Raw genomic sequence first — 71,762 nt, forward strand, 5'->3', positions numbered from 1 at the left:
GTTAATTTTTTCTCTTTGTAGTAGTCTTAGGACAGTCTGACTTGTTGTGGGACTCAGCAGGAACAGAAAGGTCTTCTGTGTGTCTTCAGTCTCCACAGCCAAGGAGACGCACGATCCAGATGGGCGAGGCTGTTAAAGAAAACAAGATGTTCATCCCTCCCTCTCCTGGACCTCGGCGCCCCTGGGCCCTCCATCCTCAATCATCTGAGCTCAGAGAAACCCCTGGTGACTGTGCCATGCCGCCCCCATCAACCCCTGGAGGAGCCCCCTCCTTTGAGGAACTTCAGAGTTCCTGAGACTCAGAGACAGGTGAGAAGTGAACAGAACCTCTGTCCTTGTGTGGCGTCACCTGTACAGGCTTTTATTGGACACACTGTATAAACTCATCTGGACAGACTCTTACTAGATACACTGTATAGTCTCATCTGGACAGACTCTTATTGGACACACTGTATAGAAGAAGATGGAACAGATGAAGCAGGAGGTGGAGAAGAGGAGATGGGAAGTGGAGAAAAAGAAGAGACAAATGAAAGCTCAGAAGAAGAGAGTGAAGGAGGAGAAGAGCAGCCTCTAGGTATGTCCAGACTGTAGGTTTAGCAGGAGCAGCAGTAGAAACAGTTGTGATATTATTCAGAGCACTAGTAGTGTCATCAGTACTATAAACATAAGGGGGGAATTTACTGTTGTAAGCAGCAGCAGGAGTGATATCATTAGTAGAAGAAGCAGAATTAATTATTATTATTATTATTTTAAATTGCAGAAACTGCTCAAGGTATTGTTTGGAGCCTGACTTCTCACCAGACTAGAATGAAGAGAAGAAGGGATCTGAAAAAAATACTGAAATAAAGTTGAGAATCAAGAGGAAGGGAGTCACTACACTAGGAAGAGAGAATCGATAAACCAGAGTGTAGATAAGAAATAAAGGAAGAAGGGAGATCAATGACTTGTGTTGTGGATTATTCTATATTAAATCTCTGTCAGGGTGACAAGGCAGTGCAGTGGTTAGCATTGCTGGTTCAGTTCCTGGCGTTCTATCTGCTCCCTGGGTATGTGCATGTACCCTTGTTCGCTTGAGTTTAGTTAATTAGCTTCTGGGAAAACCAGCCCTGGTGTGAATGTGTGTCTGTAGTGTCCCATTCAGGGCGTATCCTGTCTTGTGCCCATTTAATGCTGGGATAGGCTCTGCCTACCCCGCTACTCTGAATTGAAGCAGTTAAAAAAATGGAGATAGTATTTAAGTCCCTGTTAATACTACAGTTGTACAGTTGTTCTCTCAAGAATATAAATACTCTACAACAAATACATGAGCTCTATCAATAATACAGATAAGATAATATATCAATAATATCAATCTTCTGTAAGATCAAAATAGACTAGATGAGAAATTGAAATTGAGATTTTTTCCTGAGTGTACATGGTTTACTTGTTTATAGTGTGTAAACATTTCTATGAAGAAAGAAGCTGGTCCCACCCTGAGCATGACAATAATTATTCAAAATCCAAACCCAAAAGTCTATTAAGTACCCAACTCGTAAAAACACAGAATACCCTCATATCAAGCTTCACTAACATTTTTTATTATTTTTTTATAACTACAAAGCAGATGGAGCCACCCCTTAATTGATTCAAACACCAGATTTGTTAAAATTCCACATACCTATTTATATTTATTTCTAACAGCACCGGAGAAGCTGATGTCAAAAACAGTTATTTTACAAACCAGAAACATTTTAAAAAGGACAAAGGAACACAAGGAGCCCACAGTTTCTGGTACTTCAAGTTTGAAAAACCGGATTGATTAACCAGCACACAAATGGATAAACTCCCCACTTGATTGACAGCAGGCTGTGATTCGGTGAAAACTACCAAGAATGAGAGCGGAGACTGTGATTGGACAATTCTTTGTAAATAATTAGGAGCCATACAGGCTTTGATTGGCTAAGGCTACCAAAAATGAACTGAGACCCAGGGCTGCAAGTGTATAATGTGGGAAGATTTTCATCAGGTGTATCTGTGTTCAAGTCCTGGTGTGAATATGTTGAATGCAGGTGTGGCCTTCTGTTTAGACTCTGCAGCGCTCTGGTTGTCAGCTAGCTCTCTAGGAAGAACGGCATAGAGACAGGAACTACAATTTGCCTGCATTATGCACAGAATGACTACGTTGGTCTAGCAGTTAGGATTCCTGGTTTTCACCCAGGTGGCCCGGGTTCGGCTCCCAGTATAAGAATGCCTCTCTGTTGCCTTTTGGTTTCCAAATGAGCAGCTCAGTTTAGAAAAGAGCAGTGTAGAGCACCGTGAGGTCTGCAAAAACGTGTAATAATAGCGATCACATGTTTCAGCCAGATTTTGTACTGAAGCCCTTAAATTTTGCCAGGTGGGAAGGGGTAACTTGTATAAAGTATTGAACTTCAAGAAATGTACTCGTCAAGGTAATATTTTTCCACATTGTAGCCATTTCTCCACTTCTGTACCCTGACTTTCTCTATTGCTAGAGACCTGTAGAATCTGGAGTCACTTATCCAGCTCTGGGAACAGTGTCTAGATGACAGGTTTCTGACAGAGGCCAGCAGGTTTTGTGCCAAAATATCTTGATATTTGGAGCTAGTCATTATCCTATGTATTTTGACTAGAGCCCCTGTCCCAGCTGAAGAAAAGCATCCCCAAAGCATGATGCTTCCACCACCAAGTGGTGTGTGATGATGGGCTGTGTTGCACCAAACATATCTTTTAAACTTAAGGCCAAAAGGCTCACCCTTTGTCTTATAAGACCATAAGACATTTTTTAGGGTGACTGAATGCATTTTATTGCAAAATTTAGATTTATTTTTTTGTGAAAAATGGCTTCTGTCTTGCCTCCTACCCCATAGCCCAGACGTGCAGAATACGGGGGATTGTTGTCACATGCAAGGAGTGACCAATACCCACCAAAAATTCCTGCAGCTCTGTAGGCCTCTGTAGCTTTCTGTAGGCCTCTTGGTAGCTTCCCTAATATGTTTTCTCCTTGTCCCGTCATTAACTTTGGAGGGTTGTCCTGATCTTGTCAATGTCCCTGTGGTGCCACATTTGATGATAATCTTCACAGGGCTCCATGGTACATCCAATGCCTTTGATATTCTTTTATACCCCTCTCCTGATCAGTACCTTTCAACAATAAGATACTTTATATTTTTAATCACCTCCTTGAGGACCATGGCTATCCCAGTAGACTTCAACCACGAAAGTTACAAGGAAGTCCTACAAGAACAGCTGATTTTTATTTGGGGTTAATCATAATCACTTTCATTAATGGCAGGTGTATGCTACTTAACTTTGGACATGATTTTGAATGTGATTGGTTAACTCTGAACACAGCTACAGCCCCCATTATAAAAGGGTGTGCACACTTATGCAACCAGAGTGTTGTAGGTGTCATGCCCTCTGCAGCCAGAGGGTTTTCCTTCTCTGTCCTGTCTCTCATTTCCGGTTATTTGCTTTTCTTCCTGTATTTCTCTATCTCTGGGGCTATATATTTCCGGGTCTTGCACTCTGCCCTGGCTCAACATTGACATTCAGATGTCCTGAGACCCGCCTAGCACCAGGTCGCCCCACGTCCGCTACCTGAGGGCATTGGTTTCTATACGGCACTCCTGAACTCTTTGCACGAATGAGCCCGGGCTAACTCCCCGTTCCGCTGCTATGCATATGGGTCTTTTTTCCGCTCTCCTGCTCTCCACGGTTAGTCCCTTTGGACGTCCGTGACAGTAGGTTTTTTAATTTCAAGTATTTTTCCTAATAATTATCTGTTTTCTCTTGAATTTTGTTGGGTGCAAGGTCACATTAAAGATGGAAAAATGTCTGACATGATTTATCTTGATTTCTGGTAACAGTACAGAACAAGCAGTGAGCAGCTCACATAGCTTTCAACTCAGTGCGGAGTCCAGAGGGAGGCTTCGCTCGCTGAATGATGTCTCAAGAAACCCCTGTTGAGATTTAACAGGTGTCTAATAATCACGTTCAAAAAGGTGCCGAAAAGTTTCTTTTTTAACATAACCTTACATTTACCCATACAGTACAATGTATTTTCTGTACCCTCAAATCCCCAATGCTACTACTTTCTCCTGAGAAACACAAGTATAGAGTGAAATCACAATAAATTATACAACAAATCTATTCAAACGCCCAGATATGACAGAACACATTTAAGACTTTCACCCCTTTAAATATGTATTTCCTTAATTTCAGTTCTCTTCCCTCCCCAGAATACGGGAAAATTCACTATCGCATATTAAAGGCTGTACAGTACGTACTCAATTGTTTAACAAAAACAATCACATTTCCTGCAAATATCAAGTGGGTTAAGGTTTTGCTAAGAAATCCAATTAAGTAGAGATGAGATTGAGATTAAGTGGAGATTCTTTATACCACCTCCTTAATACTTTTCACTGAGATGCCTTATGTAGCAGAGAGGTCATTAAAGAGATTAAGGATGTGTAATATTTCTGCTTTTACATGAAATATATTCAGCTACAGTAGACTTATTTAAAATCCAAGACTTACAAGAATCTATTACAGACAGAGATTAAGTGTTTCTAACTTGATTTTCCAAAGTTATTGACTAAGAGGATTTATAATTACTGTTTGAGCATTTGTTATTTACTTAGAGGTTGAGTGTTACAATGTGTAAATTAAGGTAAAATAAATTCTGATATAACATGCCTACAAATTGTGATATTTGAAAAAAATTGGGAAGGACTTCTACAGTTAATATATAGAAAAGAGTAACATAAAGTATAAATACAATATCAAGAAAAAAATATCTGATGCTTTTTAAATGTTCCAATATCTAATAATTGAACTGGTTCCTCAATGTCAATTTAGGGTACCACAGGGATCAGTGCTGGGGCCAATATTGTTCTCTCTGTACATGCTGCTGCTAGGTAGGATAGTACAAAAACATAATATTAACTTTTATTCATATGCTGATGACACTCAAATAAACATTTTGTTTACACCTAACGACACTATCACTTTATTTAATTGCATTAATGAAGTAAAGACTTGGATGTGTGAAAACATTTTGTTACTCAACTCTGATAAAACAGGTTCTGTTGTTTGGTGGCTACAATACTGATAGGACTACTATAACTTCAGCACTTAACTCAGTGGATTCAAAAATTTGCCTCAAAGACTCAGCACGTAACCATATTAGACACAAGGCTCTCGTTTAACTCTCATGTTAAAAGAGTATCAAAACATGCTTCCTACTGTTAAGAAAAATTGTAAAACTAAGGCAGTTTCCACTCAAGACACAGAGAAATTAATGCATGCTCTTGCATACAGCAGGTTAGACTACTGCAATGCCCCACTATCAGGTAGTAAAGACCTTTAGAGACCGCTGTGTATAAGCCCCACATAAGTTATGTGAACAAACAGCGTTTTACAAAGGAGCTGCTTTGGAGTCGACAAAGCTCATCTTGGTCTCTCTGCACAGCCAAATTTCAAGTAATCAGCTCCGTGTACAGAAGGAAAGTGCATTTGGTCCGAAATGCCATGAAACACCAGAAATACATTGAGAAAAGATGGCCTGTCGCTAGGGACCTTTATGCAGTTGAGAAGCATGCGAAAAAAGGTGGCTTGTTTCCGCTTGGGAAACCTTTCGTTAGGCAAACATGATAACCACTACAGTATGGAAAGCTGCAGGCACTACTGCTGCTGCTGGTGACTCTTGTTGTGAATGCAAGGAGCTGCATCTCCAACATCCCTAACTTCCACTCGATAATCTACTGGACACACCTGCCCCTCACAGAGTCAGTGGGAAGACCCCCGAGTGGGAGTAACGGAAGGCAAAAGAGATATGGGTCTTTCTCTTCTTCTCACAAGCCATGGGACACAACAGACATACAGAAGGTGCTGCAGCACCATTTTCATAAAATGCAATTATGTTGGATGAGATTGTCGAGCTGCTTTAACCTCTGGGGCAGGAAAGGCAGCTTCAGACATGCCCACAGCCACGCCGGATCAAAGTGGGGAAAGATTTTTCCCCAAACCACCTCCAAGACCGGTGCCCTGAACTGCTTTGCCACAATCAGCCTGTGGAACACGCTGGTGGTGCACCCCAGGAGGCTCACCCCATGGTCCCCCCACTTCACTGTCATCTCCCTGAGCCATGCACCGGTCACAGCTTCTCCAGCCAGCTGTCCAGGAGGCTGAGCTTGAGCTGCTCAAAGTCCTGGCGCATCTAACTGCCAGACAGCTCATCGTCAACCTCCTGCACAGTGTCGACAATAGCTTGAGCAGGTAGAAAGCCATCCTTTATTTCGTAAAGAAGATCCCTGAACTTAGACAATTCAGCCTCATAGAAACATCTACGCCATCGAGACCTGAGCCGGGTGGTTGAGGAACAGAGGCTGCTCAAGCAGCGGGGCTCTCATCTTCGGCATGTAGGAGACATGAACTCCCCCCATGCCAGCAAGACTTCCCTGTAAAAGTGGGGCAGATGTTCCACCAGCCCCAGAGTCAGCCTCATCAGGAGAGCCTCCCACCCCACACCCCTGCAGGTCTTGAGGTGACGTCCCATAGAGATGCTATGATTATCCGTGTTAAGGACGCTCTTCATCTTCAGGCCGATATCAGACAGCCCCAGCCCACCCATGGAGACTTCTCCAATAAGGGTGTCGTAGGCAACCCGTGGAGGGTCCCCCCTCCAAACAAAGCCCACCACCAGCTGTTGAATCTCTCTCTCAATCCTCTAGGGAAGAGGCATCACAGATAGAAGGTACCACAAGAGGGACAGGCACAGTATTTTGACCAATAAGACCCTTCCCTTCGAGGTCAGGGACTTGCATCTCCACCTGCAAAGTCTGACCCTCATCTTAACAAGCTTCTCCTTCCACAGCAGGAGCCCAGTGGCCTACTCTTCAATACCAATATAGAGTGCGAGGACCTTAAGGTGACCCGTCAACACCTTGAAGGGGTATCCAAGGAGCGGGGCAGTGTCTGCCCTTCCCACCGGCATGATCTCAGACTTCTCCAGGTTTACCCTGGTGCCCGAGGCAGTGCAGTAGGCCTGCACCACCTATGGTGTCGTTGGCATATTAATAGATCAGTGAGGTGGCAGCGCCCCCAGGCAAGGCAACCCTGTGCACCCCCTCCTTCCTGAGAATCGCCAGGCCCAAGGGCTCAGCCACTGAGGAGTAGAGCAGGGCAGACAGAGGGCAACCCTGGCACATTTACCTGGTCACGGGAAAGAAGATCGTGAGGGAACCATTCACCCTGACACACCTCATGATCCCCCTGTACATGAGCCTCATGCCCTCTCCCTTTCCCGTCATGTCCTCCACAGGAATCCTTTGCAGTGAGCACATTTCTTTTAGTGTCTTCTCCTGTCTTTTCCTTGCTGTATTACTGTCCCTTTCCCTCATGTGAAGATGGATCCACAGCCGAGACCCTGCTTGTTTCACCCTGATTGTGCAGCGTCATTCTGTATGAGGAGAGCAACTCACACTGCTCTCCACTGCGGCACAATAGGTCAGCGTACTTATACAGCAGAGTCATGTTGAGATTGTGAGTTCCAGCATCATCTGGAGCACCATCGATTCTGATATACATAAATAAATTGGTACAAGATGATAATTTATAGCGAGTTCCTGAGTATTTGTCCCACAATAGACACTTTTTGGGGAAAAAAATTGAATTGATGTATCATGTGAACGCTTGCTCTTAAGATGGAAAGAGATTGCATTTGGTATTGCATTTAATTAGATGCTAATTATTTTATTTACTTTGCCCTCTTGTTAAGATCTGTTACATCAGGAAAATAAAGTATATGCTCAGCAGAGGGATTGTCATATTTTGTCTGTTAATCAAACATAATCAACAATTATGGACAACCATTTTCACAAGGTTGTGAATTATAATGCCTTCAAAGTCACATTTAAACTTTCTGTAAAATTAAAAAAACACAGAAATACAAGCAGGCACTGATTTGTGTCCAGAATACTCCAACGTAACAAATGCTTCAAGCACATTGAGCTCCTTGGACATGTAAACTGCTAGATGGTTAAAACTTCTTTCAATATACAGGAGATCCTGTGTCCGAAATCCTGAGGTGCCTTTCTTCCTGTCTTGTCATACAGAATGTATAATTAAGGACAATCACATATGGCTTGATTTTGTTAATGGAAGTATTTATTTCCTTTCTTGGAACAACGTATTTTTCGAGAAATTCATACAATTTGCGAAATATGAAATACTTGCTTATGGTGCAGGATTAATACTGCCAGCTGGGAAGAATATGTCAGCATTTTTTTTTTCTTTAACCTAAAACCTGCAAAGGGAGACGTTTTCGTTGTGGAAGGGCAAAACAATAAATCTGTTCCGTTTCACAAAATTCACACTTACGAACGGTGCAAGTCGCAGGTGATTCACTCCTCTTGACTAGGTGGCGCTAGGAGGTGCAGTTAAGTTTATATCCGGCTGCAGAAACTCCTCTTTCTCAGCTCCACTTCTCGATTGTTTTGAAGCCGCGGCCGCGCTAACGAATGACGTCATCACACGGCGCTACCCAGCATACCCGTGGGTGCTTGAATGATTTTCTTTCTATAAAGAAGAAAGTTTTTTTTTATAACTTCAGTTTCTGAAAACGTAGCATCTTGTCAACTGTGTTTATGCTTGAACAGAGCACAGCCCTGACAACAGAATCTGTGAAGAATAAAAATAAAGAAGCTGTTCTGTTTAAACATCGCAAGTCAGCCTTTGTTTCTGATCGACTCTGAAGAAGAATGGCGGAGTGCTTGTTAAATCTGCAAATCCAGCTTGACTCGTTCATGCACGTTTTGCTCAAATCGATCGTGTATGAAGTGTCAGAAGTTTTTGGAAACAGGATGTCTGACTCTGAGAACGAGTTTGAAGACAAACTCCGCAATATCTCCCAGGTCCTGGTGGGACGGGCCGTGTTTAAAATCACACAGTGTGTGGAGGACAGTGTCGGGAGTGAAATGGCGCAGCTGAAGAAGGAAAACGAGAGCTTGAAGTGGAGATTGCAGCTGTTGGAGAAGGATTTGGGAGTAAGAGGAGATCAGGGTACCCAGACGCTTCCCTGTGAAGTCACTGCAGAAATAAAAGAAGAAATGGACATGAAACTGTTGTCAGGTCAGTGTGGTGACGTGTATGAAGTCGGAGTATGTGTGTGTGTTTAAAACCAGTGTCTATAACTTCCTCACTGGTGAGGTCTGTGTCTGTATTAACTCCTCTGGAATATTAATCCACTGTGCCTGTATTAACCCCTCTCTCTGTGCATTGTTAATGTACTGGAGTGTCCAGTCAGTATAGCTGTATTTACCCCTCTCTGTCAGTGCAGTGTTAATATGCTGTTATTTCCAGTTTGTCCTTGTCTGTATAAAGTGTTAATGTACTGTAGTGTCTAGTCAGTGTGCCTGTATTCACCCCTCTAAGTGCAGTGTTGATGTACTGTAGTGTCCAGTCAGTCAGCATGTCTGTTAACTCCTCTCTCAGTGCAGTGTTAATATGCTGTAATTTCCAGTTTGTCCGTGTCTGTATAAAGCCCTCTGTCTCAGTACAGTGTTAATGCACTGTAGTGTCCAGTCAGTCAGTGTGTCTGTATTAACCTCTCTCTTTCTCAGTGCAGTGTTAATGTACTGTAGTGTCCAGTCAGTGTGTCTGTATTCACCCCTCTCTCTCTCTGTGTTTGAATCATGTGGCCGTGTTTCTTCATTGGTTTTGTGTTTTTTTCTGTCTTTTTTGGGGGGAAAACTGGGTTTATTTTCATACCATGGCCAGTTCTGGAGGCTCTGATCCTCCAGACTTCTCATTTTAGAAGTTAACACAGCGCCATGGAGTGAAAATTTCCCCTGTGGAGTTCTGTCCTCTGGAGAGGTGTGTTCTTGCGGTCGGGGAGGTTGTGAGCTGTAGGAACATCAAGTCCGCTTCCCGCATGAGTGGAGGGATAGTTATTTTCCTGCAATCTATTGATCTGGCAAATGCCCTAGTGGTAAAGGGGGCCATCCTGGACGGCACCTTCACCCCGGTGCTGCCTCTCGTGGCCCCAGCTCGGAAGATCACCCTCTCCAATGTGCCTCTGTTCATGAGGAACGAGCTGCTGTAGAGGGAGCTGTCCCGTTACGGACTGGTGGTCTCTCCGATCAGGAAGGTCCCTCTGGGCTGCAGGGCACTTCAGCTGAAGCATGTCATCTCTTTCCGAAGACAAGTCTACGTGATCTTAAAAAAAACCCATGGAAGAGATCAATGTGGATCTTAAATTTCGGATTGACACCTGTGATTATGTTGTATTCGTGACTTCGGAATTGACGAAGTGCTTTAGGTGCGGGAGCGAGGGGCATGTGGTGAAGAATTGCCTGGAGGTGGAGGACGAGATGGGCAGGGAGCCTCAGCCCCAGGGTGCACAGGAGGCCAGGAGACAGCGTCAGGCAGCGGGGAGTGGAGCAGTGCAGGGAGGCAGCAGGGAGGCAGAGCCCACAGCCGGGGTGCAGGAGAGGAGGTTGCTGGAGGGGGCAGGTGAGCCGAGCTGGTGGTGTCCCATGCAGGAGAACAGATAGCAAAGAGTGGACCACCTCAGCCCTCAGATGGGAGCTCCCCACACCGGGGAGCAAGATACGAGCACTGGCGGAGCAGGGGAGCTGCAGAGCCCCGCTGCTCAGGAGAGTCAGGGAGAGAGAAAGCAGGCAGTGACACCGATGGAGGAAAACTCGTCACAAGTGCCAGCAAAAACTGTAGACACGGTGTGGGGAGGAAATGAAGTAACATCCGGAAAAATAGACGATGGTTTTAAGACGCCGTGGAGAAAGCGCACGAAAAAATCTGTGCAGAGTGTGGTGCAGAAAAAGCACAGCACAGAGAGCTCGGTGGAGGGCGGCTCTGTCGCCAGCCCGGGGGCCGCGAGTGTCTCCGACACTGCGAGAGTGAGGACGCGCTGGAGTGTCCTCGCCATCGCCGCCTGGAGCTTCTCGGAGTCCGTGAGCGACGATGACGAGGGTGGCTTCACAGACACCTCCTCTCTCGCCTCGGGCTCCTCGGCCCGGCAGAGCTGCAGAGTAGGCTACAGTTTCCAGAGCATCAGGGAGTTCTTAGAGAAGACTAAAGGTAAGAGGGGAACTGTGGTCGAGGACTTTTTTCCCCAATACTGAGCTCTTTGTCCTCTCCGCGACGCACCATCTGAAAAGGCACAGGTGCGAATGACTTCAGCGATCAAGAGAGATGGCGCCTGAAGAGCTTATTGGGTAAGATCAGGGCAGGACCGCGGAATGCACCTCAGCACGAATGAGTCCCGTCTCTTACATCACATCACTATCCTTCTGCGTGCTATGTGTCTGTTCGTGTTTTATGTTGTTTCTTTTTTTCTTTTCCGCAAGCATGGGCGGCATTAGAATAGGGAGTTTGAACACCAATGGGTGCTGGAGGGCTTTGAAGCGAGCTGAGGTGTTGGAGGTCATCAAAGAAAACAGCCTGCATGTGACGTTCCTGCAGGAGACCCGCACCGACACCGACATCATTGCCTGGCAGCGGGAGTGGCAGGGGGACATTGTGTACAATCATGGGTCCCCTGTGAGCGCGGGGGTCACGATGCTGTTCTCTGTGGGGTTCAAGCCCCTCTCTATCGCTGTCCATGAGGTTGTGAAAGGTCGCCTGTTACTCATGCGAGTAGTTTACAGGAAGAAAACCTTTGTTTTTATTAACATTTATGCATTCACAGATGGTGGGGAGAGGGTCACCTTCTTCAGGGAGCTTGAAAATGCGCTGGTGACCTGCCAGCCTGAAGAGCTGGTCTTCCTGGGGGGTGATTTTAACTGCACAGAGAGCAGCACACTGGACAGGAATTACACAGGAATCATGGAGAGCCACATGGCCTGTCGGCCAGGAAGCCGCGCAGGATCCTTGTCAAATCTGACCTCACTGACATCTGGAGGAGATGTCATGGGGACACGAGGCAGTACACCTGGGCCCAGGTCAAGGGGAATACCCTCTCTCTGGCCAGGCTGGACCGCATCTACTGCCGTAAACATCATTACAGGATCGTCAAGCAGTACTCCCATCTGTCCAGTGGGCCTGTCGGACCACTGTCTCACCATCTGCACAGTCGTCGTCCCATCAGTGAGGTCCCGCAGTGCCTACTGGCACTTTAATACCCAACTGCTTGACGATGCTCACTTCTGTGACTGCCTCCTGTTCTTCTGGTAGCAGTGGAGGAGTCAGAAAGCCCACTTTGTCTCCCTGCGGCAGTGGTAGGATATTGGGAAGGTGCAGATTCGCCAGTTCTGCCAGCAGTACACTGGAATTGTCACGAGAGGTATCCGTGAGTCCATGAAGGCTCTGGAGAGAGACATTCTGGAGCTCCACCAGGCTCTGGAGTGTCGTGCAGACAGGAGACTAATTGATGACCTCCACATCCAAAAGGATTACTCATTGGCCATCTGGACACAAAAGTGCAGGGAGCTCTAATAAAATCTAGGGTTCAGAGTGCATCACAGGTAGACGCCCCAACTCGCTACTTCTTTGGCCTAGAGAAGAAACCGGGCCAGAGCAGGCAGAGCCTCTGCCTGCGCTCGGAGACAGGGCAGGAGCTGCACGAGGCCGGGCAGATCCAGGAGAGGACCATGCAGTTCTACAAGACGCTCTTCTCCAGCGAGGCAAGTGAGGACTCGGTCTGCACATGCAGGTTCTTTGAAGACCTTTCACAGGTCCCCGAAGAGGAGAGTGCATGGCTGGAGAGGCCTCTATCCCTGGAGGAGCTCTCCACTGCACTCAGTGTCTTGAGTAATGGTATGACCCCTGGCCTTGATGGCTTGCCGGCCGAATTCTACTGTGCCATCTGGGCCGTGCTGGGACCTGACCTGCTGGATGTGTTCTCGGAAAGTCTGGAGCAGGGGGACCTGCCACTGAGCTGCAGGAGAGCTGTTGTCACCCTGCTGCCTAAGAATGGGGACCTGTGTGACATTAAGTTTCCAGTGCAGAGGGGAGTCAGGCAGGGCTGTGCACTCTCAGGAATGCTATACTCCCTTGCTATTGAACCTCTGCTACATCAGCTGCGCCGGGTCATCAAGAGGCTGTCCATCCCGGGCTGCTCCGATTCTACTGTCAAGATCTTGGCATACGCTGATGACATCATGGTCGTGGTCGGAGGAGAACAGGATGTCAGGGCGCTACAGACAACTTTGAATGATTTTCAGTGGCTATCATCAGCCAAAGTAAACTGGGCCAAGAGTAGCGCCCTACTCCTGGGAGAGTGGAGTGAGACGGGTCCCCCAGTCTTGCCAGAGAGGTTCAGCAGGACCAGAGGGGGATTCAACTACCTGGGGGTGTACCTGGGGGACAAGGCCAGTGTGAGGAAGAACTGGGAGGGGCTCCTCGAAAAAGTGAAAGGTCGCCTGGACCGCTGGCGCTGGCTGCTCCCCCAGATCTCCTACAGAGGCCGGGTTCTGATTGTCAACACCCTGGTGGCTTCAATGTTGTGGCATTGCCTGCTGTGCCTGGAGCCACGAGCTGGACTGATTGAGGAGCTGCAGGCCACGCTTCTCGACTTCTTCTGGGATGGACTGCACTGGCAGTGGAGGGGTGTCCTCTATTTGCCCAGAGAGGACGGAGGACAAGGACTCGTTGACATCCGGAGCCGGGTGGACGCCTTTCGTTTGCAGGCAGTACAGAAGCTGCTGTTCGGCCCGGCCTCGCTGTCCTGGAGGGAGCTGACCTTCACCCTGTTGCGTCTAGCAGGACACCTCGGGATCGACTCTGTTCTCTTCCTGATGGACACCAGCAGGGTTGACCTGTCTCCACTGCAGCCTTTCCAGCGTAGTCTCCTGAAAGCCTGGCGGCATCTGCACGTGTGGAGAGAAGAGGAGCAGCCCAGTCTATACTGGACACTCTGAGAGCCGCTAGTACACAATCCGTGAATGGACACAGAACTGGGCCGCTCCTTGGACTTTACTGGCAGAGTGGTCCGCGCCAACGTCACACAACTCCACCACCTGCTTGACGTGGATCAGGACTGCTGGCGCAGCATGGAGTGGGCATGCGATGCTCTTGGACTACACTCGGGGCGGTGTGTGGACAGGTTTCTTAGTCAGCTTCGCTCTGCTCTGCTCTGCCTCTTGAGGAGATGCTGCTAGTCCAGGGTCTGTTTGAGGAACGCCACCTTCCAACCACACAGCCTCCTTTCCGTGGTCTGCTAGTGTCTCCTGCACTCAGTCCCTGGCCGACAGGATCTCTCCTTGAGTCCCTTGCTTCAGAGGAGAGGTCTCTAGCTGGTGTTGAGGGGAAGTGTCTGTATAGACTAGTTGTAACATCTAGACATCAGGCCCAGCTGTCTGCACTCCCTGACACTCCCTGGAGGGCTCGTCTGGGGGTGCCAGATGGTGTCCAGCCTGCCTGGGGTAACCTCTACAGATTTCCCCTCAACAAGAACTGGACACCATCAGGTGGTGGAGTTGTGTGACGTTGGCTTCTCTCTTCTTGACTCAGCATCCCTAAACAAACTAGTTACGCGCATGAAACCCACCACATCTATTTTAGATCCCATTCCCACCACTTTATTCCAGTCCTGTTTCTCTTCTCTCTGTCCCATTGTCCTCAATATAATACATGAATCCTTGAGCACCGGCATTGTACCAACGGTCCTCAAAACTGCTGCTATTACCCCAGTGCCAAAGAAGCCTAACATGGCTCTCGACAATCTTAACAACTTTCGCCCCATCTCCAACTTACCCTTTCTCTCTAAAATTCTAGAACGTGCTGTCACACTTCAGTTACATAACCACCTCATGACAAACAACCTTTTCGAACCCCTCCAATCTGGCTTCCGTCAACTTCACAGCACAGAAACCGCCCTAGTCAAAGTCACCAACGATCTCCTAATAGCTTCTGATTCTGGTTCTCTTTCCATACTCATCCTTCTTGATCTCAGTGCTGCCTTTGACACTGTTGACCATAACATCTTGCTTTCTCGTCTCGAGACTGTGTTTGGAGTCTCTGACACTGCCCTCAAATGGTTTAAGTCTTACCTCACTGATCGCTGTCACTTTGTCTCTCTCAATGGGTACAGGTCTGAAATTGGTCTTGTCAAGTCTGGTGTCCCTCAGGGCTCAATACTGGGCCCCTTGCTCTTCAGCATTTACATGTTCCCACTTGGTCAGCTTTTAAGATCACATGGCCTCAGCTTTCATTTTTACACTGACGATACTCAAATATACATCCATACCAAACCCGACACTGATGTGGCTGTCTCTATTCTATCTAATTGCATCTCTGACATAAAAATTTGGATGACTCAAAACTTCCTTCATCTTAACTGTGACAAGACTGAAGTCATGCTTATTGGTACCCCCCATCAACTTCGTAAAGCCAGTCCTGTAACCCTGTCTGTAGATGGCTCTGTACTTGAGCTCCAATCAAAATTGAAAAACCTTGGGGTTATATTCGATTCTGGCTTAACATTCGACCCACATGTACAGCATACTGTCAAAACATCTTTTTTTCACCTTAGAAATATCGCAAGACTACGCCCTATGCTATCATTAACTGTGGCTGAAAAGCTGATCAACATATTTGTATTCTCTCGAATTGACTACTGCAATGCTCTGCTCCCTGGGGTATCTAAATCTACTCTGAACAAGCTGCAGTATGTCCAAAATTCAGCAGCCAGAATCCTGACCAGATCTAGTGCAAGTGTTCACATTACTCCTATCCTGGAGTCCTTGCACTGGCTTCCGGTCAAATTCCGCGTAGACTTTAAAATCCTCATGCTCACCTACAAGGCTTTACATGGCTTGGCACCTCAATACCTGTCTGAACTTTTATCGCCCTACTCCCCACCTCGCAACCTCCGCTCTTCAAATTCTGCCCTCCTTACTGTCCCCCAAGCCCGTCTACATTGTATGGGCGACAGGGCCTTCTCCTGCTATGCCCCCAAGCTCTGGAACTCCTTGCCCAACGATATTAGAGAGTCACCTTCTCTAAACTCCTTCAAATCCAGACTCAAAACCCTCCTTTTCAGAAAAGCCTTTACTTAACTGGTTCCATTCTTCACCCCTCTGCTCTTCTTAATACCATCTTCCACAGTCTCCTCTATTGTTATTGTTGTATTGTTGTAATTATAATTGTGTCCTGTCTTGTGAAATTTTCTTATTTATTGTTGTAGTCTTCTTATTTATTGTTATTGTCATCCTGTAAAGCGCTTTGAGAAGCCACCTTTAAAGGCGCTATATAAAATAAAGTTTATTATTATTATTATTATTATAAGAGGGGCCTGTCCCTTCTGCGCTCAGAGGGAGACGGTGTTCCACTACTACAGTGCCTGCCCCCACCTGTCGCCCATGTTTGCCGTGTTGATCTGGCTCTTCATCAACCTTGACCTGGCCTTCAGTGACATTATTTTCATGTTCGGGGTGGGTCATACGAGAAAAGGAAAAACTCAGACCCTCCTCGCCAACTTTCTACTGGGCCAGGCCAAACTCACCATCTATAAGACTCTGAAAAATAAGATCTCTGCTTCTGGGTCTGTAGACTTGGTGAGGATGTTTGAAGGGTTGGTGAAGAGCAGGATGTTGTTAGAATATATGTTTTATATTATCTCATAATGACCGTGGAACATCTGAAAAGCGTTGGTGTTTTGGAAACGTGCAGGATTGTGAATAAAAAATTAATATTCCAATTATGATTTTATTTTAATAATTCTTAAGGTGGGGTTCTAAGAATCAAGATTCATACTTTGTTTATTTTTTCTGTCAATAAAGATTGAATGATCTCTCTCGCTCAGTGTAGTGTTAATGTGCTGTAGTGTCCAGTCAGTGTGTATGTATTAACCCCCCCTCTCTCTCAGTGCAGTGTTACAAAGTACTGTCTTGTCCAGTCAGTGTGCCTGTATTAACCCCTCTTTGTCTCAGTGTAGTGTTAATGTACTGTAGTGGCCAGTCAGTGTGTATGTATTAACCCGCCTCTTTTTGTGCAGTTTTAAAGTACTATAATATGCAGGCAGTGTGTCTGTATTAATCCTCTCTTTCTCAATGCAGTGTTAATATACTGTAGTGTCCAGTCAGCATGTCTGTATTAACCTGTCACTCAGTGCAGTGTTAATGTTCTATAGTGTCGTCGGTGTGTCTGTATTAACCCCTCTCTCTCAGTGCAGTGCTAATGTACTGTAGTGTCCTGTCTGTCAGTCTGTCTGTATTTACCCCCCTTCTCTGAGCAGTGTTTGTCCGTGGCTGTAAAAATGCCTCTGTCTCAGTGCTGTGTTAAAGTACTGTAGTGTCCAGTCAGTGTGTCTGTATGAACCCCTTTCTCTCTCAATGTAGTGTTAATGTACTGTAGTGTCCAGTCAGTCTGTCTGTATTCACCCCTCTCTCTCAGTGCAGTGTTAATATATTGTAGTGTGAAGTCAGTGTGTGTGAATCAACCCCTCTCTCTCTCAGTGCAGTGTTAATGTACTGTAGTGTCCAGTCAGTCTGTCTGTATTCACCCCTCTCTCTCAGTGCAGTGTTAATATATTGTAGTGTGAAGTCAGTGTGTGTGAATCAACCCCTCTCTCTCTCAGTGCAGTGTTAATGTACTATAGTGTCCAGTCAGCATGTCTGTATTAACCCCTTTCAGTGCAGTGCTAATATGCTGCAGTGTCCAGTCAGTATGTATCTATTTACCCCTCTCAGTGCAGTGTTAATGTACTGTTATGCCCAGTCAGTGTGTTTTTATTTACCCATCTCTGTAAGTGCAGTGTTAATATGCTGTAATTTCCAGTTTGTCTAGTGCAAGTATTCACATTACTCCTATCCTTGCACTGCTTTCCTGTCAAGTTTCGTGTCGACTTAACAATCCTCCTGCTTACCTATAAGGCTCTCTGTGGCTTGGCACCTCAGTACCTGTCTGAGTTATCGCCCTACTCCCCACCTCACAACTTTCGCTCTTCTAATTGTGTTCAACTATTTGTCCCCCAGTCCTTCTACACTCTATGGGTGACATGGCCTTCTCCTGTTTTGCCCCAAGCTCTGGAACTTTCTCCCCAAGGATATCAGAGTCACTTTCTCTAAGCTTCTTCAAATCCAGACTCAAAACCTTCTTCTTCAGAAGAGCCTTTATTTATCTGTTCTTTACCCCTCTGCTCCTACTGGACTTAGTACCACCATCTACTGACTCGTCTAACTGTGTATTCTCATCGTGCTTATATTGTGTATTTTATGTTGTTGGCCTTCTGTAAAGTGCTTTGAGAAGCCACCTTTAAAGGTGCTATATAAAATAAAGTTTATTATTATTATAAAGGTCTTGTTTTCTTGTCCTGTATTTACAGGCACAGAGACCAGTGCTCTCTCGGACGCTGGGGAAATGGCTCCTCTTGAACAGCAGCACAGTGAGGAGGAGTGGGGCTCCAGTTTGATGCAGGAGAGAGAGCTCACTGTTGCAGAAGGGAAAGAGACACTCAGTGAGCAGCACACAGAGAGCAGGCAGAGTGTCGAGGATTCTGTGCCCATGATGAAGACAGAGCCCGAGCGTGAGACGCCTGGGCTCTTAGTATATGATGATTTTATAGAGAAGATTAATAATCTGGACTCAAACAATATTACACAAGGTTGTAATGAGCTGGGCTGTGTCTCTGTACGAGAGCACAGTGAAGAACTGGATGTTTTAAATCTTACAGAGCAGGGCATGGAGTCCAAGTTGATTGACGCTGCAGAGCAGCAAACTGATGTACCTGGTGAAGAGAACAGTACTGAGTCACAGCACACAGAGAGGAGTCAGTACAGGGAGGAGCAACAGCAGCTCCTACAGGGCTTGATAATTAGGCCTTGTTCTGTTCAACTGGAGAGACTGTCATTGCAGAGTCTCAAACAATCATATGATACCTTAGTATCTGATGGCTTTACACACAGGTTTAATAATCTGGTTACTGAGAAAATTGTTAAAAGTTTTAATGAACTGGAGAGTATGTCTGTTCTTGGGCAAAGAGGGGAACAACGGAATGAATTAGACAGTTTTAGTCTCAGAGAGCTGGAGAATGAGCCCCGGATGATTCACTCTGCTGAGCAGCACACTGAAGGACATGGTGGAGGAAACAAACCTCAGCACCCAGAGCAAGACCATTCCATGGAGCATTGGCAGAATAAGAGACCCCAGCACAATCAGAGGATGAGGAAGAATCACTCAAGGCCTTGCTCAGATGGAGTGGACAAACTGCCATTACGGCACAGGGAGAAGCAGCGTTTCTGTCAGTCTAGCATTTCAAAGCCCTACCAGCACCTTCACACAAGAGAGAGACCTTTCAGATGTAGTCATTGTGGGAAGAATTTTAGTCACTTGCACCTATTAAAACAACATCAGCACATTCACATAGGAGAGAGACCGTTCAGCTGCAGTCAGTGTGGGAAGACTTTTAGTCAGTCAAGTAACTTAATAACCCACCAGCGCATTCACACAGGAGAGAGACCGTTCAGCTGCAGTCAGTGTGGGAAGCGTTTTAGTCAGTCAAGTAGCTTAATAGCCCACCGGCGCATTCACACAGGAGAGAGAGCATTCAATTGCAGTCAGTGTGGAAAGAGTTTTAGTCTGAAAAGCCACTTACAATCACACCAGCACATTCACACAGGAGAGAGACCGTTCAGCTGCAGTCAGTGTGGGAAGAGTTTTAGTCGGTCAAGTAGCTTAATAACCCACCAGCGCATTCACACAGGAGAGAGACCATTCAGCTGCAGTCAGTGTGGGAAGAGTTTTAGTCAGTCAAGTAGCTTAATAGCCCACCAGCGCATTCACACAGGAGAGAGACCGTTCATCTGCAGTCAGTGTGGGAAGAGTTTTATTCAATCGCATGACTTAAAAAAGCACCAGCGCATTCACACAGGAGAGAGACCATTCAGCTGCAGTCAGTGTGGGAAGAGTTTTATTCAATCACATGACTTAAAAAAGCACCAGCGCATTCACACAGGAGAGAGACCGTTCAGCTGCAGTCAGTGTGGGAAGAGTTTTAGTCGGTCAAGTAGCTTAATAACCCACCAGCACATTCACACAGGAGAGAGACCATTCAGATGCAGTCAGTGTGGGAAGAGTTTTAGTCAGTCACGTAGCTTAAAAACCCACCAGCGCACTCACACAGGAGAGAGACCGTTCATCTGCAGTCAGTGTGGGAAGAGTTTTATTCAATCGCATGACTTAAAAAAGCACCAGCGCATTCACACAGGAGACAGACCATTCAGCTACAGTCAGTAAGGGAAGAGTTCCAGTCAGGTGACTTAAAAACACTAATTTAGTCACCAGGTTTTTTATTTAATCATAGTCTAAGTCAAGTCAACTAAAATGTTTTTTAGTTCAAGTGGGTAGATGTGTCGGCATGTGACATCCACAGCCTAAACATTTATTTTCTTCTCTTTTCAGCATGGAACAAACCTTTACTTGTTCCCAAGATGTCTATTAGTCATAGTCACTTTGTAGTCACCCAATTTTGAGTTCAACTGGTCAGTTAAATTTTGACTATACTCTTATTTACATTTGACTAAAACATGCCTGGCTATCATGATCAATGGTCATCCATTGGTGCCTATCTGTCTAGGGAGTGCCAGATGGACATCTGGACTGCATTCCTAAGTGTCAGGGATGGGTTACTCATATCTCATCTTGATCAACCAATCAGGAACTGGTAGGGCCGAGTAACCATGTGGGTCTCTGATGCCCATGAAACTTTCAGCCAATGAACGACCTGAAGTTCCTCCAAGTAAAAACAGGCAACACAGAGGGCCTGAAGAAGAATTCCAAAAAGAACAATTCCAGGGGTGCGAATGATTCCAGGGCAGGACGGCCCGCAGGCCAGAACAGTTGGGAAGCGCAGGACATTCTCGCAGCGCGCTTCCTGACTATCCTGAGACTCAGCCCAGACCACCATGTAATGGCCAGTGTGTCCGTGTGCCAGAACTTTCCTTGTTCTAAGAGTCGAGAGTGGAGGTTGCCAGCGCGTAACCAGAGGTTGCCACCTGAGGTTAGCACCAGCAGCAGGCCTCGTGAACAGGTCGGAACTGTGGACAGCTGAATCAGTATTCAGAACCCGCAGTCAGTTTTCTCCTATGCACAAACTTTGCTAGTTAAAGCCAACACTAACTAGCCGGTCTTCAGAGAGTAGCGCAGCAGGAATCTCTGTAGCCTCACCGAGCACCGCTTGGCACCTAGCCAGAGCGCGGATTGGACAGCAACAAGCCTGCAACTGTTTCTTTGTCCGGGGGAGATCTGAATCCCCAGAGATTGGATGAGTATTCAACTTCACTGCATTACTGCTCTAGAATTCAATTGTTATCCCAACCAGTTGATATCAATTTAATTCCTAAGAGTTATGTACTTGTTTTGAGTATCTAATGTAGAAGTTGTAACCATGAATGAATGAATGATATACTGAACGCATGTCCTCTTGATATGTGTAACTCTTTGTAACCGAATGAATATATACCTTTTGTATTCTGCTAACCCTCACAATAAGATCTGTTAGATTTACATGCACCTTCTATGTATTAATCCATGTATTTTAGTGTATTAGCACCTGTGTGTGTGCGTTGTTTGAGTTATACCGCATGGTTGGATTCTAAGGCCATTAAAAGAATCATTTTGTGATTTACTGCCACAATTAATAATTGTCCCAGTAAATGCCAAAACCCTTACAGAACTGGTGCCTCATGAGACCACACTACAACAGCTTTCTGACCTTTTTTTATTTGGTAGCTAGTACTGAATTGATCCCAGGATGTCATCCATTTGTTTCCTGAAAGAAAACTATCCCACCACCCTTTGTGTGAGCTATTGTCTCCCATGCTCATTTTTAAATGTACTTCCCTGTGGTTTCCATTGTTGAAACAACTTGGATATTTAGCTTGTTCCATGCTCCCACATCCCTTTGTGTTAAGGAGTGCCTCCCTTCCTGACTGGAGGACCTCATCCAGCTGTCTTGAATGACGTCAGGGTATCAGCTTCAACACTATCACTGGGCAGCATGTTCCACACACCTACAGCTGCTTTCGTAAAGAAGCCAATTTGAAATTCACTTGTGCCCTGTACAGTGTACAGTAACACTTTGGTATTTATGAGGGTTAGGTGCCTTGAGGTCTCCTCAGATGGTGAATTTTCAAACATGGAACTTAATGCCTTGCGGGAAAATAATGTGTGGTTCCACAGTTCACAAAACCATAATTATTTTTTGTTTTAACTATATCAGAAATAAGTGATATTAGTTATTTGTATTTTTAAAGAAAATGAGTACTGAAAACTTCAGAAAAGCATTCCGTCCTCCCTATAATTCTAATTATTGTATGTGTAAGCTAATAAGATCACTGCTATATAACAGATTACCATGTACTGGACTAAGTTTTCCTTTTCATTGTTGTGTGCATTTTCTTTTCTTTTAGATCTTATTTTTATTATTGTTAAAAAATGCAGCACTATCGTCTTGTAATGACGTTTATTACCTCACAGGAATAACTGACAGGAAAGTAAATTGAAACTGATAGTTAAGGGATTCATTGAAGATATTTGCTTTAATAACATTTCTTTTATCTGGCAACACAACACTGAGTCACGCACAGGCACTGCTCTGGTAACAGGTCCACACACAAGCCACTTCTAACGCTTTCCTGAAGGAAACTGAACAACTGAAGCATTACCCAGGATGCACGGCTCCAGAATCATGTTAAGTCATGTTAACGCACTTGTGTCTTATAACATTGTATAACCTTATAACACTTTTGTGCAAAGAAGCGAAATCACGAATATTGAACACGGTTTTACTACAGAAAGTTGGCTGTTAGTAGTTTAGAGTTTAATGAATAAACCGCCTTTTCTAATTTTCCAGAATTACTACTCCGTCAAATGGACACATTTTCAAAACTGGAGGAACTGAAATTAGTACTGGGTCCATCTCCAGGAATATTGTGTGCCCTCCCAGTTGGATTCAGTAAGGTGGTTACTCTAAGGAAACTGTACTTGAATATTACCATACAAGAGGAAGACACTATATAAGTTAATATCAGGTTGATCCATCCATCCATTTTCTAAACTGCTTTATACAGTACAGGGTCGTGAGGAAGCCAAAGCCTATCTAGGAAGTAACAGGGGTAAGTCAGGATACACCCTGGATGGGATGCCAGCCCACTGCAGAGCAGACAGATACAAACATACATGCACACTCAGATCGAGGTCTGTTCACCTACCAGCACTGCCAGTGGACTGTGGGAGGAAACTGCATCACCTGGAGGAAACCCACATGAGCACAAGGAAAACATGCAAACTCCATGCAGACAGCACTGAAATTGAACCCAGGGCCACTGCGCTACAAGGCTAACCCTAACCCTGAACTGGAATAAGTGGTTAGAAAAAGGGTGGATGGATGAGTCAGACTAACAAAGATCTGTTGGAATGAATGGCTACTCCTGACCAAGACTGGGAACCAGTTTTTAGGTGATCAAAACATGATTCCAAAAATATTGTGCCAGAGCAAACAAATATGGGTGTTTGGACTGCATTTTCTTCTAAAACATCAAGCCATTTTGTCTTTAAAAACTTAACATGACCAAACAGATGTGTACCTTGGAGCAATACGAATGCAAAAAATATTGCTGCATGAATCTAAATATCTGCCTTAACTGCATTCCATCTTAAATTTCTAAACTCATTTATGTAATCAACTACAAACTTCCCTTTATAAATGCGATAGTGTGTGACAAGTAGAAGCTACATTAATGCTTACAAATAAACAAAATGTAAGTCTTACAAAAGTGCTGATGGAAAGTGAAAGGACGAAGGAATAGAGTGCACTTTGGGAGTTGTCACAGCATTGTTTGAAAAGGCACAAGCAGATAAATTAAGAATACAAAGACCAAAACGAATCAAGGTAAGGCCAATGCTGAGGTCAAATCAATATACAGTAATTATCATTGGGAAAAATCCTGCTGTATTATTGCAACGTGATTGCACTGCCCTTCTTGGTGAAAGAACCATAGGCTGTGGTTTTCAGGAGGAGTGGCCAGTCATCGTCTGCACCAGTAACAGTGTGAAGCTGCTAATGGGTGGTTTTTGTTTTTTTGTTTCTGTTTCAGCTTTTCGCGCATTTCCCACTCTTGTCCAGCTTTGTATTGGAAACTGACTCCTGTCCTGCATATTCCAGATTGTTGTTCTAGCAGTTCTGATCCACACCAGTGGGTTTTATAGAGGTTATCAAAACTAGTCACCCTGGCCTAGACTTTTTCACATATTACTGACAAAATCATGTCAAAAAAACAAGTCTACAACTCATCCGAAATCAATTAGAAATATAAGACTGTTACTTGCATGAGTAGTTAACTGCTTTTGCTATGAAACACTTGAACCCAGGGCATTATCCTCAACAACATGCCTGGGTATCTTGTTCTGCTCTCTCATAGTCTCCTTCTGTGCTCTTTGGTTCACATTTCACTGTTCATTCTGACAATGTCCAGCCAGTGTTTCTATTATTTCATTTTCATTTGCAATTACTGTTTAGAGTGTCTCACCACTCGTTTTTCACTTGGAGGACGGATTTTACAGTGTGTGAATAAAGGTAAAATAAATTGTGATTTTAGGTTTATTTCCCTTGCACAACCTTTTCACAGATCAAACTGTACAGAAGGTATTCTATTTCTTGACATAATAGAAGAGAAAAGGTAAGAGGTCTTTTATCAAGTAAACAATCAGTCTAACAGTTGTTGTTGTGATCTCTGCTAATTGTAATGTTTTGTTTTTTTTCTCAGTTGCACAGCTTGGAAGATTCACAAATCTGAAAGTGCTGAAGCTGTGTGATGAAGTGTTTGACAGTAATGCCAGCTTTCGGTAGGTGGAAAGTAACTTCTAAAAAGCCAGGCACTTCTCACTGAGTTATTGAAGCTTTCATGTGAACAACTCGTCTTATTGACGTTGAGACTGTAACATATTTATGATTTGATCTTAAGTTCTTTGACTTTTTTAATATAGGCGAAAGGATTGTTTGCTCTGCAATTCAGCTCCAATTTCTTTGGGATGTTGGGTTTGATTGTGTTAACCAAAAACCAATTAGCTTGCTCTGTCCATGGGTGGGACGGTGGCTCCCTGGGGTGTATTGCTGGGACATTGGCATTGCCTGTCATTGCATTAGCAGTTCTGGAGCCCTGGGTTTAATTCTGGACCTGGGTTCTGTCTGTGGGGAGTTTGCATGTTCTCTCCGGTTTAGTGTGGGTTTCTTTCAGATGCTCTGGTCTCCTCCCACAGTCCTCCCACAGTGGTAGGTTATATAGGTATGTGCACATCTAGATACACCCAGGGTGTATCTGCCAGGCACGTGTTTCTTGCTGGGATAGATTCCAGCTGCCATGCAGCTATGTACTGGATAACATGGATAGAAAATGGATGGATGAATTTAGTTGACAGAATTATCAGTTTTTTTAAATACATCGCATAGATATTGTATTGTATGTGTGCCTATAAAACATTTAAGTATCTACAGCTGGCATCTATATGTGCCCCGTGATGGAAAACCAAATGATGAAACATTTGACTGTCCATTTGACTTGCTGTAACAGTCTTTGAACACAGGCTAATGCAGAGAAACAGACATGCACAAATACAGGCATAAGGCTCAGAAACAGCACTGTTAGTGCAGGGAAATAAAAAACAAACTCCAAAGTAAAAGCCTAGCTCTTTTTCAGTCCCTCACTATCAGGAGTGGGCAGCTAAGCTAATTGCCATCCTCAAAGAACTGAACAACTCTTAACTCCAGTCTCTCTCTCTCTCTCTCTCTCTCTCTCTCTCTCTCTCTCTCTCTCTCTCTCTCTCTCTCTCTCTCTCTGTGACTGTTCACAAATAAAACGTGTTTCCCTGAGTCTCTTCATACTAAACACTTCCAGAACCTTGCAGCTCTGTCCTCTGTGTCTTTCTCTTGGTCCCTCAGTTGCACAAAGCCTAACGGAGGATCTGCCGTCTGTCTTCAAATGGCAGAAAGCAAAGCAACTGACTTTTGGAAGCTTGAGCTTTCTTCTTTGTGATCTGACACCTGACCAATAATCTTCCACCAGCAGGTCAAGTGACAGCGGGCAGCAGCTCACACCCCACAGCATTCTGGGAAATGTGCTCCAGACAAGAACCTCAAGCTTGTCTTGACTCACTTCCCTCTTCAATTCAATTCAACTTTATTGTCATTAAACTTACACAGGTGCATAGTATAATGAAAAGTGTTTCTCATTAGTCATTCAGGTGCAGTATATAAATAGGACAGAAGATAAGACAATAGACAGTTACACAATAGCAATAACAGTAACATGTAATAACATAACATAAATAACATGTAATCAAGTAATCAAAACTGTGCACAATTCCGCAAACAGAGAAAATATAACAGGACAAAAACAGTGCAAGGTAATTCTTGGAACAGTGCAAAAAATATTATGGTTAAAAGTAGTATGGTTAATTAATAAATATTAAATATTATTATGCCTGTTACAGTTTTACTGGGGTATCGAGGGAACAGTACAATTTCGACTTACATGTGTGTGTGGTGGTGTAGGAGTACAGTCGTTGTGGGTACAAGAGGACGTTAGGAGAGATCATAATAAGGTGGAAGGGAGTGGGGGTGTCACCAACTTGACAGCTCTGGGGAAGAAGCTATTTTGGAGTCTAGTTGTGTGCGACTGGAGTGACCGGAACCTTCTGCCAGATGGAATAAACAAGTTATGACTGGGGTGAGTGGGGTCAGACATAATTTTGGTGGCTTTTTTCAGACTCCTGGTGTTGTATATTTCCTGGATGGATGGTAAGGCACTGCCGATGATGTGTTGGGCATTTTTGACCACCCGCTGTAGTGCCTTACGGTCGGATGCGGTGCAGTTGCCGTGCCAGTCTGTGATGCAGGTGGTCAGTATGCTCTCCACCGTACATCTGTAGAAGTTGGTGAGGATCACTGGATGTAGGTGTATTTTCTTCAGCCTTCTCAGGAAGTACAGCCGCTGTTGTGCCTTCTTGATGAGACTGGAGGTGTTCAGTGTCCATGTAAGGTCCTTAGAGATGTGAACGCCTAGGAATTTGAAGTTATTCACCATCTCCACCGCAGACCCATCTATGTAGATGGGGGAGTGAACTTTTCCTTGTCTTCTGAAGTCAACAATCACCTCTTTGGTTTTGCTGATGTTGAGACATAGGTTGTTGGTTCGGCACCAGTCTGTGAGTTGTTTTATCTCCTCCCTGTAGGCAGTCTCATCATTGTCAGTGATCAGGCCCACGACTGTGGTATCGTCAGCATACTTGATGATGGTGTTTGTGCTGAACTTAGCAGTACAGTCGTGGGTGAACAGGGAGTAAAGCAGTGGGCTGAGCACACAGCCTTGAGGGGCACCGGTGTTAAGGGTGAGTATGTTGGAGGTGAGGTTGCCAATCCTGACAGTCTGAGGTCTGCTGGTGAGGAAGTCTAGGATCCAGCTGCAGAGGGTTGTATCTAAACCAAGAGCCCTGAGTTTGGTAGAAAGTTTTATGGGTACGATGGTGTTAAATGCTGAGCTAAAGTCAATGAACAGCATTCTTGTATAGGTGTTCCTTTTATCCAGGTGGGTTAGTGTGGTGTGTAAAGCTATAGAGATTGCATCCTCTGTGGAGCGGTTTGTGTGATAGGCAAACTGGAGAGGATCCAGTGTTTTTGGAATGCTGGCTTTAATGTGCGGAATAAGTAGTTTTTCAAAGCACTTCATTATGATTATCATTATGATAGGCATGTGGGGGCTGCTTTTTTCGGTACTGGCACGATGGTGGTCGCCTTGAAGCAGCTAGGTACAGTGGCCTGGGCCAAGGACATGTTGAAGATGTCGGTACAGACATCAGCTATCTGCCAGGCACATGTTCTGAGTACCAGGCCAGGGATACCATCAGGTCCAGCAGCTTTATGTGTGTTCACTCTACTTAGTGATTTCCACACATCTAGGTTCGATAGTTTGGGGGGTGGGGTGGTAGGGGAGTCAGTGGTCCAGGTGGTTGGTTCAGGGTTTTGAGCTTCGAAGCATGCGTAGAAGGTGTTAAGCTTGTTTGGAAGAGAGGGGTCAGTAGCGCTTACAGGGCTTGTTTTGCTCTTGTAGCTTGTGATTGTATTTATGTCTTGCCACATGCGTCGTGGGTTAGTGTTGGTGTTGTAGTGGTGTTCTATCTGGGATTTGTACTGTTTCTTGGCAGATTTTATGCCAGCTCTTAATTCTTTCCTAGCCCCTCTCAGTTCTTCCTCATTACCAGATTTGAAGGCTGCATCACGGGCTTTGAGCAGGGAGCTGATCTCAGTGTTCATCCAAGGTTTTTGATTCGGGAGTTTGCGTATCTTTTTAACGCTCACCACATCATCAGCACATTTGCTGATGTAGCTAGTGACTGCTGATGCATACATATCAATATCAGTGTGGGATCCATGGGAGGCTGCATCTTTGAACACACTCCAGTCTGTGCACTCAAAACAGTCCTGAAGCATTGATTCTGCCTCTTTAGTCCATGTTTTTACAGTTATAACTGGAGCGTTGGTGCGTTTGAGAAGTCGTCTGTAGGCTGGGAGTAGGAACAGGCAGATGTGGTCAGATTGTCCAAGAGGGGGTGAGGTACTACTTTGTAAGCACCGGGTACATTAGTATAAACAAGGTCAAGTGTGTTGTTTCCCCTGGTGGGGCAGTCAACGTGTTGGTTATAGCTAGGCAGGACTGATTTCAGATTTCCCTAATTAAAATCACCTGCAATAATAAAAACACCGCCAGGGTGTGTTGATTCTTGTTTACTAATAGCTTTGGACAGCGTTTTGACTGATTCCTTAGCATTGGCGTTAGGAGGTATGTATACAGCAGTAATAATGACCGACGTGAATTCCCTAGGTAGGTAGAAGGGTCGGCATTTTACCATTAAATATTTTAAGTCGAGTGAGCAGTGGATAGCGATTTCTGTAGTATCTCTGCACCATGCTTGGTTGACATAAATACACAGACCTCCTCCTTTATTTTTACCAGAGGCGGCTGTTCTGTCCGATTGGAGAGTTAAAAAATCATCCAGCTAAATGGCGGAGTCCGGTATGTTGTTGTGAAGCCACGTTTCCGTAAACACAAGAGTGCAGCAGTTTTTTATTTCCTGGCGAGTAGTGAGCCTGAGTTTTATTTCGTCCAGTTTGTTGTCTAGGGACCGTACGTTAGCGAGGAACAGGCTGGGTATAGGTGGTCTGTTCCGCTGTTCTTTTAGTCTTATTTGCAGCCCGGCTCTCTTACCGCGTTTCTGTTTGCGCTCGCACCGCTCTTGCACATATTTGTACAGTATATATAGTAAAGAGACTGAATGTCCTGAAGGGATAGGCCGTCCTGAAAAGAGCTGAGTAAATAAGTGCTGCTAATTATTTGTGTTCTCAGCTTGTGCACTGCAGAAACTTAAAAACCTTGGAGTCTTGCATCTGCCATTTGGAAAAGGCAGCTGAGATGATTATTAAAGCTTGTCAAACTCTGCCATGCTTGAGGTCCATTCTAATGTACTCCTGTTTGAATGATGACAGTCTTGTCACATTTGGTAAGTTGTACAGAGATCCTTTATGTTTAGAAAAGATCTACAACAGAATAAGTGCTTGTTGTGACAAGTCTACTGTATGATTTTCAAATGGTGTAAAAATAAGAACTAAATCAAACCTGTCAGTGCTGGGGCCCTCGGTTCAGTTCCTAAGATGCTATCTGTGTGGCGTTTGTATGTTCTCTCTCTGTTGATGTGGGCTTCCACCCACATGCTGGTAGGTTAATTAGCCCTGCTGTTTGTGAGTGTGTGTCCATCTGCCCTGTAATGGACTGGTGTGCCATCCAGGGTGTATCCTGCCCTACGCCTGTTACTTGCTGGGATAGGCTCCAGCTCGCCTGCGACCCCATGTGAAACAGTACTCTCTACTTTATCATATTTTTTGTTTTCTATGTAATTTTTCAAATACATTGCTTAGGATACATTCTATGTCTGTTTATAAAACATTCAAAAGATCTAAATAAAGTGAGTGCTTTTAAGTATTTTAATCAGGCATAGGAAATCATAAAATAGAGCTTTTTCTAATTTTTGATAAGCTGCATGACAGAATTGTTATCCTATTAATTTAGGACTGTGTTGTAATAAAACAGTAGTTCTATTTCTAACAATAGTGCATTTTATTTTTCAATCCAATTTATGTTTTTTCTATTAGAAATATCTAAAAATTTAGTAGTATTAGTATTCTCAAAAAATAATATTGTTTAAACCTATCTATCAGGAAAACATTATCTTGGTTGATACTACTGTTTTGAAATGTTCCTGGAAATGACATTAAAATGAATTAAAATGCTTGATTAGCTGTCCAGAGCAAGCTGTGGTATGTGAAAAGACAAATTCCTCATGCAAGAAATTGTATATGGCTAATAAAGTGATCTTATCTTATCTTATTCCATGTAATAAATAAATATAAATATTTTTTTAGCAAAGGCAACCTAAAATGGCCATTTCCTTGGACTTCATAAACTCATTATTGATCACAGCATCAACACCACAGAAAGATGTTGGCAGGAATTGTTCCACTGTCTGGGGTGCCTGAGTAACCTGGTGAAGGTGGACATCTCCAGACCCGTGTCTCATCTGCTGAAACCTTCTTCCCGCCTGGTCGTCACCTGTGTAAGGGCCATCGCGTGGCTCCCTAGAATCCAGCATGTTCTTCTGCAGGGCTGGCTGCTGGACGAAATGGACTGGAAGCTGTTCGAAGACATGAAGAAGAGGCATCCTCAGTCACGACACATTAGTTTGACCTACAAGATCCACGTTCAGCGAAAGATTGTAGAAAGCGTTTGAACTTTAGTTGGCAACACATACCACAACTTAAACAACAGAAATCAATCCCCGTTCGACCATTGCTTTCAGACGCTGTTGGCACCCGGTGAAGTACAGGTGTACTTGAAATGAAATGAGATGTGTACTTGTACTAATTAACTGCTGTCTCTGTGTTTTTCTATTATTGGAAAAGAAGACTGCAAAACCTGAGACCTCTAAATATATTAATATCAATTATATTTACATTTCCCTGTGCAAGGTCTGAAACAACCCCTTAAGCCTTGCAATCTTACACTGTTCTTGGATCCTATGTAGAAATAGAAAGGGCAGAAGGGTCATGATCTGTTTTGTAACCAAATGTATTCTGTAAAAGGATGTGATGAACTGTCTCCGGTCATCCGTCCTGCTCTCCTAATATGGACTAGCTGTAGATTGCTGTAATATCTCTCACTATGCTGTTGTTACCGAGGGAGCTTGGTAAAGTCCCTGATTATCTCCAGGTGGCAGAAGAAATAAAGCTGCAGACTGTTGTTCGCTATAATCTGGTATCCCATGACACCAGTTAACTGAGGCTCACGCAAGCACATCACCAGTTGGGTCACCTGTCATTCCAGCATCCCAATGACTGGAGTTACTTGTGGGAATAGGTACTGGCCAGAAGGAGCCCCAATTGGAAATGGCTTCATCCAGCGGTTGAATGAATATTTAAGTGCTTGTGAAGGGTGGGGTCTTTATTAACAGCCGTTCATCTCTGATATCCACAAAATGTGTCCTCTCAGACATTTCCAAAGGTGTGTGTCCAATGTTTTACACTGGGCCATGGAAATGTCAGGGAATGACGATGCCTAAATAAAGGAATGTCTTTTATTTTGTAACCGACTGCACCGCCTAGCAGTTTGAAAGGGTGCCAGGACTCTACACTTGTGTTTCTCTGGGGAAAGCAGGGAGATTGGGGATTTGGGGGTACAGAGAATTAAGTTGTGGTGGGAAATGTAAGGGTACGTTCAAGAAAATAATCTTCTACGTCTTTTTAAAAGTGATTATTCATGATAGTTCTTAGGAACACTGCCCCTTCTCTGTCCTGTGGCTGTGGTCCAGTAATATACAGCCAGAGTGCTGATAGTCTTGCAGACAGAAGAGGAGGCTCATCCTGTTGATATCAAGGCGGTGTAGGACTGCACAAGTCATAGTGACTGTGCAGCTCCTACTGGACTGGTCCGCAGAGCAAGTGAGAGGCGAGCAACATGCTGTTTTGAATTTCCTAAGACTCATTCCCAAGGTCAGAGGAGCAGCACTGAGCTGAAATTACCTGAAAAGATCTGTTACAGAAGTCTCTGAAGTTTATCTTTTTAGAGCTGCAAATACAATTAATTTGCAAATATAATTTCTGTTTTACTTATAAGTCAAAAATGCTACACAGGAGAGACCTCTGTAACTACAGTGAACTAAAATGACCTGAAACAGTCTGCTCCTCTGACTTTGTGAGTGAGTGAGAGAAGTGAGACTGTTCAGAACTGTCTTAAATAATGACTTTTAAAAAGAGGACATGTCCTTACACTGGCCTACAAACGTTATGCTCGGAATCCCCAAATCCTATCCCTTTTCACTCTCAAAAGTGTACCATCCCAATTAAAATTTCAACAAATCTATTAAATTAACAGTCAGAGGGGCCAGATCACATTTAAGACATACACTGAATTTAAATATGTATTTAATTTTTGTTCTCGTTGCTCCCCAGGAATTCTGAAAACTCACTATTGCATAGTAAGGCTCTACATCTGTTAGCTTAAAGATCGAATCTTATAGACATTAAAATACACTGTTAAATTGCACTGATTAATAAACATGAATTAATTAAACTTCATTGTGTATATTTCTGGTGTGTCTTTAAAGCAATTTTAGGGAAATATTACAATAAAATTCAAGCGACTGATGCAAGTTCATTTCTGACTGAGGATATTATTTCCACTATATTCAGGAACGTTCTAATATCATCTGGTGTTCTGCTTAGTCAACTACTGCACCAACGACTACAGGGTGGCAGCTGTTACAAATGAGGGACCTCTCGCATCCTCATCATCAGAAAGTTGCGAGTTTCGGGGCAGGGCCACTTCCTCTCCTGCTCTTTTCAGACACTTGCGGCAACTGTTCGTTCATGACCACGTCTGGAATGCGTGACCTTTACACAGGGGAGAGGCAAAGCCGCATCCCTTTCCTAAAGAACATTCACACTCAGAAATAAGTCAAGAAATTTGCCATTACTTTCGCTCGCGCTGCTGTCAACCTGCCCATGTTGCCAAATAAAGATTTACTCGGCGTCAACATGACAGAACAGCGATCACTTGAAAACACTGTTCCACACTCCGTAAGCAAGAACTTCAGTGTTTGCAGTCACCCGATATGCTGATAGTCAAAGGAGTGTAAAACATGAAGCGTCAAAAGACAAGATGAGTTGATGGAAAGAGCGTTGAATTGATGAGCACAAAAGTTCAGCTCATACAATAGGCAACGAAGGTCCCAGTGTCGTCATCGCACTTGAAAGGACTGCCTTGCAGACCAAGGGCAGTGGGCGGTGCCCTGTAAGAGGGGCAAAGGTGGTAAGACATGAAGCAGAGAAGCATGAAGCGAGGGGTAGAGTGCTCGCTTAGCATGCGAAAGGTAGTGGGATCGATGCCCGCATCCTCCAGGTCTGAGATTGGAGCTCTGAAAGCCAGGTGTTCTCCTTCAGCGTCTGTGACTTCTGACAGGTGCTCTTCCTATGCGGAGAAAATGTCCTTCAGTTGTCAAGCGTTGAAGGGCCACGCCTCCTTCCCAACCTCAGTCTGTTGCTGCTGCTCCTGCAAGAGGTGTGACTGGGACCAGTAGGGAGCGCTCACCCTGCAGTCTGTGTGGCTTTCTTATGCCCCAGCATCCTGATGGCGACACTCTGCTGCACAAACAGGCGCCGTCCTTCGGGGGAGGCGTAAAACCGAGGTCCCGACCCTCCTTGGTCATTAAGAAATCCCAGGGCATCTCTCAAAAAGAGACGCCGGGGGTGTCACTCTGGTGTTAGTGTTCCCCTTTACCAATCAGTCGGGGTTGCCTCCTAATACCCGTCTCATATGTAACAATCAATGACGAGGTCCCCCTGTCCCGCGATATTGTACTTGTCTCCTGGCAGCTGGCTGGCGCCGTGAGATTTAGTACTCGCGCGGTCCCCCGCCCCCCACAAAGTGTGCGCTCCAGGTTCCCTCTCGGGGTTCTGCAAGACAGCGGAAAGGCAGCGAGAAGAAGCCTCTTGCTCTGACGCCGCGCACCCGGCCGACGTGTTGGACTGGTGCACTTTATGTGCTGAAATAAACACGCGACAGCCCAGAAATGTTTTGAGTGCGGTGCACTGGAGGTTTTTGTCTTGTGAAGACTTGCCTTGCGCTCCTCCGAGCAGTTTGTTTGTTCTCCTCCAGTGCGGGACAAGCCAACACAAGGGAGCACATTCACCAACATCCAGGTACGCAATGCGATTTGGAAAGAGGCTCCTTTCCAAAGAGTTGCACACGAACGATCCTTCAGTCCCGCTTGGGGGGCACAGAGCCCCAGCCACACACAGCTTCAAGTAACGAGTCAGGCGCCATGGCCTTTGCTTGTGGCCACACCACCCTGAATGTGCACGATCTCGTCTGATCTCGAAAGCTAAGCAGGGTTGGGCCTGGTTAGTACTTGGATGGGAGACCGCCTGGGAATACCAGGTGCTGCAAGCTTTTGCTCTCTCGGCCAGCAGGGGTCGCCGTTGGTACCGTAGGCTTTGGGAGGAAAACCTGGAGGATGGAAAGGTGAGCTATAGCCTCATCTCTAGAGATGTTTTGTTGCTATGGCATGTGTGTGACCCATATAAAAAGAAAAACAGTTTGTAAAACGAATATCGAAGCTGCCTCTAAATCTGCAAATGAAGATGAGTCGATAAACCACTTGTTTTTCGTATAACTATACATATATTCATTTATTACTGATTTCATTCATTGAGCACGGATACAATAGAGGTACAGCCATTCACTGTTTGACATGTCTGCACTGGTACAGAACCTAGCAATCAGAAAACGGGTGATACTGTCTTGAGAATTAGCATACAGTACCGAGGCCCCCATGACCAAATAAAGGCTAACCTCAATAATCAGCCTAAATAATGCAGACTACAGCAAAACGACTGACTTTGAAAAGGGAATGAATGTCCGGAAGGAGTAGTGTAACCAGCTTGAAATGCTTCTCCGGACCTCTAACTAAAAGAAACCGGGAACCAGCAGTGGCATCGCCTCCTTTCGAACTGGGATCCTATCGCAGCTCGTGGTGTCGTAACTCTTCCGTATCTGATATTGGACCAAGCACATCAGGGGAGAGCGGGAACGCAGTCCCCCACTACCAGAAATTATTGTCGAGATTCCCACATTTGGGGAATTCGCAGGGGTCAGCACAGCTGGAGTGCAATGGCCGAGCCTCGGTGAACCTCCTTCTTGATCAAGGTATCTCCCCTGCCAGGTAAGTATGAGCTGTACAAGCCCCTACAAGCGGCCAGCACCCACAGCACAAAGCGCGCAGCCTAGGCCAGCTCCTCGCCCCGCACACCACCGCCTCCTGCTGGGCCCACTCTTTCGCACACTCACACGCCACACTAACACTCAAAAGGGTGGGCACAACGAGAAAACGAGCGCGCCGTTTCCTACACATCTGCAGTCGCCAATGTGCATTCGCAGCATGTCCCGGGACGCAATTCGGCCTCATTTGCATAACACCAGACCGGCAGATTGCCACGCAAGCTCGCGTCGTGCGCCTGCCACACACCGAACAAACACAGGAGCCTTTTCAGCAATTTCCAAAAAACGGGCCTGCTCACCTGCCCACAAGGCTCCGTCTCTTACCCGCTCTTCAGAGCCTGCTGCCTTCTGTGCTGTTCTCTCGGCACCGCTGCAGAGCACACAACTCCTGCAGCGTGGGGAGAAAGTTTCCACGCTCCACCGCAGGGAAGGCTCGTTCCGTGCGCACACGTACTTTCAATGCCAGTTCAACAAGTGCTCCGCATTAGCAGCGTCGGGGCTCCGGCGTGTCGTACCTCACCTCACCTCACACAGCCCCCTCCTTGAATGTCTGGCGCTGGGCATGCCCCGCTCTCCTCCACCTTATCTTATCGCGTGTGACCACCGACAATGGCCACAATGCCGGGGAATAGCACCTGTAAAGTGTTAATTGGGGCACAGGAACACAGTTCACAGTTTCTTGAGATATTGACCTATGCTCTCTATTTCCCACAGATATTCTGCTTCCTCCCTCCCTTCTCTCCACAGATCTCTGAGGTAATAGTTCTCTCGGGTGATGAACAGGGCCAGGCTACCTGCTGCCTTGACTGGGACCTCGATGCCTTTGAACAGCCCCATGTTCCTCACTCTCCACAGGGCGTCTTTCCCACTGTTCACCACGGCCCAGATCCTGTCAAACACGTCAGGAGGAAGTTTGACAGGAGAGATGCCGTATATGACGAAAGCAGCGGTCAGGGTAAATTGTAGCGAGAGAGCTTGCAACCAATCTTCAAACTGTGCCCAGAAGGACTTAGCAAAAAAGCAGGGCCACAGGAGATGGGTCACAGTCTCCTCCTCGCCGCAGCCCACCCTAACGCAGCGAGGGCTGGGGGTGAGGCCCCTACGGTACAAGAAAGTTTTGGGCTGATGTTAAAATGCCCAGAGGGGTCTGCCTATTCTTCTGCGGTGCAACGAAATCTTCCAGTTTTTGGACGCTGACATCTCAGAGGGGAATATGGCCAATTGGGTGAGATCTTAGAAAACTTTTAACTGTCCTTTAAATTGCAGGGCATGTGTCAGAGAGTGGGACATCCAGCTTGGGTCTGACACCCCACACTCTGAACACCTCCCTACCTACCCAGAGCCTGGAAAAATAAGTCCAGGTACGCGCTTCAGGTGCTGTTGCAAAGCCTCTCAGCACAAAGGCCAGGAAAATGCACAGCAGCTTCGTAGCAATATCTGGGACAGACTTCCCCCCTGAGAGTAGTGGCCTGTACATTATTTCCCTTCTGAGTCTTTCCTGCTTCCCACCCCATTGAAAATGAAACATCCATCTCCTCAGCACCGCCGCAACACGGTGTGGGATTGGGAAGGTACTGTAGAAGCCAGAAAATTCAAGATAGGCAAGAGCTGGGCTTTGATGACCAGCACCTTCCCTGTCATGGTGAGGTCTCGGTCCTTCCATTGCATCAGTTTTTTGTTTAAGATTGGCAATTTGTTCTGCCAATTAACTGTTGCCATCTCTTCTCCAAAATACACCCCCAGGACCTTAATTCTCTTCTCTTGCAGCCTGAGATCATGCCCTTCTTTTGGCTCCCTCCAGTTCTGATAAAAAATCTACAATTTTTGCAGAGGAAGCCAAAGAGAAACGATCACAGCACTGCAGAGCTCTGCTAATTGAGACATTGTCAGAGAGGAGCAGGGTGACGTCATCCATTTATAGAGATGTCTTTACCTCTCCCCCCCCACTTCCAGGCACTGGTATCCCATTAATGGCCTGATCCTGGCGCAAGGCACAGGCTAAGGGCTCCATAGCCAAAACAAATAAAAAGGGGGATAATGGGCAGCCCTGCCTCACCCCTGAACAGACTTCAAAGGGGCGTGATCTATTGCCATTAACCATTACTCTGCTGTTGCTACCTGTGTACAGCAGGTTAATCCACTTTCTCATGATGGTGCCAAACTTCATGTGCTCAAGTACCGATGTTAAGTACTGCCGGTTTAGGCGGTCAAAGGCCTTTTCTAGGTCTACACCTAAAATGCACAGAGGGAGGGAGCGGTCCTCTGAGTACAGACAGACATCCCTCAACAAGGCCAGGTTGTCGCTCATCAGGCGTCCTGCTATCCCACAAGTCTGTTCTTTCCCTACCAGTGAGGTCACTACATTTTGTAGGCACAGGAAAAGGGCTTTGGACAGGATCTTAGTGTCCACGCCTGACAGGCTGAGGGGTCTCCAGTTCTTTTTGTCATTCTTTGCTCCTTTCTTAAACAAGAGAGAGATAGTGCCTTCTCTTAAGGAGTCAGGCAGCAATTCTGTCTTATAGCTTTCCTCGAAAAGGAGCATTAGTGGATCCTGAAGCAGATCCCAAAAGGTGCAATAAAATTCCTTAGGGAGCCCGTCAGCACCCGGAGTTTTCCCCTTCTGTAAGCTCTCCATAGCCTGTCTCAGCTCTTCTACTGTCAAATCCCTCTCAAGTACTTCCCTATCTTCTTCACTCAAAACGTTTTCTAGCTTTGAGGTAAAAAAATGAATTTCTTCATCCTTTACCTCTGTACAGTCTTGAGTAGAAGGCCTCGATGCAGGAGAGGATAGCACTCGGCTCTGTTCTCTCTCTTCCCTCCTCATCAACTACAATTTCCATGACAGACTTGGAGCCTACCACTTTGAAGCGAGTACACTTCTCATTTCACTTGAAACTGAAAAAGAAGCGAGTACACTTCTCATTTTCTTCCAAGAACTGCACTCTTAACAGCACTCCTCAACTACTTTCTTCTGCTATGCTCCGGATGTCCTTTTTTAAAAGGGTGATATCCTCGAGCACATCGAAGCCACTGTGCAGCATCGTGTACAGACGCTGCAGCTGCCTCTGTTTCCTGGCTAGCACTCCTCTCCGTCTGGCAGCAGCCTTCCTTCCCTCAGCCATGAAAAAGGCCTTTGTCCTCACCTTCACCTCCTCCCACCACTCTCCTACTGACCCGTACAGACACTGCAAGGACAGCCACTGTGATAGTTTCTCCTTGTAGCGGGATACTACCCCCTCGTTCTCTAGCAGCTTTGTGTTGAGTTTCCAGAGGCCTGGGCCAAAGACAGTCCCGCCCTGGAGTTCCACTCTACACCCTAAAGCTTGGTGATCTGAGAAGAAGTCAGGCTGAAGAGTGACCCCAACAACTTTCACTCTCTCTGAGACAAAGCAATAGTCAATTCTGGAGCTGCTATTCCTCCCTGACCATGTATATCCTGCTGTTGTGGGATATATACATCTATATGTGTCTGAGAGTTTAAAGTCTTGAACTAAGTTTTGCAGGGCCAGTGAGCTGGAATCCAATTTTATCCGCCTTTTGGCTAAGATCAAGTTCAAGTGGCATGCCCGCAGTTCCTGTCTTTCCAAAGTTCTAGAAGGCGATCGAAGATCCTGAAGAGTGCTTGAGCTGGTATCGCCCTAGGTTGAGCCTAGGGGGTTAAGGCCAAGCAGCAGCTGAGCTGGGTGGGATCCGGCAGCAACGTTCTCTCTCTCTGCTCTCTTCTCTCCCCTCCCCCTTTCTCCGCCTCCTTGGCCTCTTGGCTGGGAGTAGGTACTCGTGGCCTGCCCGCAGTGCTTGCTTTCTTCCTCGAGACTCGGAAGCGCTATCCGCTCCCTCTCTCTCTCTCTGCCTCCTTGGCCTCTTGGCGGGGAGTAGGTACTCGTGGCCTGCCTGCAGTTCTTACTTTCTTCCTCAAGACTCGGAAGCACTATCCGCTCCCTCTCTCTCTCTCCTCCTGCGCCTGCATCTAGCTGGGCTTTGCCCACAAGGACAAAGGCCAGAGCTCCCTCGCTGCTCCTTTAGCAGCGAAACCCTCCTCTCCACAGGACCTTGCTCTCTCTCTTTCTCTCCTTTTTTCTTTTTTCTCCTTTCCAGATGGCAGACAAGAAGACACTGATCCGGTTCCACTGGACCAAGAAAACAGAGACGATGCCAACTGCAAAATCCTTTTTCATTACCTTCCTAAGAGGGATCCAGCAGTTGGTGGCCGGAGATCTCTACTGCCTGCAAGACAACAAGGCAGAGAGATACATGGAGGCCTACATGGCCACGGACGCCTCATATGAAAAGGCAACGAAAATGATCAGAGAAAAAGGTAAGCACCCCGGTTTCTCTGATTTCAGGCCGGAGCCTATGAGGAAGACAAACCAGGGGACCATCACAGTCCTCACATACAACCCCTACGAACCAATGGAACTGGTAACAGCGTACCTAGGGAGGTATGTAACTGTGGTGGGCAAACTGACGGAGATCAGGGACAGTTGCGGCGTCTGGTACGGCAAACGCCAGTACCGAGTCCTCCTGAAAGAGGACCCAGAGGGCGTCGACGGTTTCCAGCACCCCCCGGCCGGCTTCAACATCGGAGCCGACAGGGGGTACCTTTACTACCCCAGGATGCCACAAGGAGAACACGTGTGACATCGTCACATGTCACAACTGTAACAAAGAGGGGTACCTGGCAAAAACCTGCCGGGCAGCCAAAAAGTGCAATGGATGCGGCGCCGAGGGACACCTCCTTCACCAATGCAAGGTAAGCAAACCTTCGTTTGCGCAGGTGGTGAAAGCCGGCCGGCAGAAACCGGTCTCAAGACAAAGGGAGAGAGGTGAGAACAAAGAACCTGCGCCTCCCCCGCAGAGAACCGAAACTGCCGAGGCCACACCCCCAGCCACACCAGTGCCACAAGATGGCTGCCAGGACGACGGACAAAATGGCCGACCGGAGAAAGGGCCCTAATAACTCCCAGCAAGAAGGGAAAGAGAAAGCGGGAGAAGAGATGCAGGGCAGATCCACCTTCGGAAGGACAAAAGAAAAGAGTGGTAAGGGAGAACTTTCTTCCCCCGAGGCCCAGGAACAACCGGAGGAGGCAGCCCAGGAAATGGAAACCCTCCCCCCCCGAGGCCCAAAGACGACAGGAAGTGACAGCCCAGGAAACAGAACCCCCCTCCCCCGAGTCCCACGGACAACAGGAGGAGGCAGCCCAGGAAGAGGTAACCCCCTCCCCCGAGGCCCAGGGACAACAGGAAGAGGCAGCCCAGGAAGTCAGAACTCCCTCCCCCGAGGCCCATGAACAACACAAAGAGGCAGCCCAGGAAGTGGAGCCCCCTCTCCCCCAAGGCCCAGGAGCAACTGGAGGTCCCCGAAACTCCTGGAGAAAGGGAAGAAAAAAGCCTTCCCGAAGCGGTGGTGGAGAGTATCCTCAAGGAAGACGAGGATTACTTTGAAGCCGCCCTGGAGCCGGGACTGATGGTAGGGCTGGACCTGTCCAGCATGTTTACCTTTCAGTCCCCAGCGAGACCTGGAGGGAGCCCAGCATATTCCCCCCAGGACCCGAACGAGAGGAGTTACATCTAGGCTAAACAGTGCCCAGATGTAGACTCCCAAGTTTTCCACTGTAAGCACAAAGAGAGGAGGTTCAACTTTCACTTGTTTAATCATGATTGTGAAACTTACCTTTCTAACAACTAACGTGAGAGGGCTAATAGACCCGTTGAAAAGACGGGGAGTCTTTCATGATCTGGCCTCAAAGTCTTTCTCAGTTTGTTTCTTACAGGAGGTCCACCTGAAGGATGAAAGCGACAAGCTGACATTCACCAGGGAATGGACGAAGGGAGAATCATGCTGGAGCGTAGGAGGGGTCCACTCTTCCGGAGTGGGAATCCTCCTCGGAAACCCAGAGATGACGCTGGTTTCCTCCTTCTCGGTGGTGCAGGGCCGGATCCTGGTCACACACATCGACTGGAGGGGGCAGAAGTTGAGAGCAATTAACGTCTATGCTCCAACAGAACCCTCTATCCTGAAGGAAGTGTTTGCTGACCTGGTCTGCTGCTGCACCACCAACAGACAGGTGGTGCTTGGCGGGGACTTCAACGTCGAACCGGGAGAAGGGGAGCGACGCTAGCTCAGCAGAGCTGGAGTCGCTACTCAAGCAGTTCTCCCTGGTAGACGGTTTCAGACGGTGCCGCCCTAACGACGCCGGAACGACATGGAAAAACTCCCGGGGAGTGTGCAGCCACCTGGACTACATCTTTCTGCACACAACCTCCTCCCTGGAGTCGGCGACGGTGTCCCCGGAGTGGTATTCCAACCACGAGCGCTTGACGGTGGTGGCTAACACCAGCCTGCCGGCATTCGGTCGTGGGTACTGGAAGCTGAACCGGGAGATACTGGAGGAAGACGACTTCAAGGCACTGTTCCGTAAAGACTACGCGAGCTGGGTCGATCTGAGAGACGGCTACAGCTCCATGGTGGAATGGTGGGAGTCGGTGAAAGACAGAACCCGAACCCTGGCGCAGACGTACTGCAGACGGAAGGCGGCCAGGGAGAGGAAGGAAGCTGCACGACTCCAGAGAAAACTAGAGGAGGAGTACAGCTCGGCTAACGGGGGAGGAGCCTTCAATTCAGCCCGGGCACGGGACCTGAAGGAGAGGCTCCGCAAACTCAATCAGGTCCGAGGAGCCCAGAAAAAGAGGGGAGATGGAGAGGAAGTGCTGGACGAGAGCGACAAGGTAGAAGCGGTCACCGCTTTCTACACGGAGCTCTTTTCAGAAAAGCAGACAGAGGTGGAGGCAGGCGATGCTTTTCTGGAGGAGCTGAAGGCACGAGTACCGGAGGAGGTGAGGGAGGACTTGGAGGGTCTGATCGCGGCCGAGGAGCTGAAGGCGGTGCTCTTGTCCATGGAGAATGGCAAGGTGCCAGGGCCGGACGGACTCCCCAAGGAATTCTACACCTGCTTCTGGGACACCCTGGCGGCAGATCTGGTGGAAGTGGCGCAGGAGATCTTCCGCCGGGGGAAACGGAGACACCATGAGGGAGGGCATCATCTCCCTGCTCTTCAAGAGGCCTTAGCAGAGACGGTGAGACGGGACCTTGGAGATACCAGGAGGCGCGGGGGAAACCCTGAAGATCTCCCAGTACGCCGACGACACGACGCTGTTCCTGAGGTCGGACAGGGGGTTGAGGAGGGCCCTGCAGGTCATGGAGCAATACTCCAGAGCCTCGGGGTCGAAACTCAACCGCTGAAAGAGCAAACTGAAGTTATTTGGGCCCTGGAAGCACAGGACGACGGCGCCGGAGGGTCTCGAGCTCTGCACGGAGCCCCTCAAAATACTGGGGGTTTCCTTCCAGAGCCAGGACAACGAGACCAACAACTGGACCAAGAGGATCGCCAAGGTGAATGCGAAGCTGGGTCTGTGGAAAACGCGGTCGCTGTCCTACACAGGGAAAGTGATGGTGTTGAAAGCAGACATCCTGCCGGCTTTGGTTTTCCTGGCGGTGGTGTACATGCTGCCAGCCAGACTCAGACGAGCGCTGCAAGGGATGATCTTTGGCTTCGTCTGGGGCGGCAAGTACGAGTACATCACGAGAAACCGGATGTGTCAGCCGGTCGAGGAAGGGGGTCGAGATGTCCCACATTTCCCCCTGAAACTCAACTCCATCGTCTACTGCAAGCTCTGTCGGGCGCTGCGGGAGCCCATCGGCCACAAGTACCAGTACTTTGTCAGGCTGTGGCTCTCCGTCCCAATGAGGCACTTGGTCCAGTGGTCAAACACTGGGCCCAAGGCAGAGATGCGACCGGAGTTCTACACCCACGCTGTCAAGTGGAGCAGGAGGTACGAGGCCACGAGACAGCCAGAGCTCTGCACCAACCACAGAGCCCTGTACAAAGAGGTGAGGGGGCATTTGGTCGCTGACGAAATGCTGCAGGTTCCCAGACAAGTCTGGGAAAGGACACAGCCCAAAGAACTTGACAACCAACTGAAGGACCTCAACTGGATGGCTGTACACAAGAGACTGGCTACCAGAAAGGTCCTCTACAGACACTCGATCTCCAGGAATCCGCATTGCCCCCGGTACACGTGTTTTGTCGAGGAGACTCAGGAACACGTGTTCTGGAGCTGCCCCTTCGCCAAGCCGGTGTGGGGCAGAATGGACAACATTATGCAACTCCTGGGAACGGGTGCGGTGCTCAGTTACCAGTACATTCTGCTGGGGGCTGGCACCCACTGGACTGGACAAGGGGACACAGGACCTGCGGGGGCTTCTGTTGTCCCTCACAAAACAAGGACTGTGGAAGGCGAGGAACACTCTTATCCGGCACAACATAAAGTGGGGGGCGAAGGAGATGCAGGAGAGGATCCTGGTGGACCTCAGGAGGAGGATGAAGCGCCACGTCGCCAAATGGGGTTTCCCCACGGCGAGGGAGCACTGGAAAGGACTTTGGGCCCTATACAGGGATTAAAGGACAATAGCGAGTGGTAGGTTTGGAGGGACTCTCTTAATTGCACAAATCCACCCCCACTTGCAAAGATTGATAACGGACAATCAATCTCCGTTCCGCCATTGTTTTTTATTACATGGAGTGTTAATATGTGTGAGATGTTCCTTTTGAGATGTTTTTTTTGCAGAATAAAGTATATTTTGTAGAACAAAAAAAATCTTATGACAAGGTTTACAAGTTATCTGTTGAACTACATTCTCATAGGTGTGGTCACATTCCAGGTCATTTGTTTACGTTTTTTGTTTCTGGAGCAACTGTTAGATGAAATGTGCTAATATGTAACCTAACTCCAGTGTGAATAACTAGAAGAGGGGAGCAGCTCCATTCCAGACCAAGGGAGCTTTGAGATTGGCTGGCCAGATCTCTCATTTGCATATCTGATTTGGAAATATAACACTAAACCCCTTCTTGCATGGATTTAACTTGCACCCAAGAGTCCCCTACTGTGTATTGCTACTTATTTTTTTATGATAAGTGGTGATTACCAGTTGACAGGTTTTATTTGTTGAATTATAAATGGTTTTGTATTATCATCCTGAATTACATGTACTCAAGGTTTGGTAGGGAATGTGTTTTCATTTCATTTACCAAATTGAATTTTTGCTCTTTTAGTATTTGTCTAGAAGGCTTTCTGAAGTCAGGAAGCCCATTTATTTGGTGAAAAAAGATTCTGTATTAATATTAATATTGCTCATACAACATAAATAGGGTCTTTTATGAATAAAAAGATCTTGCACTTGGAAATCTTGATAAAGCTGTGTGCTTTCATACACTCGAGCAGTTTTGATTCCTAATATTTGACCTTAGGTGTGGGAACGGGTCTTTTTTGCAATTTGATTTCCAATTGATCAGCACAGTATAGAAAATAGACCCAAAAAGCAACCTCAGCAGTGACAAATGTCACTGGGTCACTTGGGTTTATACGTCGGGGTCTGGTAGTGAAGCTCCGCTCCTGTTTAGCCTCCGAAGCCGTACAGGGTGCGGCCCTGGCGCTTCAGCGCGTACACCACGTCCATGGCGGTGACGGTCTCTCTCTTGGCATGCTCGGTGTAGGTGACGGCGTCGCGGATGACGTTCTCCAGGAACACCTTCAGCACCCCGCGGGTCTCCTCGTAGATCAGCCCAGAGATACGCTTCACTCCCCCACGGCGAGCCAGGCGGCGGATGGCGGGCTTGGTGATTCCCTGGATGTTGTCACGGAGAACCTTTAGGTGACGCTTAGCGCCTCCTTTCCCGAGTCCCTTTCTGCCTTTGCCTCTTCCAGACATCTTCTAGTTATCAGCTGTGAACACGACACACACTGCTCATCTTTGATGTATAATAGACATCTTTCTTAGATGTCTATTATACATCAAAGAAAGATTTTTATAGGTGTAGAAACTAGTAAATAAAGCCAATGATTTGTTTTAGAAATGTATTCTTAAAATATACAATTATTCACACCTGAACAATATGTAGTTCAAATTATACATTATATACAATATTGTATTCAAATATCTAATCATCATAAAAAACACAACTAGTAAACTCCAGTTACAAATTCTAGTAACATGGCAATATATATAGTAATGACAAACACAAACTAATTACATGAACACACTAATATTTAACTCAAAACCACATTTCGATTCAAATATAAATTTTTAAAATTTACAACTTCTTTATTTCCACGAAAATATTATAAATGTAGCACAAACGCTACTTTCTAATAAAGACCGAAAGAAACTGTTTGTTTTGTGTCTCATGGTGATCCTCCTCTCGATACTAATGACATGTTTAATATGATCCCTCGAGAAAAAAAAGGAGTCCATTTCCGCCTGGAATGATTGATGCCCCATCAAACATTTTGTAATATCCATGGAAGTTTATACAGTAGAATCCTGGTTCGTGGCTTAAATTCAAGGTTAACAAGACTAAGGAAACGAGTTGGAAACTTGATGTCGAAGTGGGATTTAAATCACCCATTTCACATTTTACTTCATTGGGCAGTATGTGCCAGAGAGCAATACTGCGGCATCTCTTCGATAGCTCAGTTGGTAGAGTGGAGGACTGTAGTGGAATCAGCAGTGAATCCTTAGGTCGCTGGTTCGATTCTGGCTCGAAGGAAGGTGCTTTTTGTGTACTTTAATCAAAGAGTTAAAAAAACGAATCTGTTTTATTCAGACATTTATCAAAAGTTCAATAAACGACGAAGCAAAGGTTCCTGTTCCGAATTCAGCCCACGTCTGATTGTCTTGTTTTGGCCAAGATCTGATCTTTGAATTAAGGGACTACACTGTCTGCTTTGTAATTCAAAAATACATACAAATGTCAAGTTTTTTGTAGATATAAAGGTGTTCTCTGTTTTCAAAGGATAGTTACTTAATTGGTATAATGATTTGGTATTGATTTGGTATCGTTGTATTATAAAGTTTGTGCTTTCTGTGTTTTTATTGTATTGTGAACTTATTTTTTAAACAAATGCTTACAAAGGCAAACAGGGCACACATCTGTTTATACCAGTGGTGAATTGTACATTTGTACAAGCTACTGTGCACTTCTGGGAGTATAACAGGTTTGATATAAAGTGGCAAAAATCTAAAAGGGGAAAATACCCCAGACTGCATGTAAAGCCCTCGTTGTGACTGTTTTAGATTAAAATGGTGTACTATGCACGAAATGTTGCAGAAACACAATCTGATATTTTGATAATTATTATTTTAATAATTTGATCAAATTGAGGCCAAGGATCCAAATCTTCAGTTCTGATTTTTTAAAGTGATATCTTTCCTTCCTGTCGTGGAAGTCACACGATGTGAGCAATTGTTTTTTTTTACGTTGCGATCCAAAGAGGCTCAGACGCACAGTCTAACAGTAACCAAACCAGAATGGATTCTGCTGGGAGCCGGGCTGAGCTCATTCTCACTCCCTGTGCTGAAAACAGAATTATTTCTTCCCCGAACATCGTCTACAGATCACTTGGGCGCTTTTAACCTTCTCGCAGCTACGGGCGAGACTGACGCTCACGATATGAAGGCACCCGGTGGTACACCTTCTCTAACTCTCACAATCGTGACAGACTTCGCTTTTTTAAAAAAAGTAGATAAAGCCCTGAAAAAAGCATTAGCTTTATCAGTTTTTACATTAATCTATTTTGAATCAAAGTTTGATTTTTTTATTGCATTTTACATTATAATAATAATCATCATCATCATGATTATTGCATACACTTATATAGCGCTGTTCTGGATACTCCACTCAATGCGCTTCACAGGTAACGGGGACTCCCCTCCACCACCACCATTCTCCTGAATGATCACAGAGAGTCAGGACCTCGGTTTTACGTCTCAGCCGAAGGACGGCACCTATTTACAGTGTAGTGTCCCCGTCATTGTACTGCGGTATCAGAATCTGCATGGACCGCAGGGTGTGCGCCCAGCGACAGAAACTAGACGTGTGTCGGGCTCGGCTCCATCAGGACAAAGACGTCACGGGGACAAAGTAGAGGAAATCAAAACGGTTCTATAAAAGACCTGTGTCAGCTGTTGGTTTGCAGTCTGGGCTCTAAATCCTCCGATCCGATTTTAAATCTAATACCTGAGATGCGGCTTCTTCTGAGAATTTATTCGTATACTTATTATGTGTAAGTGTATAGATGAAACCTTTCATATATTATTCAGTTTTAATCAAAATGCTTTACTAATACAAGAGAGAAGTATAGTATGAAGGATGTGACAAATTTGTGATTTCTTGGAACAAAACGGTTTTTATTTGCATTCGAAATGAAGTGGAATTTTAGCACGACACACAAACCCTTTGTCTTTTTTAGAGAGTGATTTTTAAACAGACAAAAATTTAGAAAACGTGTTTTTTTAGCCCTACAATAGCAGGGTCAGTGACGTAATGAATAACGCGTCGGGCCTCGCGTCAGAAGATTATAGGTTGGCCTGTCGTCTGGCTTGTTGCGTTTATACCACTTACATTCTTTTATATAAATGAACTCCACCTGAAAGCTATAGAAAACACTTTGGGTAAGTTGTCTGCAGCCTCATGCGAATTTCGACAACTTACCCAAAACACTGTACTGTCTGGAGATCAGCTCCAGCTCTGAACTCAATTGCAATGAAAAACCATGCGTAACAAAACTGGAGAACAGCTGAACTTGTGCTCAGTTCGGTGATGAGGGTTCAGAACTGTCGTTGTTGTAATTAGCATGAACTGCACAGGCTCAGAATTAGACCATGTCAATTAGTCTGATCAGTGTAGGACACGTTAATGTAGAATTATTAATAGGTTTATTAGTTAGTTCAGGTTTACCCACCTGAACTAATGTAGAATTATTACTTGGTCTCTTGTTTGTATATAAATGAACATCTCTGACAACTTAATGTTAGTTTTACGATGTAGGTCAGGCGTTGACATATGCACGAGTATACGAAATGTCTCACTCCTGATTCAACTCATGTTCTATAGGAGATTAGCGATTCCTCCTGTTTCTCGTACAACCATATCAGAACAGAAGCCCTTGTCACCCAGCTGTGATTCAAGATTGACTCGCATCTTTATCCCTTTTTTGTTCGTGATCATTATTTTCTTTAATTATGATCAATATTGAACTTTTTCGAAATGAAATGACAATAATCAAACATGTAGGCAGATTTTTGAAAAGTATTCGGAATTGACAGGGTGCCCCTTTGGAACAGTCGTCAGAAAATGTGAGAAACTGAAAGTTATGTAAGCTCTCACACAAAGCATTGAAGATTGGAATCTGAGTGTAAAAAAGCTACCCGTCTCCCAGTGATAGGCAGGGATACACACCATGACTCGAATAGACTCAGCGAACTTTAACACCTATGATATTACGAGTGCTTTGCACGTGTCGAACTTCAAGAAGGAACTACTACAACAGTTGTGGACATAATTCAACACCACCGGCAAAGTCCAATCCCGGCAACTTCTGAGAAAATAATGTTCACTCATGGAATTTGGTCTTTCAATGGCTGGCGGGAAAATTAATTTATACTCCTGTTGCACCCTCAGCTGAAACATGTTAAAATAACAACGCAGATTTGTTGGAGAACCTGACAAGAATTATTGGGTTAGCACTGTATGTATTCTTGTATATTTACTTTAATTTTAATATAAATGTAAACATGCATGCTGTATAATCTATTGTAATTTTAAAATATGTTAGCTGAGGATGCGAGGAGGGCTATTATACCTTGTGAAACACGCAAGGAACTGTAAAAAAGGCTGGTATTTGAAAAAAAATTGGCGATCATAAGAAAACCACAATTTATGTGGTATTATCATCAATATCCTTCAAAATCTACGTTCAAATGAAGGATTTGAAGAAACTATGAAAAAAGCAACTATAGTAGCAGAGGATTTTGATTTTTGCTCTTCAAGTCAGTAGATAACTGTAGAGTTGCACCCCTATAAACAGCACAAAGGATGAAACCCACCTCCTTCGTTATTGCTGGTTGTGCAGGTGAAAGTAGCGTTTGTGCTATTGAAAGCATCTCGGAAGATAAAGGTGCAGTCACTTCCACATGATATCATTAGATCCGACGACAAGAGCTGAAGCCCCCGGCATTTCCCAAGCCAGCAATGTGAGGAAGCTAAGCCTGGGAAGGTAGCGTGGCCGAGCGGTCTAAGGCGCTGGATTTAGGCTCCAGTCTCTCTGGGGGTGTGGGTTTGAATCCCACCGCTGCCAAATGTTAGTGTTTTAAGACCTGCAATACGATCAGTAAAAGTGCTTTTTGTTAGGCTGCGTAGGTGTTTAGAGATAGACTTTCTAAAAGACAGGCTGTCAGCTTAACATCAAGGCAGAAAAAATATTTTGTTTTCTCTACAGAAATTCTCTTTGGCACGTTCAGCTTTATGTAGGGAACAACGCCGAGATCACTTTTCCGGCAGTGCACATGATAGTATACCGGCAAGTACATTTACTGTAATATTGGCTGTGGTGTTGAGCTGCTTTTGTCTGTGAAACTTTTAATTCTTCACGCCGAATCGTTGACAGGGGTAAAGCTTATTAAATCTTTGAACATAGCGCTCCATCAGAAATACTTTGTTTGTGCTCAAAAGAGATCAGAGGATTAACTTCATGAATTCACATAGCATACCTTACAGGAAAGATTTAAAAGGGCAATTGATTGTGCTTCCTGATGTTGTTCCTGTGGTTTCTTTGGATACAGAGGTGAATGTTCTTTGACGTTCTGCTAGAGTATCCACTGGGTGGGCTTTATCAATTAGCTCGGTGTAGCGGCGAGGCTTATTAATAAGGCAGAATTAAGTGTTTCTGAGCTTTCCCAAATTAGGCCTCATCGCTCTGTTCATCTCTGTGGTGCAGCCACAGAGAAACTATTCATGCAGGCTGATTTAAGGTTTCCTTTGATAAGGTTTCCTAGGACAGCTCTCAAATGGGGATACACTTAGCTAAGCCTGGCTATCATGATCAATGGTCATCCATTGGCGCCTATCTGTCTAGGGAGTGCCAGATGGACATCTGGACTGCATTCCTAAGTGTCAGGAGTATGTGACTCATATCTCACCTTGATCAACCAATCAGGGACTGGTAGGGCCGAGTAACCCACGTGGGACTCTGATGCCCATGGAACTTTCAGCCAATCAATGAGCTGAAGTTCCTCCAGGTAAAAACAGGCAACACAGAGAGCCTGAGAGATTCAGGAAGATTCTGGAGAGGGTTCTGTGGACTTTTCTAAAGGGAATTCAAAGGAGAATTCCAGGGCAGGACGGCCCAGGAGCAGGAGGCTCCCAAGGGCAGGACATTCTCGCAGCGCGCCTCCTGACCATCCTGAGACTTAGCCTGGACACCAACCGAACGGCTAGTGTGTCCGAGTGCCAGAACTTTCCTTTGTTCTAAGAGTCTAGAGCGGAGGTTGGCAGAGAGTAACCAGAGGATCCACCCGAGGTTAGCACCAGCAGCAGGCCTCGTGAACAGGTCAGAACTGTGGACAGCTGAATCACTATTCAGAACTAGCTCTTCATCAGGAACAAACCGGTCCTTTTCCTGACTTGCTGGGATCCACAGTCATCTTTTCTCCTGTGCACAAACTTTGCTAGTTAAAGCCAACACTAACTAGCCGGTCAGTGAGCATCAGCAGCGCACCGTCGCAAGCTGCACAGCACAGTCTGGCACCTAGCCAGAGAGCGCAGATTGGACAGCAACAGCCTGCAACATTTTCTTTGTGCCCGCAGGAGATCTGAATCCCCAGAGATTGGATGAGTATTCAACTTCAATGCATTACAACTCGAGAATTCAATTGTTATTCCAACCAGTTAATATCAATTTAATTCCTAAGAGTTATGTACTTGTTTTGAGTATCCAATGTAGAAGTTATAACCAAGTGCATTTACGAAACGGTCTAAATTAATGATATACTGAACGTATGTCCTCTTGATATATGTAACTCTTTGTAACTGACTGAATATATACCTTTTGTATTCTGATAACCCTCTCGATAAGATCTGTTAGGTTTATATGCATATTCTATGTATTAATAAATGTATCCTCGTGTATTAGTACCTGTGTGTGTGTGTTTTTTCCTGTGCTGTCTTTTAAAACATATAAGATCACGAGTTTACAGATTTCTCCAAATAACAACTATACATTTTAACCCAGCGGTTAGCATTCTTTCAATCCAATAGTTTTACTCTGGGTAAAAAGCAGCGCAATAGACAGAGAGATGATATTCAAATATTTCAACGTTCTTATTGGATTACCTGTATGGAGATATCACTCAGAATTCCTAATATGATTTTGAGTTCAGTTTTGCTTTACTACTTTCAGAGTCTTTTATTGACCTTGCTGAAGCAGAGAAGTGACATAATCACAAATGCGACCTACCTGTGCTGCTGTTTCTGGTTAATAATGGTTATTGCGAGGAAAAAAAAAAACAGCTCCTTGCATTAAGAGCAAGAGCAACCAACGCGCTCTCTTGTTGAGTTGGGTTTCTTCCGTGGTGCTCTTCCTCAGATGCAAAGTTATTTGGGGAGCAAAGACCTCTGAGAAGGAGCTTGAATCCGTCAAGAACTCAGAAATTCTAATATCGCACTACCGTCTTGTGTACAGAGATCTGCTTCTTCCTTTTTGAGTGTTTTGGTGTTTAAGAGCACGCTTCCTACCTCGAATGAAAGTTTCAGGAGATGTGTTACCTGATCACACATCTGTGCCGTAGGGGATGTAGCTTAGTGGTAAAGTGCATGCTTTTCATGTACGAAGTCCTGAGTTCACTCTCTGGCATCTCCAGATGTCTTGTGTTATTGTGCTCTCATCGCAATCTTCTGTTGAGTGAAAACTCTTTGCTCCTGTTCATAGAGAGCCAGGTTTAAACAATTAAATTCAGTCACACACGAAGTGCTACAGTCTTGCTCTGCTGTTTTAAATGTACCTCCAAAGCATTTCGTTCTGTTAACTACCAAATGATTTGAACTAATTGAACGTCATATTCAGGAAATCCAGAGAAGGTCATCAGACTTTTAGTGGCTGTTGAAGAAAACACCTGTTGAATCTCACCAGGGATTTCTTGAGAGATCATTCAGCGAGCAAGTCCTCCCTCTGGACTCCAAACATTTTGGGTTAAACTGTTATTCACATACTCTAACGAAGAGAAACGTTAGTGTCTTCTGGTGTGTGAGCCCATTTCTCAAAAAAAAAAAAGTTATATAAATTTAATTGTTCTACTTTTTAGGCTTGCATAGTCTTATTAATATTTCAGTTAAATAATTTTTTCTGTAGTAACATCAGTTGATATTAATATTAGTCCTGATTTATAATTTTTTGTCATGGTTGATCTTAAATAATTTTGTAATTAGTTTCAGTTTTGAAAAATCATGCAGAGAAGCTAACAAAACTGGTAATGTTCATATAATGTGTAATGCAATAGCAGCATTTTGGGTTGAAAACAAAAAGTATATCTTGGTATGAATCCTAACACTTCATAGGCAGCGTTCTAGGACTTCTCGCTTCAGATAAAGCTGTCAATACATCATAGATTTCTACTCAATCAATATCAGCAGTGTTATCGCTACCGAACGCTAAATATAGATCCTGGCAATACTTCGTGAGCTCTTCGTAAGAAAATCCAAAATACTACGGAAGGAATCAAATTTATACGTTTCTTTGGATCGAGAAGATGATCATTATGAGACTCAAAACATGCCTGTCTTTTCTTTTTTCGAGGACAAATGGATTATTGAGGTGTAAAGATGGGTTCAAAACCAAAATCACCTGCTATCGCTGCTGTTTCTTCAAATCCTTCAACTGATCATCTACATAGAGAAATAATATTATACAATTGTGGTTTTCTGTTAATTGCCAATTTGACTGTAATTACATCTTCGTTTACAGATGTCTTGCATGTACAGATGCAGCCATTCAAAATGCGTGGGCGATACCGCATTATTTTGCGGTACGCTGTACGCAGTCTACCGCAAGCTACCGGTAAATACCGCGAGTTACCGTAAATTCTCCTATAATACGACAAGCAAAATAATAGTATCCGGAATTTCCGCAAGGTGGAGCTAATAAAGCCCAACCTCTCATGTTTGAGCTGTGGCCATCAAAGTCTTTAACGAAGATATTACTAATAGTACTAATAATGAATGACCTTGGACAAGCTGTAAGTGTAAACTCAAAGTATTGCCCTGGTCAACATTCTTTTTTTCATTGACCGTCTTTGTAAAAGTAACACCACAGCATTTCGCAATCACGCATTTGTTTCCAATCATGCAAAGTACAGTGATTCACCATGCCTTTCACATGCTCATAAAAGAGATTGATTTAGGAACATAAACATATTACCGTATGCAAACTGTACTGTATACAGTATGTATATGTATATTTAATGTCTTAACTGTGCCCGTTTAAGTATTGAATATTCATATCTAATTTTACCACTGAAGGGAAATCTTAGTAGCTGAGCATAAAAAGAATAGGAGCATACTGCAACGCGTGTGAAGGCCATAAACGATATTAATTTTGGAACATAAACATACAGTATATGGTTGGTCTCGGTACTTTAAAGAAAACATACACGAAACATGGTTTCATTATGACCAGAATCGGTCTTGAGATATTTTTAACTTGATTTACAGTATTTGAGAGGTATGTCTTAACACCGATACTACAGTGCTTAAGTACTGCTCACGTATATGTTTCTAGGTTTATATTATGCATTTCATACGGTCAAATTACTTTTGAGCAACTAATAAGAAGCGCGAAACGGTATGCGTTTTAGTTTCGTTTTGTGCTGGGACCCGTGGATTGATTAGAGATATCAAGTACATATAAGTCATTTTTTAAATGTTGTAGTTCGTCTTGAAAAAATGTTACGAGTACATCATCTATCAACAATTACACAGGTTCTGTTTCCATATTGCGGATTTTGGTTACGTAATATTATTTTCTAGATTTCACATTGTGAATATATGATTTGGGCAAACAGACCCGCAAAGAAGTACATTATGGGTTGTTGTTTTTTTTTTTGCAGTTTTCTCTAGAACAAGCGATGCTTAAACCTTTGTCTGATTCTTGTGAAACTATCCACACGACAGTTACAGAACCTAGGAGTTGACTTCAGTGATGCCACTGATGGGATGTTTCTAAAAATCCATCCTCTGTAAAACGTCTTCTCTAGTTGTCCTGCATATGTATTCGCTAATGAAGCTGTGTGTTCTGAGCCTGGATCTCTACATTTCTGTATGAACCAGCTTAGAGGGCTAAAGACAGCTTGTGTTTAAATTGAGTGTAAGGCAATTTATGCTCCTAAAGTAATGGTCAGCATTTATTATTGTACTGTGCTGTAAACTTGTTCTGTGCCTAGTCGCATTATTTTATAGCGTTTTTATAGCATTATCAAATCCGGTGGCGCTGTGTGTTAGTTTCCTGACTCTCATGTCACATGGTCTGTGATTGAAACCTGTGAAACCGGTTTAATTCGTCACAGCCAGCACTCCGGCAGAGAGGGAGTTGTACTCGTAAAGTAGAAGCAGGCGAGATTTCCAGCGAAAGACACCTCCCCCTTCTTCAGGTGTGAGGGTCTTCTGCTCAGAATGAAACGCTAAAATGTAATGTAGGCTCTGAATGGGTTCAATTATGATTTGGGCTTGATTAAGGTCGCTGCCTTTCATCTAAAACCCTACTTGAATCCTTCTAAACTAAAAATCAGTGTTAGTGAGTTCTAAATAAAGAGGTATCCAGGTAACAGTGAAACGGGCGGACAGTCTGGGGAGATCGCCCGTTTTCCATGTAAATAGTTCCCTGGTTCCGCACCCCTTGGTGTTTCTCTCGCTCTCTCTTGGGTCACCTGATCATTAGCTCGAAAGATTTCAGTGCCTTGTGTATATTCTAATGGTAGTGTCTGCAACTGGCTGCTGGACTTTCTTATCGAGAGACCACAGGTGGTGCGGATAGGCAATAAAACATCAACACCACTCACCCTGAGCACTGGAACCCCACAAGGCTGCTGTCTGAGTCCAAGGTTGTACTCCCTATTTACTCACAACTGCACAGCAAGACACAGCAATAACCGCATCATCAAGTTTGCCGATGACACCACTATAATAGGACTGATCAGTGATGATGACGAGTCCACTTACAGGGATGAAGTTGTACAGCTGCTTAGGTGGTGTCATAGCAATAACCTGGACTTGAACATAAAGAAAACGAAAGAGCTAATAGTGGATTTTCGGAGACACAGGCCACACACTCACAGCCCACTCAGTATTGATGGAACGGAAGTGGAAACAGTCACCAGCTTTAGGTTTTTGGGAATTCACATCTCTAAAGATCTAACCTGGACTGTGAACACTGACTCTATCATGAAGAAGGCTCAGCAGCGCCTTTATTTCTTGAGGTGCCTCAAGCGATGGGGGATGCCAACACATGTGTTGGTGAACTTCTACCGCTGCACTATCGAGAGCGTCCTCACCAACGGGATCACCGTGTGGTATGGCAACACCTCTTCGCGAGAAAGAAAGGCACTGCAGAGAATGGTCAATATGGCCCAGAAGATCATCGGCTGCGGTCTCACCGAGATTAAACAGCTCTATGAGGACCGCTGCCGTGGTAGAATTCTGGCCATCACAGAGGACAGTCACCACCCAGGGCATGAGCTCTTCACCCCAGTGCCCTCAGGCAAGAGATATAAGAGCATACGGACACTTACCACTAGATTCTTCAATAGCTTCTATCCACAAGCAGTGAGACTGGCGAACACATTTAGCCATCCCCCTCGGACCACATCTACACCATCACCATCTACCTCATTGTAATTTATTAATTGTACGTCTCCAGTCATTGTTTACACGTCTGTATTGTTTACATTCAAACTGTCTGCATGTTTACTTGCACATTGTCTATTGTTTGTTTGTACATTGTCTTGATGCACTGTTTGCACTTTGTTTTGTTTTTTACACTTGTTTTATAATCGAGAGACTTTCTGTAAGTAAGAATTCCATTGTACCAGTACCGGTTACATATGGCAATAAAGTTCAAGTTCAAGTTCAAGTTAGTGGGGGCAGGGTGTGTGGGAACAGGTTTGGTTGAAATTGCATTGGAGATCTATGTTCTTCACACCTGAAACATTTTCTCTGAAAACATTTTCTTCGCAGTTTAACCGATCTTGTTACAGCATGTTACAGTTTACTATTGTTAACCATATTAATTTTAAGTGCTTAATGTAAAATTTTGTAAAAATATATTTTCATTGTTCAAATATACATTAAGTCTGACTATCATATAATAAGTTAAATACAAAACTAAAGAAAAAATAGGGTTAAATATAATTCAAAATATTTTGCTAACAATGTTAACTGTTTATGAATAATAAAATGTATTAACTAAGGAGTAGGATGGCACAGTTGTTAGTATGTTTTTTGTTTTGTTTCTTTTTCATAAATACAACAGTAGTACCTGATGTCTCAGTGGCTTTCAAAATTAAATTATGCATGCAAACCTGTGAACTAGAAAGATAACTAAGATATCCATCCATTTATAATGGTGGCGAAGTGGTTAGCATTGCTTTCATGCAGCACTGGGGTCCTAGGTTCAATTCCTGCCATCCTGTGTGTGTGGGGTTTACATGTTCTCTCTGGGTTACATGGTTTTTCTCCATATGTGTGATATGACTCCCTCTCGCACTCCAAAACATACTGGTAAGTTAATTGGTTTATGGGAAAACTGGCCCTGGAGTGTGTGTGTTTGTGTCTGTCTGTCCTGTGATGGACTGGCGCTATGTCCAGGGTGTATTCTGCCTTGTGTCCGTTGCTTACTGGGATAGGCTCCAAATCCTCTGTACTGGATAAAGAGATTAGAAATGGAAGTAAAGGCACTGTGTGGATGGAACTATACACAGTGTTAGAAACCCACTATGAAATGGCAGCATCTCACTGAGAATAAAATATTTTATAGTGCTGGTTTAAGGAAACAGCCTTTCCACCTCTCTTGCACATCAGTATCCATACCTAGTTATTTAAACAAATTGCCTCTAATTATAAACATCTTAAAATGCTGGCTCTGTGGATCCGCATCAGCTATGTTTGCCCATTCCTTCAATTCATGTACATCCAACACACAGTTCAATGCCAGCAACTACACATTATCTAAAATACAATCCTTATTTCAGTATCTATGTAAACATATAGTCTGTTAACTTCATCATCTTCATTAAAAGTATGCCTAACCCCATTAGGAAGTGTTCTTGTTATAAGTGTATTCCTCAGCTTTCCCCAAATTATCTTCTTCTTACCAACATCTCTAGTCTTTTATCCTGCAATAACTAAGCCAACACTTAAATCTCCAAAAGCTGCTTGTGTTAATTTCTTTAAATCACAAATATCATGTGTAAATACTGGCCATGTAATACTCTGCATTGTGGAATAATAGTTTATTTTAAAGGGAACTAGAGAAATCAAGAAAGGCTTTTTTTCTAGAATTAATAAATGCACATCCCGTTCACTGGGGAAATTAAATCCACACAGAGCAATCTTCAATATGTTCAGAATATGACAGCAAGAATCCTATCAGGGATGCATTACACCTGTTTTCAAGTCCTTGCACTGGTTACCTATCAGATTTCGAGTCAACTTCAAAATCCTTATCCTCTTTATATACTGTTCTACAACTGTTATTATTGATCACCGAATTATTGTACTTGACATGACTTCATTCAGCCTTTCCTGAACGTCTATGACAGGCAGAGAGAGTGCTGTTTCTGGTGCGATCTTTTGCAGCTGACATTTCACTGTTTTAAACGAACAAGAAATTAGATTGCTCATAAATCACTTATTCTATATAAACACAGTGTAATTGTCCTCCGAAAATCCTCTTTTTCTTGTTCGTTTTAGAGAACTTGATTCAAACTGATTTTAGATGTCAGAAAGGATTTATTTTCTCTGTATTTCCTACATTGCTTTGTCGAGATTTTAACTTTATATCTAACTTTATATCTAGGCTCAGATTTCAACTATAAATCGTACAGTAATAAATAGCAGTAAATACTGATGTTTTGCACCCTCTTACCACAAAAATATATGTTTTGTAGTTGGGATTAACTTTATTTCGTACGCGTAGCTACTCCGATTTGGACACCGAACAGTTAAAGATGGCGGCAAATCAGACACCCAGAGAGGGGGGGGGGGGCGTCTTCTCGCCTCCATAACTAAAATGCCAAATAGGAGTGGCTTAAGCGACATACACAGTCATGTAACTGACAGTTTGAGGTAGCCTATCATGTAAATTTCGCTTTGATGCTGATAGGTTAAGCTTTCGAAACTCTGGCCCAAAGTCATGTGACTGATTTTTCGCCCTGTTTCGTTGGTTAAACGCAATGATCACAAGCACCACCATGGTAACTGGGATGTGTAGTTTTTAATTCCGTTTGAATTATAACTGTACGTACTGTCTTCATATTTGGCCAGGGCTTTAAAGAGAAGGCGCGCCAAAAAATGTCGGTGCCGTCGTCTCCGCTTTAAAGGTACCCCCGTGCTGGAAGAATTTGACCTCAGAACATTTGCCCAGCGTAGTTATAGTGGACATAAAAACAAGATTTCGCTGGCATTATATCCTAGAAGACACAGACCGGCGCCAGACCGGTAAATGCTTGATGAACTAGGGATTGGACAGTTTCCAAGTGCTTGTACAATCGATGGAAATGTTCAAATAAATGTGCAAAAGAAATAAACAAAATAATCATTTATTTCTTTATCATATTGGCTAGCTAATGTCCTCTCTTTGCTAGTTAGTGGCTGTGTTTCTGCGTTGGGTAGCAACGGGTGACTGTTCTCAGGCGGAAGATGTAAACAGCTTAATTTTCGTGTTAAATAATTTTTAAAAATTAAAATTCATTCTATATAGCAATCACATATTTGGGTACCGTTTCATAAAACTTTCATGCTTAAGATGTTTAGGGAGAAATGGAAGACTGGTGTGTATTTTTTCTTTAAACTATCAAGAGCAGCCATACACAGTACAGTTTATGTACATACAGTAATGTATATGTTCCTAAATTAATATTGTTTATGACCTTCAGATGCGTTATGCTCCTCTTCTTTTTATGCTCAGCTACTAAAATTTCCCTTTAGTGGTAAAATTCCATATAAATATTCAAAACTAAGCAGATTGAAATGTGCACAGTAAAGACATTAAATGATTAAATCTTTTCACTACCAACCAATGCACCGCGAGTGCCCCTGTCGGTCATTTTGGCCAGCCAATCACTTGCCCTGCGGTGCCCTACGGTGCCCTGCGGGTTGGTTACTGTACCGCGAGTTTTTACCGCTCATTTTGAATGGCTGCATCTGTATCACAAGATATAATAGTCGTCGTGCGTCCTCAGTTAAAATGTACAACAAAAGTACAACATTTATGGTTAAATCCATATTAAAATGAAGGTTAATATACCAAGATATTAAAATACAATTGTACAGTCCTAACTTAATAATGCCTGTGAAGTTTTCCAACAAATCCGAACTGTAATTTTGAAATATTATAGCTGAGAATGAAAAGAGAGTAAAAAGATCAAATTCAATGAGTGAAAATGCACCAGTAGTTCTCTAAACTGAGTTTCTTCCCTGAAATGACTTGCTTGCGAAAGCACCAAGCAGCCTTGAACATATCGCGGAAATCAAATATACAGTACAGATGGATTCAGAGTGTGCTTTCCAACTTTTGTGCAACATTTACCTTTGATAGGGTGGAGTTGTCTTCACAATCTGGGTTAAATAAAAAGGAGTGACGTCAGCGTTAAACAGCTTTCCTTCTTGGAGAACAACGGTTGTGTTCCATATTTCTAATTATTTTGGTTTCAAGATCGCAATTTAGTGTGAAACATAAAAGCCAGCTGGATAAGCTTTATTAATTTCCCTCATGGGATCAATAAAGTATCTACAGCAGTGGTTCTCAAACTTTTTGGACCAAGTACCACCCCTAATCCAACCAAAGCATCCAAGTACCACCTACAAGTCATCATCTCATAGGAACCCCAGAAATTCTCAATGACCAACATGAGTGTACGTGCACATACTCACACATACATATAATAAATATTATAATAATGAACTTTATTTGATATAGCGCCTTTAAAGGTGGCTTCTCAAAGTATTTTACAGAAAAAAAACATTAACAACAACTAATAAAAAAGCACCATTTCAGTGAGAAGGGTGAGCCTATTTAGTTGAGCAAAGGAGATGTGAATTAATTTTTCGAGCCTTGATACAATTCACAACAGAGTCTAACAGATATTAAATCGTCAGGCATTTTCTTGACGGCAAAGGTCTCGCGGTGGATGTTGTAATGCGTACATTTCTGGAGCAACCTCTAATTCGTGCAACTGCACCGTTATGTCGGCTTGTCATTGCTCTAGCACTGTCTGTACAAACTCAGACGCATTTTATCAAGTCGAGGCCATTCTCTTCGATAAATTCATTCAGAAGGTGAAATATGTGCTCTCCTTTAGTTCCTGTTGGTAGCGGTTTACAGAACAGAAAGTCTTCATGGGACATACCCTCAAACTCGTATCTAACGTAAACGAGCAAATTGGCCAAATCGACTACAGACTCATCTAATTGCAGTGAAAAACATCTGCTCATCTTAACGCGCTCTATCAGTGTACTTTTGATATAATCCTTCATTTCAATAATTCTATGAATGACTGTGTCTTTCAGGGGGAGGGGGGCAGCAGGTCGAGCTGTTTAGCAGCTTTTTCTCCACACATAATACGTGTCAGCTCTTTTGCCAACAGTAAATAAGGTTCTTCAAAAATAGTGTAGCTTACCTGCTTTAGCAATCCGCAAGCTTGCATTTTTCCGCGTTTCTGTTTTTATTTCTGTATTTATTTAAAGTTTTTATTTCATGCGCATGGGAGCGAAACACAGAGACGCTCGGTGTATTTTTCTCAAATTCGAACAGTTCTTAAATATTTTTCTGTTATCACGCTTTCGTGTGCTCACAAGATTACCGGTGTTCGTAGCACGTATTTCTATGCATTGCTGTGTTTAGAACGTTGGCATAGTTCCAAAATCACGCACATTCTTCGTTCTCCCTATTTGCTGGAGATGCAGTAGCTTTTTTTAAATACAATTGGTCACTTGCATCCGTAGCACGCATTCCTATAGAGTGGTATAGAATTACAGAGTATCTCTTGTGTCCACTGAAGTATTAGCGCGTACTGTATCGTAGTACGTAGGCTGCGTATTTGACACGTATTAAAATACAAAATATGAAAACCCGTCCCGATTTTTCAGTGCACACTACACAGTTCCAGGGTCATTTGGCGTACCACCTGGTGGCACTCCACGTACCACTGCCGGTACGCGTACCACAGTTTGAGAACCACTGATCTACAGTATCTATAAATCTCTTACACGTCATTTACAATGGCTTTTCAACTAATAGCCCGTGCAGGGATCAAACCCTAGCTGTTGGTACAGTACGAGTTCCGTAAGGCTCTGTAACGCGCAGATGAGAAACTAACCTCTACTTCTTCATTATATACACAGTGAGCTATATATGGGAGCTTACTGCCCCCTGCGGGCTCTGTATTTGATTGCGGTACAAGACCGGCCGTGGAGATAAAGTGAGTGGGTGTGTACATTAAAAGGCTCATAGTGTCCCTGGGAGGGCTCAAACCACCACCCTTTTGGTTAACAACCGAACCACAAAGACTCATGTACAGCTTAACACTTCTCGGTCTCAGTGAAAGTGATACTCCGTAAAATTTCCAGAGATTCATTTATTTTTAAAGGAAAATCACCAACAGCGGCCGAGATCTACTGGAGTTTTTTCATTCTATACTGCGATTTCTGAAGGGTACTCTGTGAAAATACGAGTTTTGACGAGAAGGGATGGACATATAAGGTCAAAAGGCTTGGGGAATTGAACTTTAAGGTGAAGACTGTGGGTTCAGTAGCAGCAGAACCTGATCAGTATCAGTTGACTCCGATATACTTTGAAAATGAACTTGGGGATTTAGAGTCAGACGTGCTACCGTTGCACCATGGGGTTCTTAAGTTAAAAAAATAGGGAAAAAAAATCAGTGTTCCTGGATCTGTAATTGAGAACAACACCTGCACAAGAGCTGTGCAGGAAGAATAAAATGTAGTCTGGGATGAAGAGACTCTCTTCGGAAGAGCGGCACTCTTCACAGGAGATTTTTTTTTGTGAAGTTGATTTGTCTCCTTTGGGAAATTCAAAGGTGCTGATAGCCGTGGCGCAAAGGTAGCATATCTGACTCCAGATCAGAAGGCTGCATGTTCAAATTACATTGAGGTCTGCTTTTCGTTTTTCAGGTTCTGCTCGTTCTAAACACGGAATTCACACCATGTAGTTGAGTTCTATCTGTACACCACATAGATAATCTAAACAAAATAGAGCCCTACTGGACATACAGTTAGGATCTCACACAGCGAATACCCTTAAACACAAGAGAGAAGGCACAGTTCACATCTGCGAAACATCACATCCGTCTTTAGAGACAGCTACATCAGAGAATGGAATCCCGGAAGTTTCAAATAACTTATTTTAATACAGGTTCAAGCAAACCTGAAAGTTAGGAGTTTCCGGACACTTTTGTTTTATTAAAAAGTGTCTGAAGCCTGAAAATGTAATTTGAAAAAAAAAAAACGCTATTGGACATTAGCAGGTACTTTTTGTAACGATTTGCTATTTCATGCTGAAAAACAAAGGAAACAGACCCAATGTTTGCTTTCAGGTGCGGTTCATTACATAATAGACATCTATTACTGAGGATAAAATTTACACGAGCCAGGTAGAAGTCGAACCTACAATCTTATGATCCAAAATCAGATGCGTTATTTATTAAACTGCTGGTATTTCACATAACCGGAAATCCCCCATAGTGTGCTCAGCGTCGCTACTAGTAATATACCGCCCCGTCTAAAATTTCAAACTGAGAAACATGTCTTCTGATTTTTTATGAGTTGACAAAGGTTTATGTTTCGCACTGAAATTCCGATTGATTGAGAATTCAAAGAAAGACTGTTTTTTTCCACAACACCGTATAATTATCACATCCACCAGACTCTCCAACTTCTCCAGACCTTGCTGGCTGAGCATTTACTCTGATAAATTAGGTCACGTATCATGTTAAATCACCTCTTCTCAACACAACATTTCCTGGTGCACGTTTTCTTTATGAAAAAAAGACATTTTTCCTTTGCACGATTTCTCGTTTTTTTATACAGAAATAAAAAAGAAAAAGAAATAGTGTTGCAAAAGAACTCTGTCGCCCTTGGGAGATGTCAAACGCATTGGACATGAAAAATGCCAGATAAAAGCCAGTTCTCTTCGTTTCTTAGTGTCGGGGCTGCTACTGTATGTAAAAGAGGCAAATTGCTCTGAGAGCAGGTTCAGCGTTTTTTGAACGCAGATGTCTCAGAGTGGTGTGTCCAAGTGGCTGTAAAAGGTGGTGGAAACCCTGTCACCGTAGCTTAGTTGGTTAAAGTGCCTCTTCATTAAACAAAAGAACTGCGGTTCAAATCCCAGCCGTGTCTTTCTTCCTCTCTTGTAGTACAGAACGTACCATTTTGGGCACTCACAAAGGGCTTGATTTCGTTAAATGCATGTGTTCATTTCCTTTCTGGAAAACTTGTTTTTGATGAAATTCACACAGCTTGCGAAACATGAAATTCAGTTCTTGTTTATCAGTGCAAAAGAAATATTACCAGCTGGCAAAATAAACGGTAAGATATATATTTTTTTTTATTCGAGGAAAGACTCCACCCGCAAGTTTCTGTGGTGCAATTGGTTAGTGCGTTCGGCTGTTAACTGAAAGGTTGGTGGTTCAAGTCCACCCAGGGACGGGTTTCTTCTGCGATGTAAACATTGTTTTCGCATAGGTCGATTGGATTTCTCAGCTAAACCATAGCTATTTTAATATTTGTAGGAAATGCAACTGTTCAACACGTGTCAAAAATTATCCCTCGGGAGGGGGATCAGAATACCTCCTGGGTATCCCTGCCTGTCGTAAGAGGCGACTAAAAGGGTTGTGTCAGGAAGGGCATCCGACGTAAAACCATCTTGCCAAAACCATGGTTGCAAAGAACACAAAGCACATACCGGATCGGCCGGGGCCCGGGATAACAACGTCCGCCATTAGTGCTGTGTCCCAACAGGGTACGAATGGAAATTATGCTACTGTGGAGAAAACTGTAGAGTGGGGGCTACAGAAAAGAAACAAGGTGAAGGGGCCTGGAAGGAATGTTAAGTCAATGAGAGTGGGGAGTTGGAATGTTGGCACCATGACAGGGAGAGGGAGAGAATTGGTTGAAACCATGGCAAGGAGAAAAGTGGAGATCTTGTGTGTGCAAGAAACCAAGTGGAAAGGAAACAGCTCAAGACACCTAGGAGAGGGATACAAGATTCTATATGCTGGAAAGAGTACAAAAATGAATGGAGTGGGTGTGATAGTGTGCAAAGACCTAGCAGACAAGATAGTGAGGGTGGTTAGACACTCAGACAGGATTATCAATGTACAGGTGGCTTTTGAGAGTGGGTTATGGAATATCATCTCTGTATATGCACCACAGGTAGGAAGACCACAGGAGGAAAAGGATAGCTTTTTGGAAGATCTCGAAGAAGTGGTTAGCAGAATCCCAGGAAATGAAATGGTGGTAATTGGAGGAGACTTCAATGCACATTTAGGAGAGAAATGCCCAGATTATCCAGATGAACATGGTCAGAGAGGGCTAGGAGAGAGAAATGAAGAAGGAGGAAGGCTACTAGAAACACTCCAAGCTCTTGAATTGTTTGCAGTGAACACAGGGTTCACGAAGAATTATGAGCAAAAGGTGACATACAGGAGTGGAGGCCATGATACCCAAATAGATTACATATTAGTGAGAAGAATTGATAGAGCGAAAGTCCAAGATGCTAAAGTCCTGCCCTATGAGGCTGTTACCAGACAACACAGGCTACTGGTGATGGACATCACAATATTGAAGGAGCGAAGAATAAGGCAGAGGAAACACCCAGCACGAACAAAAGTGTGGAAACTGAGAGAAAACAAAGTAGATTTCAACAGGCTGGTGAAAGAAATGAAAAACAACACAGAGGAAACAGAGGAGCCTTCAGTTGAAGAAGAGTGGACTGAGATGAGCCACATCCTAGAAGAGGCTGCTACCAGGGTTTGTGGAAAGACAAGAGGAGGCAGACCGAGGGAAAATGAAGAGTGGTGGTGGGATATGGAAGTTCAGGAAACACTGAAGGAAAAGAAAAAAGCATACAAGGCACTGAAAGATGGCACTGGAGAATTACAATTACATATAAAAGACTAAAGAAGGTAGCAAAAAGAAGTGTAGCAAGAGCAAAGGAAAGAGCCTGGAAAGAATGGTATGAGAAACTTGAAACAAAGGAAGGAGAGGACCAAATCTACAAGATTGCTAAACATAGAGCGAGACAGAAAAAAGATATTATCCGGGTGTCGGTACTCAAGGATGGAGAAGGCAGAGTCTTGATTAAAGAAGAACAGATCAAGCAAAGATGGCTGGAGTACTTCAAAAATCTGTTAAATGTAGAAAAATGAGAGGGAGAACCTAGTGGAGGCAGACGTAGTGTGTGGACCAATCCAAGAAATTTCAGTAAAGGAAGTGACAGAAGCTATCAAAGAGATGAAAGTGGGCAAAGCAACTGGACCATCAGGAATAGCAGCAGAACACTTTAAGAACCTCGATGAAGAGGGGATTCAGTGGCTGACGAGATTGCTAAACAATATTGCAAAGGAAGAGAGAATTCCAGAAGAATGGACAAAAAGCAGTATGGTTACCATCTACAAGGAGAAAGGAGACCCAGTGGAGTGTAAAAACTATAGAGGAATAAAACTTCTGGAACATGGATTGAAAATCCTGGAAAAAATTCTGGACAAGAGACTCAGGAAGCTGAATGCTTGGCAGTTGGAAAGAGGGAAGAGAACTTGATGAGAAGAACTGAAATGAGGATGTTGAGATGGATTCTGCAGATTTCAATGACGGATAAGATCAGAAATGAAGAAATCCGTAGACGATGTAGGGTGGTGGATGTGGTTGAGAAGATGCGAGAGGCGAGGTTACGGTGGTATGGACATATCATGAGGAGGGACGTTGAGGAAGTAACAAAGAGGGTAATGGAATTTGAGGTGGAAGGTAACAGAGGAAGAGCCAGGCCTAGAAAGAGATGGATAGATTGTGTGAGAAAAGATATGGAGGTATATGAAGTGAGTGAGGAAGATGTGCTCGACAGAGACAAATGGAGAAGAGCAACCAAAGCAGCTGACCCCAGGACAGTCTGGGACTAAGGCTGTGAAAAAGAAGAATAAGAAGAAGAACACGTGTCAAAAATGTCCAATAATGCCCAACATCGCAACTCCCCAGAAAACCATGTTCACCCAAGAAAAATGATCGTCGAATTGTCATTTATACTCCCGTCACATCCTCTGCTGAAATATTTTAAAAATACAATGCAGATTTGTTTGAGAACTTGACAAGCATTGTTTTGTTACCACTGTGCAGTTGGATTTTGATATTTTGACATATTTACCTTAATTTTAAACTGTAAATACTGTACAATCTATTGTAATTGTGTTGTAATATTAAAATATGTTAGCTGAGGATGCAAAGGGGTGAAAGGGAAAGGTCAGAGGGTACAGTAACAACAAGGTTAGGATTGGTGGAGGTGGTAGGGGTGTTGATGGTTTTTCTCTGTAGAGGATGATTGAGTTTTTTATCCTTCTCTGAAGTGAGAAACTGGAAGAGTTGGGAGTTGAGAGATCTGATGAGGTTAGTTATAAAAGGAAGTTGATGTGGAGCTGTTAGCCGTAAGAATTCCTTAATGTCTTTGATGTTGTCATCAAAGATAAACTGCAGTAAGCAAAGATAAAAAGAGAATTATCTTTGCTTACTGCCCTGTCTTTCTAACACCTGAAGAAGGCTCCACGGCCAACACGTTGTGTTTCCTTTCTTCTCTTTTCAGCATGGAATAGTCCTTTACTTGTTCCTTTGCAGCCTACGCATGCTGACGCAGCTACTCACCTGATATTTAACATTCCTATAATCACAAATATGAATGTCCACTGTGGGTATTTTTTCCATGATTATTTATTCTGTCATTGAAGCATATTTTATGTCATACCGAAGTGTCATAATCACTGAAAAAATATTTTTTTTCATTTAGAAAGTAAGAAAATGATAAATCACTATGAATTGCATTTAGCCTGTTCTGATCTAGATTTTCTATATACTTTAACATGCCATGTTCACAATGTCACAACTCAGAAATGCAACAGTGAAGTGTTGTAATTACCAATGTACATACAGATGCAGCCATTCAAAGTGCGCGGTACAGACACGTACCGGAGGTAATTGGCTACGGCGTCACGCATTTTGACGCAAGATGACGCACGGCACCACGGTACGTGATTGGTTGACCGACAGGGGCACTCGTGGTCTGTAGGTCTGTCGTAGAAAGATTTACAGTAAACGTCTTTACTTTGCCCGTTGTAGTATGGAATATTCATATGGAATTTTACCACTGAAGGGAAATCTTAGTAGCTGAGCATAAAAAGAATAGGAGCATACTATAACGCGTGTGAAGGCCATAAACGATATTAATTTTGGAACATAAACATACAGTATATGGCTGGTCTCGGTACTTTAAAGAAAACATACACGGAACATGGTTTCATTATGACCAGAATCGGTCTTGAGATATTTTTAACTTGATTTACAGTATTTCAGAGGTATGTCTTGACACCGATACTACTTAAATACTGCTCACGTATATGTTTCTAGGTTTATATTATGCATTTCATACGGTCAAATTACTTTTGAGCAACTGATAAGAAGCACGAATCGGTATGCCCAGGGCGTTTTAGTTTTCGTTTTGTTTTAATGCAGTGCGGGGACTCTGCTTTAACTATATCGCCGTGGATTGATTAGAGATATCAAGTACATACAAGTCATTTTTTAAATGTTGTAGTTCGTCTTGTAAAAATGTTACGAGTACATCATCTGTCAACAATTACACAGGTTCTGTTTCCATATTGCGGGTTTTGGTTACGTAATATTATTTTCTAATTTCACGTTGTGAATATATGATTTGGGCAAACAGAGCCGCAAAGAAGTACATTATGGGTCGTTGTTTTTTTTTGCAGTTTTATCTAGAACAAGCGATGCTTAAACCTTTGTCTGATTCTTGTGAAACTATCCACACGACAGTTACAGTACCTAGGAGTTGACTTCAGTGATGTCACTGATGCGATGTTTCTAAAAATCCATCCTCTGTAAAACGTCTTCTCTAGTTGTCCTGGATATGTATTCGCTAATGAAGCTGTGTGTTCTGAGCCTGGATCTCTACATTTCTGTATGAACCAGCTTAGAGGGCTAAAGACAGCTTGTGTTTAAATTGAGTGTAAGGCAATTTATGCTTCTAAAGTCATGGTCAGCATTTATTATTGTACTGTGCTGTAAACTTGTTCTGTGACTAATTACATTATTTTATAGCTTTATGAAATCTGTACATTGTCTGTCAATAATGTTTCTGTATTGCTTTTTCAGCCCTCAGCATGTGACTGCACCGGTGGCACTGTGGGTTAGGTTCCTGACTCCCATATCACACGGTCTGTGATTGAATCCTATGGAACTATAACTTCATTTTTTAACAAACATTTCTTTGAAAAAATGAAACGTTTCCCTTGGTCAGAGATTAAATAAAACCTCACTCGCACCAAACAAATGTATATTTCTAAATATCACAACATGATCGAATTTAAGTCTTTTTAATAACAATGAATGACTATAACCTATGCGTTACAAAATAAACATTTATATTGATTTGAATCGCGTTTTGATTTAAATCGTAAACGAGTGTTTAAATATATGTGTTTAAAGGCGATATACTGTATAAAAGCACTGATTCTTATAGAATGTGTTCCGCTGGGGATTCAAAAAATTTATTTTTTTTAATCGCGTATCTAAGGAAAATTGCAGTATAACTTTGTTCATGCACAAACAGTGGCATGTTACATTATTAATTTGGGTGTCTCCTCTTGCCAGAAAGCTCTAAATTGCATTTTGAGTGCGGTTTTTGACTTTTTCTAAATTGCAACCCATAAATAAAGCTGATACAGTTTAGACTTACTGTATTTTAAACTGTATTACAGCAGTACATTGGACAGTGCAACGTAAATTGCAAAAATGCACTTGGAATCTGTCCAAGCCCTACTACGAAAATTATTTAAACTGCTACACTTATCATTCATCTTTAAATAAGCTTTATTTTATATAGCGTTTTAAGCGAATAGGTAATTAGATTGCTCATAAACCTAATCACTTTTTCTACATAAACACAGCGTGATTGCTCTCTGAAAATGCTTTTTCTTTATATTTAGGCTCAGATTTCAACTATAGATCGTATTATTATAAACTTTCTTGGAAAAATGTATTTTATGAAAACCATGTTTGCTATTAATTCATTTAGGGCTAGAATACATTTATTGTCTTCCAATAGAGTCGAGTTGACATTAGAAGCTTGCCACGCCCGGACTGTTACACCAACGCATTAGCATGTTAAAGGGATTTCATTGAGGAGCCTAGCTTTCTTAATTAGTAAGTATTGTACTTCCTACTTTGAAAATACCTGTGAAACCGATTTAATTCGTCACAGCCAGCACTCCCGCAGAGAGGGGGGTTGTCCTCGTTAATGTCCGATGACATACAAGTGGAAAGAATACAGATTTAAATCGTCTTTTTTCTGAACCAGGGAAAATCTGATCATGTTTCTCTATATCAATAATAAAAAGCTTTTATAGTAAAGAATATTACTTAGTAATATTAATCATCAATTTACTACCAAAAAAGTCGCCCCAACAACAAAGACATGATTTCATCATAACACCCTGCCAAGTGGCGAGATATGATTCCTTTGTTGTTTTTGCATAAAGGTTTAAACGATTTGTATGGTTTGGTTAATAATGCAGTTTGTAAATCCATATTTACCAAACAAACGATAGCTGGAAAGCCTGCTGTTAGCGAGGGCAAACCTGATGTTGAAAGAAGTTGTTACTCTACAAAACCTTTTTCGTTTAAAGCAACAGGTGGGGTCATCTGCCTTTGGGAAATATCATCCCGCAAAGGATATTTTATTCTTAAATTCAGGTTTGGGACCTTGTTAGGACAAATAGGGACTTTGTTAATTTGTTTGTCACACAAATCGTTATCTTCAAGTATTAAGTGCACAGTACAGGGTTCATGTTCTGCTGTCATGGTGGTCTGAAAATGATTTCTTTTTGTATATTAGCTCTTTTCTCAGTACACCATAAAGTTCTGGCTGTATGGAAGGTTTTGTGTTATCCTGAGGTATGCCAGACAATAAACATCTCTGAAGACAATTCCTTGGTTTCATGTTTCAGCAGGTTGTTTTGAGTGTCTGAACATTGTCTCTTTGCATCTGTAGTTATTTGCAGCTGGGAAAGCTAATCATTATGATCTGGGAATGTAACTGAGATTTTTTTCTCCATAATAAGCAGCTTTGCAGCAGGTTATTTGTTTTCACTGCTTGAGAGGTATTGGAATACTGCAAGGAAACATGCAGCTGTAAAGTTGAGCAGTTTTTAATGTCATGCTCTTAAGAAATAAAGCCTTTAGACAATTAGGAGGTACTGGTATTCACAAGGTAGAAGGTGGTGTTTTCAGAGGCCTAAAGGGAAACTGTTATACCTAATGATTAAATACTTGATGAGACATTTTTTTTACTGCATTGTTTATGTATGATCTGTGTATCTCAGCTGAAAAGCTGAGATAAAATAAGATGTATTTATCTAAATAACTGGACCTCAAATAGCAGACCTTATGAGCAATACTGTGTGTATTTATTTAAAATATTTATAGCTCTTCTGGAAAGTTGTTGGGGGAAATAAAACTGATGTGCTGAAACAGTACAATTAAACACGCTCTGCAGAAAAGGGGATGGTTGTTAGGTCAGCTTCAGTTTTACACGTACAGTACACATTTGATTTCATTAAAATTATGAGGTACCCTGTATCTGCAGGACTCAAGAGGCTCTCAGTCATGTCACTTTGCAGTTGATGTCTCCTAGAGGTTCAACATAAATGGACCTTCTGGGGCACAGGCTTTAAAGGAGCTTTTTAAAAAAACAGACTTTGCATTTCCTGTTATAAGCTATTCTTTTAGCATATGACAAGCATGCCCTTATTATGGCGATATCCTCCTAAACATTGGAGAAATAACTCTAGAAGTTCAATTAAAACAGAAATGCTTCAAATCATTTGGGATACAACAAAAAAGTGGTGTATTATAAAGTGTGTTAAAAATGTAGCTAGTTTGTTTTCATACCTTAGATTATAATAAAACCTCACCAAAATATTTTTTTTAATCCCGAGCCGAACACATTCCAAAAGAATCAGCGCTTTTATAT

The 71,762-nt window shown here is 43.8% G+C and overlaps 2 protein-coding genes and 5 non-coding genes across 7 annotated transcripts; 5 read left to right on the top strand and 2 right to left on the bottom strand.

Moving 5' to 3' along the window:
- Positions 1-8,546: 8,546 nt before the first annotated feature.
- LOC148666739 (uncharacterized) lies at positions 8,547-21,579 on the top strand. Its single transcript, XM_088632421.1, has 2 exons — positions 8,547-9,129; positions 18,284-21,579. The coding sequence occupies exons 1-2, from the start codon at positions 8,760-8,762 to the stop codon at positions 20,191-20,193; spliced, it is 2,280 nt and encodes a 759-aa protein (XP_088488547.1). The 5' UTR covers positions 8,547-8,759; the 3' UTR covers positions 20,194-21,579.
- A 12,810-nt stretch (positions 21,580-34,389) lies between these two features.
- On the top strand, positions 34,390-34,508 carry LOC148666740 (5S ribosomal RNA). Its single transcript, XR_015938692.1, has one exon. It is a non-coding gene; the product is annotated as a 5S ribosomal RNA (ribosomal RNA).
- Positions 34,509-35,132: 624 nt separating this feature from the next.
- LOC148666741 (U1 spliceosomal RNA) lies at positions 35,133-35,288 on the bottom strand. The gene has a single exon (XR_015938819.1). It is a non-coding gene; the product is annotated as a U1 spliceosomal RNA (small nuclear RNA).
- Positions 35,289-44,428: 9,140 nt separating this feature from the next.
- On the top strand, positions 44,429-44,484 carry LOC148666742 (U7 small nuclear RNA). The gene has a single exon (XR_015938959.1). It is a non-coding gene; the product is annotated as a U7 small nuclear RNA (small nuclear RNA).
- A 306-nt stretch (positions 44,485-44,790) lies between these two features.
- LOC148666743 (histone H4-like) lies at positions 44,791-45,102 on the bottom strand. The gene has a single exon (XM_088632658.1). It carries the CDS (start codon positions 45,100-45,102, stop codon positions 44,791-44,793), a length of 312 nt encoding a protein of 103 aa, XP_088488784.1.
- A 750-nt stretch (positions 45,103-45,852) lies between these two features.
- trnay-gua (transfer RNA tyrosine (anticodon GUA)) lies at positions 45,853-45,941 on the top strand. The gene is given in 2 exon segments: positions 45,853-45,889; positions 45,905-45,941. It is a non-coding gene; the product is annotated as a tRNA-Tyr (tRNA).
- Positions 45,942-49,447: 3,506 nt separating this feature from the next.
- Positions 49,448-49,529, top strand: trnal-uag (transfer RNA leucine (anticodon UAG)). Its single transcript has one exon. It is a non-coding gene; the product is annotated as a tRNA-Leu (tRNA).
- Positions 49,530-71,762: the final 22,233 nt, after the last annotated feature.

Source organism: Lepisosteus platostomus, chromosome 5 (genome assembly GCF_059453375.1).
Source record: "Lepisosteus platostomus isolate fLepPlt1 chromosome 5, fLepPlt1.hap1, whole genome shotgun sequence".
Taxonomy (NCBI): Eukaryota; Metazoa; Chordata; class Actinopteri; order Semionotiformes; family Lepisosteidae; genus Lepisosteus; species Lepisosteus platostomus.

Bases quoted from the DNA above. Each gene is read 5' to 3' on its own strand.
- LOC148666739 (XM_088632421.1), top strand. From the start codon at position 8,760: ATGGCGGAGTGCTTGTTAAATCTGCAAATCCAGCTTGACTCGTTCATG. The intron at 9,130-18,283 runs GTCAGTGTGGTG...CTGTATTTACAG, and splicing joins GGACATGAAACTGTTGTCAG to GCACAGAGACCAGTGCTCTC.
- LOC148666743 (XM_088632658.1), bottom strand. From the start codon at position 45,102: ATGTCTGGAAGAGGCAAAGGCAGAAAGGGACTCGGGAAAGGAGGCGCT.